Consider the following 72,089-nt stretch of genomic DNA (forward strand, 5'->3'; position numbering starts at 1 on the left):
ATGACAAGGGCATGGAGCAATGTGATGAGAGGGTTCAGGGAGCATTGTGATGACAATGACATGGAGCATTGTGATGCCAAGGGTCTTGGAGCTTTGGGATGACAAGTCATGGAGCATTTTGATGAGAAGTGCAGGGACCATTTTGATGACCGGGTCATGCAGCAATTTGATAAAAAGTGTAATGGAACATTTTGATGGCAGGGGTTATAGAACATTGTGATGGCAGGGGTCTTGGAGCTTTGGGATGGAAAGGGTCATGGAGCATTTTGATGACAGGGCTTATGGAACATTGTGCTGGCAGGGGTCATGGAACATTGTGATGATAAGGGGATGTAGCATTGTGATGACAGTGTCATGGAACATTGTGATTACAAGGATGAGGGTGTATTGTGATGACTAGTGATGGAACATTGTGATATCTCTGGTGAGAGAGCATTTTGATGAGAAGTGCATGTACCATTGTGATTACAAGGTTTATGGAGCATTGCAATGACAAGGTTTGGAACGTTGTGATGAAATGCGCGTGGCACATTGTGATGACAATGTTCATGGAGCACTGTTCTGACAAAGACATGGAGCATTGTGATGACAAGTTTCTCAGAGAATTGTGATGAAAAGTTCATGGAGCATTGTGGTTACAAATGTCACAGAGCCTTGTGATGACGCGGGCATGGACCATTGTGATGACAAACGTTATGAAGCATTGTGATGACTGGAGTCACGGAGCATTGTGATGACAGGGGTCATGGAGCATTGTGATGACAAGGGCATGGAGAATTGTGATGACAGTGGCATGGAGCATTGGTCTGACAAGTTTCATAGTTTATTGTGATGAGAGTGGGCATGGTGCATTGTGATGACATGGGCATTGAGCATTGTGATGATAAGGTCATGGAGTATTGTGAAGACAGGTGTCAGGGAGCATTGTGATGACATACGTCATGGTCCATGGCGATGACAATGGCATGGAGCTTTGTGATACCAAATGTAATGGAGGATTGTGATGACAAATATAATGAATCATTGTGATGATTAGGGTTTGGAGCATTATGATTACAAAGGCCATTGAAAATTTTGATGACAATGTCGTGAAGCATTGTGATGACAAGGTCCTGGAGCATTGTGATGACAAAACCATGGAGCCTTGTGATGACAAGTCTCATGGAGCCTACTGATGAAAAGGGGAATGGAGGATTGTGATTACAGGTGTCTTGGAACATTGTGAAGACAAGGGCAGGGAGCATTGTGAAGAATAGACCAAGGAGCATTCTGATGGCATGCGTCATTGAGTTTGTGATGACAATGGCATGGACCATTGTCATTACATGGGACTTGGATCATTGTGATGAAAAAGGCATGGAACCTTGTTATGACAGGGTTCAAGGAGCATACAGACAACAAGTGTCAGGGAGCATGTTGATGACAAGTGTATTGAGCATTGTGATGACGAAGGTCAGGGAGCATTGTGAGGAGAAGACCATGGATAATTGTGATGACGAGCATCCTGGGGCATTGTGATGACAAGTGTTATGGAATATTGTGATCACAAGGGTTTGGAACATTGTTATGACAGAGGTCATGGAACATTCTGATTTCGTTGTTATGACAATAGCATGAAGCATTATGATGATGGGCATAGTGCATTGTGATGACAGGGTTCATGGATCTTTGAGATGAATAGGGGCATAGAGCATTGTGATTACAGTGTTCTTGGAGCATTGTGATGAGAAGGGTCATGGAGCCTTGTGATGACAAGGCCATGGAACATCGTGATGGCAGGGGTCATGGAGCATTGTTATGACAGGGGTAATGGAGCATTGTGATGGCAAGGGCTTGGAGCATTGTGATGAGAAGGCCATGGAGCATTCTGATGACATGTGTCCTGGAGCTATGTGAAGACAAGGGCATGGAGCAATGTGATGAGAGCGTTCATGGAGCACTGTGATGACAATGACATGGAGCATTGTGATGCCAAGGGTCATGGATCTTTGTGATGACAAAGGTCATGGAGCATTTTGATGGCAAGGGCGTTGTGCATTGTGATGAGAAGGGCAGGGAGCATTCTGATGACAGGGTCATGGAGCAATTTGATGAAAAGTGTCATGGAACATTTTGATGACAGGTGTTATGGAACATTGTGATGTCAGGGGTCATCGAACATTGTGATGATAAGTGCATGTAGCATTGTGATGACAGGAGTCATGGAACATTGTGATGACAGGAGTGAGGGAGTATTGTGACAAATAGTGATGTAGCATTGTGATATCAGTGGTGAGAGAGCATTTTGATGAGAAGTGCATGGAGCATTGTGATGACAAATTTTATGGAGCATTGTGATGACAATGTTGTGGAGCACTGTGATGACAAGCGCATGGTGCATTGTGATGACATGTGTCATGGAGCATTGTGCTGACAAGCGCATGGAGCATTGTGATGACAAGGGTCATGGAGCATTGTGCTGAGAAAGGCATAGAGCATTGTGATGACAAGGGTCAAAGAGCATTGTGATGAAATGTTCATGGAGCATTGTGGTTAAAAAGGTCACAGAGAATGTTGATGACGAGGGCATGGACCATTGTGATGACAAAGCTCATGAGGCATTGTGATGCCCTGAGTCACGGAGCATTGTGATGACATGGGTCATGGAGCATTGTGATAACAAGGGTATGGAGCATTGTGATGACAAGGACATGGAACATTGGTCTAACAACTTTCATGGAGTATTGCGATGAGAATTGGAATGGCACACTGTGATGACAAGGGCATGGAGCATTGTGATGACCAGGTCATGCCGTATTGTGAAGAAAGGTGTCAGGGAGCATTGTGATCACATATGTAATGGCCCATTGTGATGAGGATGGCATGGAGCATTGTGAGGCCAAGTGTCAGGGAGGATTCTGATGACAAAGGTAATGGAGCATTGTGATGACAATGGCTTGGAGCATTGTGATGACAAGGGTCAGGGAGCATTGTGCTGACAAGTGCATGGAGAATTGTGATGACAAGGGTGATGGAGCATTCTGATGACAAGCTTGTGGAGTATTTTGATGACAATGGCATGGAGCATTGTGATGAAAATGGCATAGGGCATTGTGATGAAAAAGGCATGGAGCCATTTCCTTACAGGGTTCAAGGATCATTCTGATGACAAGTGTCAGGGAGCATTGTGATGACAAGTGTATTGAGAATTGTGGTGACAAAGGTCATCGAGCATTGTGATGAAAGGGCATGGAGTATTGTGATGACAGGCATCATGGAGCATTGTGATGACATGTGTCATGGAGCACTGTGATGACAAGCGTCAAGGAGCATTGTGAATAAAGAGGTCATGGAGCATTGGGATGACAAGGGCATGGATCATTGTGATGACAAGGGTCATGGAGCACTGGGCTGACAATGTTCATGGAGAGTTGTGCTGACAGGTGTCATGTAGCATTGTGACGACAAGGGAATGGAGCATTGTGATGACAAGAGTCCTGGATCTTTGTGTTGTCAGGTGTCATGAAGTGTTGTGATGACAGTGGTCATGGAGCATTGTGATGATATTGGCAATGGAGCATTGTGATGAGAAGGTCGTGGAGCATTGGGTTGAAAATGTTCATGGATTATTTTGATGACAGGGGTCATGGAGCATTGTGATGACAAGGGAATGGATCATGATGATGTCAAGGTCCTGGAACATTGTGATGAGAAGACCATGGAGACTTGTGATGGCAAGTCTCATGGAGCATTCTGATGAAAAGGGGCATGGAGCATTGTGATTACAGGGGTCTTGGAGCATTGTTATGACTAGGGCATAGAGCATAGTGATGAGAAGGCCATGGAGAATTCTGATGACATGCGTCATGGAGTTTTGTGATGACAAGGGCATGGAGCATTGTGATTACAGGGAACTTGGAGCATTGTGATGAAATGGTCATGGATCATTGTGATGAAAAATGCATGGAAACTTGTCATGACAGTGTTCAAGGAGCAGACTGACGACAAGGGTCAGGGAGCATTGTGATGACAAGTGTATTGAGCATTGTTATGACAAAGATCATGGAGCATTGTGATGAGAAGACTATGGATAATTGTGATGATGAGCATCATGGGGTGCTGTGATGATACGTGTTATGCAACATTGTGATCACAAGGGTTTGGAGCATTATGATGACAGAGGTCATGCAGAATATTGATTTCATTGTGATGACAATAGCCTGAAGCATTATGATGATGGGCATGGTGCATTGTGATGACAGGGTTCATGGAGCATTGAGATGAACAGCGGCATGGAGCATTGTGATTACAAGGATCTTGGAGCATTGTGATGACAGATTTCATGGAGCATTGAGATGAAATGGGGCATGGAGCATTGTGATGACAAGGGTCAAAGAGCATTGTGATGAAAAGTTCATGGAGCATTGTGGTTAAAATGGTCACCGAGACTGTTGATGACGAGGGCATGGACCACTGTGATGACAAAGGTCATGAAGCACTGTGATGACTGGAGTCACGGAGCACTGTGATGACAGGGGTCATGGAGCATTGTGATAACAAGGGCATGGAGCATTGTGATGACAAGGACATGGAACATTGGTCTAATAACTTTCATGGAGTATTGCGATGAGAGTTGGTATGGCACACTGTGATGACAAGGGCATGGAACATTGTGATGACCAGGTCATGCCTATTGTGAAGACAGGTGTCAGGGAGCATTGTGATCACATATGTAATGGCCCATTGTGATGAGGATGGCATGGAGCATTGTGAGGCCAAGTGTCAGGGAGGATTCTGATGACAAAGGTAATGGAGCATTGTGATGACAATGGCTTGGAGCATTGTGATGACAAGGGTCAGGGAGCATTGTGCTGACAAGTGCATGGAGAATTTTGATGACAAGGGTGATGGAGCATTCTGATGACAAGCTTGTGGAGTATTTTGATGACAATGGCATGGAGCATTGTGATGAAAATGGCATAGGGCATTGTGATGAAAAAGGCATGGAGCCATTTCCTTACAGGGTTCAAGGATCATTCTGATGACAAGTGTCAGGGAGCATTGTGATGACAAGTGTATTGAGAATTGTGGTGACAAAGTTCATCGAGCATTGTGATGAAAGGGCATGGAGTATTGTGATGACAGGCATCATGGAGCATTGTGATGACATGTGTCATGGAGCACTGTGATGACAAGCGTCAAGGAGCATTGTGAATAAAGGGGTCATGGAGCATTGGGATGACAAGGGCATGGATCATTGTGATGACAAGGGTCATGGAGCACTGGGCTGACAATGTTCATGGAGAGTTGTGCTGACAGGTGTCATGTAGCATTGTGACGACAAGGGAATGGAGCATTGTGATGACAAGAGTCCTGGATCATTGTGTTGTCAGGTGTCATGAAGTGTTGTGATGACAGTGGTCATGGAGCATTGTGATGATATTGGCAATGGAGCATTGTGATGAGAAGGTCGTGGAGCATTGGGCTGAAAATGTTCATGGATTATTTTGATGACAGGGGTCATGGAGCATTGTGATGACAAGGGAATGGATCATGATGATGTCAAGGTCCTGGAACATTGTGATGAGAAGACCATGGAGACTTGTGATGGCAAGTCTCATGGAGCATTCTGATGAAAAGGGGCATGGAGCATTGTGATTACAGGGGTCTTGGAGCATTGTTATGACTAGGGCATAGAGCATAGTGATGAGAAGGCCATGGAGAATTCTGATGACATGCGTCATGGAGTTTTGTGATGACAAGGGCATGGAGCATTGTGATTACAGGGAACTTGGAGCATTGTGATGAAATGGTCATGGATCATTGTGATGAAAAATGCATGGAAACTTGTCATGACAGTGTTCAAGGAGCAGACTGACGACAAGGGTCAGGGAGCATTGTGATGACAAGTGTATTGAGCATTGTTATGACAAAGATCATGGAGCATTGTGATGAGAAGACTATGGATAATTGTGATGATGAGCATCATGGGGTGCTGTGATGATACGTGTTATGCAACATTGTGATCACAAGGGTTTGGAGCATTATGATGACAGAGGTCATGCAGAATATTGATTTCATTGTGATGACAATAGCCTGAAGCATTATGATGATGGGCATGGTGCATTGTGATGACAGGGTTCATGGAGCATTGAGATGAACAGCGGCATGGAGCATTGTGATTACAAGGATCTTGGAGCATTGTGATGACAGATTTCATGGAGCATTGAGATGAAATGGGGCATGGAGCATTGTGATGACAAGGGTCAAAGAGCATTGTGATGAAAAGTTCATGGAGCATTGTGGTTAAAATGGTCACCGAGACTGTTGATGACGAGGGCATGGACCACTGTGATGACAAAGGTCATGAAGCACTGTGATGACTGGAGTCACGGAGCACTGTGATGACAGGGGTCATGGAGCATTGTGATAACAAGGGCATGGAGCATTGTGATGACAAGGACATGGAACATTGGTCTAATAACTTTCATGGAGTATTGCGATGAGAGTTGGTATGGCACACTGTGATGACAAGGGCATGGAACATTGTGATGACCAGGTCATGCCTATTGTGAAGACAGGTGTCAGGGAGCATTGTGATCACATATGTAATGGCCCATTGTGATGAGGATGGCATGGAGCATTGTGAGGCCAAGTGTCAGGGAGGATTCTGATGACAAAGGTAATGGAGCATTGTGATGACAATGGCTTGGAGCATTGTGATGACAAGGGTCAGGGAGCATTGTGCTGACAAGTGCATGGAGAATTTTGATGACAAGGGTGATGGAGCATTCTGATGACAAGCTTGTGGAGTATTTTGATGACAATGGCATGGAGCATTGTGATGAAAATGGCATAGGGCATTGTGATGAAAAAGGCATGGAGCCATTTCCTTACAGGGTTCAAGGATCATTCTGATGACAAGTGTCAGGGAGCATTGTGATGACAAGTGTATTGAGAATTGTGGTGACAAAGTTCATCGAGCATTGTGATGAAAGGGCATGGAGTATTGTGATGACAGGCATCATGGAGCATTGTGATGACATGTGTCATGGAGCACTGTGATGACAAGCGTCAAGGAGCATTGTGAATAAAGGGGTCATGGAGCATTGGGATGACAAGGGCATGGATCATTGTGATGACAAGGGTCATGGAGCACTGGGCTGACAATGTTCATGGAGAGTTGTGCTGACAGGTGTCATGTAGCATTGTGATGACAAGGGAATGGAGCATTGTGATGACAAGAGTCCTGGATCATTGTGTTGTCAGGTGTCATGAAGTGTTGTGATGACAGTGGTCATGGAGCATTGTGATGATATTGGCAATGGAGCATTGTGATGAGAAGGTCGTGGAGCATTGGGCTGAAAATGTTCATGGATTATTTTGATGACAGGGGTCATGGAGCATTGTGATGACAAGGGAATGGATCATGATGATGTCAAGGTCCTGGAACATTGTGATGAGAAAACCATGGAGACTTGTGATGGCAAGTCTCATGGAGCATTCTGATGAAAAGGGGCATGGAGCATTGTGATTACAGGGGTCTTGGAGCATTGTTATGACTAGGGCATAGAGCATTGTGATGAGAAGGCCATGGAGAATTCTGATGACATGCGTCATGGAGTTTTGTGATGACAAGGGCATGGAGCATTGTGATTACAGGGAACTTGGAGCATTGTGATGAAATGGTCATGGATCATTGTGATGAAAAATGCATGGAAACTTGTCATGACAGTGTTCAAGGAGCATACTGACGACAAGGGTCAGGGAGCATTGTGATGACATGTGTATTGAGCATTGTTATGACAAAGATCATGGAGCATTGTGATGAGAAGACTATGGATAATTGTGATGATGAGCATCATGGGGTGTTGTGATGATACGTGTTATGCAACATTGTCATCACAAGGGTTTGGAGCATTATGATGACAGAGGTCATGCAGAATATTGATTTCATTGTGATGACAATAGCCTGAAGCATTATGATGATGGGCATGGTGCATTGTGATGACAGGGTTCATGGAGCATTGAGATGAAAAGCGGCATGGAGCATTGTGATTACAAGGGTCTTGGAGCATTGTGATGACAGATTTCATGGAGCATTGAGATGAAATGGGGCATGGAGCATTGTGATGACAAGGGTCAAAGAGCATTGTGATGAAAAGTTCATGGAGCATTGTGGTTAAAATGGTCACCGAGACTGTTGATGACGAGGGCATGGACCACTGTGATGACAAAGGTCATGAAGCACTGTGATGACTGGAGTCACGGAGCACTGTGATGACAGGGGTCATGGAGCATTGTGATAACAAGGGCATGGAGCATTGTGATGACAAGGACATGGAACATTGGTCTAATAACTTTCATGGAGTATTGCGATGAGAGTTGGTATGGCACACTATGATGACAAGGGCATGGAGCATTGTGATGACCAGGTCATGCCGTATTGTGAAGACAGGTGTCAGGAAGCATTGTGATCATATATGTAATGGCCCATTGTGATGAGGATGGCATGGAGCATTGTGATGCCAAGTGTCAGGGAGGATCCTGATAACAAAGGTAATGGAGCATTGTTATGACAATGGCTTGGAGCATTGTGATGACAAGGGTCAGGGAGAATTGTGCTGACAAGTGCATGGAGAATTGTGATGACAATGGTCATGGAGCATTCTGATGGCAAGCTTGTGGAGTATTTTGATGACAATGGCATGGAGCCTTCTGATGAAAATGGCATGGGGCTTTGTGATGAAAAAGGCATAGAGCCTTTTCATGACAGGGTTCAAGGATCATTCTGATGACAAGTGTCAGGGAGCATTGTGATGACAAGTGTATTGAGAATTGTGGTGACAAAGTTCATGGAACATTGTGATGAAAGGCGGATGGAGTATTGTGATGACAGGCATCATGGAGCGTTGTGATGACAAGTGTTATGGAACATTGTGTTCACAAGGGTTTGGAGCATTGTGATGACAGAGGTCATGGATCATTTTGATTTCAAGGAGCTTGGAGCATTGTGATGACAAGGGCATGAAGCAATGTGATCCCAAAGTTCATGGAGGATTGTGATGACAATGGAAATGGAGTATTGTGATGACAAGCGCATAGAGCATTGTAATGACAAGGTCATGTAGCATTTTGCTGACAAAGGCATGGAGCATTGTGATGACATGTGTCATGGAGCACTGTGATGACAAGCGTCAAGGAGCATTGTGAATACAGGGGTCATGGAGCATTGGGATGACAAAGGCATGGATCATTGTCATGACAAGTGTCATGGAGCACTGGGCTGAAAATGTTCATGGAGAGTTGTGATGATAGGTGTCATGTAGCATTGTGACGACAAGGGAATGGAGCATTGTGATGACAAGAGTCCTGGATCATTGTGCTGTCAGGTGTCATGGAGTGTTGTGATGACAGTGGTCATGGAGCATTGTGATGATATTGGCAATGGAGCATTGTGATGAGAAGTCGTGGAGCATTGGGCTGAAAATGTTCATGGATTATTGTGATGACAGGGGTCATGGAGCATTGTGATGATAAGGGAATGGATCATGGTGATGTCAAGGTCCTGGAACATTGTGATGAGAAGGCCATGGAGACTTGTGATGGCAAGTCTCATGGAGCATTCTGATGAAAAGGGGCATGGAGCATTGTGATTACAGGGGTCTTGGAGCATTGTTATGACTAGGGCATATAGCATTGTGATGAGAAGGCCATGGAGCATTCTGATGACTGAGTCATGGAGTTTTGTGATGACAATGGCATGGAGCATTGTGATTACAGGGACCTTGGTGCATTGTGATGAAATGGTCATGGATCATTGTGATGAAAAATGCATGGAAACTTGTCATGACAGGGTTCAAGGAGCATACTGACGACAAGGGTCTGGTAGCATTGTGATGACAAGTGTATTGAGCATTGTGATGACAAAGATCATGGAGCATTGTGATGAGAAGACCATGGATAATTGTGATGATGAGCGTCATAGGGTGTTGTGATGATACGTGTTATGCAACATTGTGATCACAAGGGTTTTGAGCATTATGATGACAGAGGTCATGCAGAATATTGATTTCATTGTGATGACAATAGCCTGAAGCATTATGATGATGGGCATGGTGCATTGTGATGACAGGGTTCATGGAGCATTGAGATGAAAAGCGGCATGGAGCATTGTGATGACAAGGGTCTTGGAGCATTGTGATGACAAGGGCAAGGAGCATTGTGATGAGAAGGCCATGGAACATTCTGATGACGTGCGTCATGGAGCTTTGTGATGACCAGGGCATGGAGCATTGTGATATCAGGGGTCTTGAGCATTGTGATGAGAATTATCATGGAACCTTGTGATGACTAGGCCGTGGATCATTGTGATGGCAGCTGTCATGGTGCATTGTTATGGCAGGGGTAATGGAGCATTGTGATGAGAAGGGTATGGAACTTTGGTCTGAAATGTTTCATGGATTATTGTGATGAGAGTGGGCATGGAGCATTGTGATGACAAGGGCACGGAACACTGTGATACATGGGTCATGCAGGACTGTAATGACAAGGGCATGGTGCATTGTGATGAGAAGAGCATCGAGCATTGTGATGACAATTGTCATGGAGCTGTGTGATGACAAGGGCATGGAGCAATGTGATGAGATGGTTCATGGAGCATTGTGATGACAGTGACATGCAGCATTGTGATGCCAAGGGTCTTGGAGCTTTGTGATGACAAGTCATGGAGCATTTTGATGAGAAGGGCAGGGAGCATTTTGATGACCACGTCATGCAGCAATTTGATAAAAAGTATAATGGAACATTTTGATGGCAGGGGTTATAGAACATTGTGATGGCAGGGGTCTTGGAGCTTTGGGATGGAAAGGGTCATGGAGCATTTTGATGACAGAGCTTATGGAACATTGTGATGGCAGGGGTCATGGAACATTGTGCAGATAAGGGTATGTAGCATTGTGATAACTGTGTAATGGAACATTGTGATTACAAGGATGAGGGTGTATTGTGATGACTAGTGATGGAACATTGTGATATCTCTGGTGAGAGAGCATTTTGATGAGAAGTGCATGGACCATTGTGATTACAAGTTTTATGGAGCATTGCAATGACAAGGTTTGGAACGTTGTGATGAAATGTGCGTGGCACATTGTGATGACAATGTTCATGGAGCATTGTTCTGACAAAGACATGGAGCATTGTGATGACAATTTTCTCACAGAATTGTGATGAAAAGTTCATGGAGCATTGTGGTTACAAAGGTCACAGAGCCTTGTAATGACGCGGGCATGGACCACTGTGATGAAAAACGTTATGAAGCACTGTGATGACTGGAGTCACGGAGCATTGTGATGACAGGGGTCATGGAGCATTGTGATGACAAAGGCATGGAGCATTGTGATGACAGTGGCATGGAGCATTGGTCTGACAAGTTTCATAGATTATTGTGATGAGTGTGGGCATGGTGCACTGTGATGACAATGGCATGGACCATTGTGATTACATGGGACTTGGAGCATTGTGTTGAAAAGGGCATGGATAATTGTGATGAAAAATGCATGAAGCCTAGTCATGACAGGGTTCAAGGAGCATACAGACAACAAGTGTCAGGGATCATGTTGATGACAAGTGTATTGAGCATTGTTATGACGAAGGTCATGGAGCATTGTGATGAGAAGACCATGGATAACTGTGATGACGAGCATCCTGGGGCATTGTGATGACAAGTGTTATGGAATATTGTGATCACAAGGGTTTGGAACATTGTTATGACAGAGGTCATGAAACATTTTGATTTCGTTGTTATGACAAGAGCATGAAGCATTATGATGATGGGCAGGGTGCATTGTGATGACAGGGTTCATGGATCATTGAGATGAAAAGGGGCATAGAGCATTGTGATTACAGTGTTCTTGGAGCATTGTGATGAGAAGGGTCATGAAGCCATGTTATGACAAGGCCATGGAACATCGTGATGGCAGGGGTCATGGAGCATTGTTATGACAGGGGTAATGGAGCATTGTGATGGCAAGGGCATGGAGCATTTTAATGAGAAGGTCGTGGAGCATTGGGCTGAAAATGTTCATGGATTATTGTGATGAAAGTGGTCATGGAGCATTGTGATGACAAGGGAATGGATCATGGTGATGTCAAGGTCCTGAAACATTGTGATGAGAAGACCATGGAGACTTGTGATTGCAAGTCTCATTGAGCATTCTGATGAAAAGAGACATGGAGCATTGTGATTACCGGGGTCTTGGAGCATTGTTATGACTAGGGCATAGAGCACTGTGATGAGAAGGCCATGGAGCATTCTTATGACATGCGTCATGGAGTTTTGTGATGACAAGGGCATGGAGCATTGTGATTACAGGGACCTTGGAGCATTGTGATGAAACGGTCATGGATCATTGTGATGAAAAATGCATGGAAACTTGTCATGACAGGGTTCAAGGAGCATACTGATGACAAGGGTCAGGGAGCATTGTGATGACAAGAGTCATGGAGCACTGTGATGAGAAGCGTCAAGGAGCATTGTGAATACAGGTGTCATGGAGCATTGGGTTGACAAGGGTCATGGAGCACTTGGCTGAAAATGTTCATGGAGTGTTGTGATAACAGGGGTCATCGAGCATTGTGATGACTAGGGTATGGAGCATTGTGATGACAAGAGTACCGGATCATTGTGTTGTCAGGTGTCATGGAGTGTTGTGATGACAGTGGTCATGGAGCATTGTGATGATACTGGCTATTGAGCATTGTGATGAGAAGGTCGTGGAGCATTGGGCTGAAAATGTTCATGGATTATTGTGATGACAGGGGTCATGGAGCATTGTGATGACAATGGCTTGGAGCATTGTGATGACAAGGGTCAGGGAACATTGTGCTGACAAATGCATGGAGAATTGTGATGACAAGGGTCAGGGAGCATTCTGATGAAAAGCTTGTGGAGTATTTAATGAAAATGGCCTGGAGCAATGTGATGAAAACGGCATGGGGCATCGTGATGAAAAAGGCATGGAGCCTTTTCGTGACAGGTTTCAAGGAGCATTCTGATGACATGTGTCAGTGAGCATTGTGATGACAAGTGTAAAGAGAATTGTGATGACAAAGGTCATGGAGCATTGTGATGAAAAGGGCATGGAGTATTGTGATGACAGGCATCATGGAGTGTTGTGATGACAAGTGTTATGGAACATTGTGATCACAAGGGTTTGGAGCATTGTGATGACAGAGGTCATGGATCATTTTGATTTCAAGGAGCATGGAGCATTGTGATGACAAGGGCATGAATCAATGTGATCCCAAGGTTCATGGAGGATTGTGATGACAATGGAAATGGAGTATTGTGATGACAAGCGCATAGAGAATTATAATGACAAGGTCATGTAGCATTTTGCTGACAAAGGCATGGAGCATTGTGATGACATGTGTCATGGATCTCTGTGATGACAAGCGTCAAGGAGCATTGTGAATACAGGGTTAATGGAGCATTGGGATGACAAGGGCATGGATCCTTGTGATGACAAGCTTCATGAAGCACTGGGCTGAAAATGTTCATGGAGTGTTGTGATGACAGGTGTCATAGAGCATTGTGACGACTAGGGAATGGAGCATTGTGATGACAAGAGTCCCGGATCATTGTGTTGTCAGCTGTCATGGAGTGTTGTGATGACTGTGGTCATGGAGCATTGTGATGATATTGGCCATGGAGCATTGTGATGAGAAGGTCGTGGAGCATTGGGCTGAAAATGTTCATGGATTATTGAGATGACAGGGGTCATGTAGCATTGTGATGATAAGGGAATGGATCATGGTGATGACAAGGTCCTGGAGCATTGTGATGAGAAGACCATTGAGACTTGTGATGAAAGATCTCATGGAGCATTCTGATGAAAAATGGCATGGAGCATTGTGATTACAGGGGTCTTGGAGCATTGTGATGAAAAGGGCATGGAACATTGTGATGAGAAGGCCAGGAAACATTCTGATGACATGCCTCATGGAGCTTTTTGATGACAAGGCCATGGAGCATTGTGATTACACGGATCTTGGAGCATTGTGATGGAAAGGACATGGATTATTGTGATGAAAAAGGCATGGATCCTTGTCATGACAGTTTTCAAGGAACATACTGACGACAAGTGTCAGGGAGCATTGTGATGACAAGTGTATTGAGCATCGTGATGACAAAGATCATGGAGCATTGTGATGATAAGACCATGGATAATTGTGATGATGAGCGTCATGGGGTGTTGTGATGATAAGTTTTATGGAACATTGTGATCACAAGGGTTTGTAGCATTATGATGTCAGAGGTCATGGAGAATATTAATTTCATTGTGATGACAATAGACTGAAGTATTATGAAGATGGGCATCATGCACTGTGATGACAGGGTTCATGGAGCATTGAGATGAAAAGGGGCATGGAGCATTGTGGTTACAAGGGTCTTGGAGCATTGTGATGACAAGGGCATGGAGCATTGTGATGAGAAGGCCATGGAACATTCTGATGACATGCGTCATGGAGCTTAGTGATGAGAAGGGCATGGAGCATTGTGATAACAGTGGTTTTCTGCATTGTGATGACAATTGTCATGGAACCTTGTGAAGACTAGGCCGTGGAACATTGTGATGGCAGGGGTCAGGGTGCATTGTTATGACAGAGGTAATGGAGCATTGTGATGAGAAGGGCATGGAACATTGGTCTGAAATATTTTATGTATTTTTTTGATGAGAGTGGGCATGAAGCATTGTGATGACAAGGGTACGGAACACTATGATACATTCGTCATGCAGGATTGTAATGACAAGGGCATGAAGCATTGTGATGAGAAGGGCATCGAGCATTGTTATGACAAGTGTCATGGAGCTTTGTGATGACAAGGGCATTGAGCAATGTTATGAGAGGGTTCATGGAGCATTGTGATGACAATGACATTTAGCATTGTGATGCCAGGGGTCATGGAGATTTCTGCTGACCAGTCATGGAGCATTTTGATGACAAGGACATGGTGCATTGTGAGGAGAAGTGCAGGGAGAATTTTGATGACCGGTTCATGCAGCAATTTGATGAAAAGTGTAATGGAATATTTTGATGGCAGGGGTTATAGAACATTGTGATGTCAGGGGTCTTGGAGCTTTGGGATGAAAAGGGTCATGGAGCATTTTGATGACATGGGTTATGGAACATTGTGATGTCAGGGGTCTTGGAACATTGTGCTGATAAGGGGATGTAGCAGTGTGATGACAGGGTCATGGAATATTGTGATTACAGGGGTGAGGGAGTATTGTGATGACTAGGGATTGAATACTGTGATATCTCTGGTAACAGCGCATTTTGATGAGAAGTGCATGGAGCATTGTGATTAAAAGGTTTATGGAGCATTGCAATGACAAGGTTGTGGACCGTTGTGATGAAATGTGCGTGGCACATTGTGATGACAATGGTCATGGAGCATTGTTCTGACAAAGACATGTAGCATTGTGATGACGAGGGTCACAGAGAATTGTAATGAAAAGTTCATGGAGCATTGTGGTAACAAATATCACAGAGCCTTGTGATGACGCGGGTTTGGAACATTTTAAGGAAAAACGTTATGGAGCATTGAGATGACTGGAGTCACTGAGCATTGTGATGACAGGGGTCATGGGGAACTGTGATGACATGTGTCATGGAACATTGTGCTGACAAGTGCATGGAGCATTGTGATGACAAGGGTCATGGAGCATTGTGCTGAGAAAGGCATAGAGCATTGTGATGACAAGGGTCAAAGAGAATTGTGATGAAAAGTTCATGGAGCATTGGGTTTAAAATGGTCACAGAGACTGTTGAAGACGAGGGAATGGACCATTGTGATGACAAAGTTCATGAAGCATTGTGATGACTGGAGTAAAGGAGCATTGTGATGACAGGGGTCATGGAGCATTGTGATAACAAGGGCATGGAGCATTGTGATGACAAGTGCAGGGAACATTGGTGTAATAAGTTTCATGGTTTGTTGCGATGACAGTTGGAATGGCCTATTGTGATGACAAGTGCATGGAGCATTGTGATGACCAGGTCATGCAGTATTGTGAAGATAAGTGTCAGGGAGCATTGTGATGACATATGTAATGGCCCATTGTGATGACAATGGCATGGAGCATTGTGATGCCAAGTGTCATGGGGGATTCTGATGAGAAAGGTAATGGAGCATTGTGATGACAAGGGAATGGAGCATGTTGATTACAAGGTCTTGGAGCATTGTGATGAGAAGACCATGGAGACTTGTGATGACAAGTCTAATGGAGCATTCTTATGAAAAGGGGCATGGAGCATTGTGATTACGGGGGTCTTGAAGCATTGTGATGACAAGGGCGTGGAGCATTGTGAGGCGAAGGCCATGGAACTTTGTGATGACATGCGTCATGGAGCTTTGTGATGACAAGGGCATGGAGCATTGTGATTACATGGGTCTTGGAGCATTGTGCTGACAAGGGTGCTGGAGCCTTGTGATGACAAGGCCGTGGAACATTGTGATGGCAGGGGTCATGGAGCTTGTTATGACAGAGGTAATGGAGCATTGTGATGAGAAGTGCATTGAGCATTGGTCGGAAATATTTCATGGATTATTGTGATGAGAGTGGGCATGGCGCATTGTGATGACAAGGGCACGGTACACTGTGATACATGGGTCATGGAGGATTGTAATGACAAGGGCATGGAGCATTGTGATGAGAAGGGCATCGAGCATTGTGATGACAAGTGCCATGGAGCTTTGTGATGACAAGGGCATGGAGCAATGTGATGAGAGGGTTCATGGAGCATTGTGATGACAATGACATGGAGCATTGTGATGCCAAGGGTCATGGAGCTTTGTGATGACAAAGGTCATGGAGCATTTTGATGACAAGGGTGTGGTGCATTGTGATGAGAACGGCAGGGAGCATTGTGATGACCAGGTAATGCAGTATTGTAAAGAGAGGTGTCAGGGAGCATTGTGATGACATATGTAATGGCCCATTGTGATGACAATGGCATGGAGCATTGTGATGCAAACTTCCATTGAGGATTCTGATCACAAAGGTAATGGAGCATTGTGATGACAATGGCTTGGAGCATTGTGATGACAAGTGTCAGGGAGCATTGTGCTGACAAGTGCATGGAGAATTGTGATGACAAGGGTCATGGAGCATTCTGATGAAAAGCTTGTGGAGTATTTTGATGACAATGGCATGGAGCATTGGGATGAAAAGGGCATGGGGCTTTGTGATGAAAAAGGCATGGAGCCTTTTCGTGACAGGGTTGAAGGAGCATTCTGACGACAAGTGTCAGGGAGCATTGTGATGACAAGTGTATTGAGAATTGTGATGACAAAGGTCATGGAGCATTGTGATGAAAAGGGCATGGATTATTGTGATGACAGGCATCATGGAGCGTTGTGAGGACAAGTGTTATGGAACATTGTGATCACAAGGGTTTTGAGCATTGTGATGACAGAGGTCATGGATCATTTTGATTTCAAGGAGCATGGAGCATTGTGATATCAAGGGCATGAAGCAATGTGATCCCAAAGTTCATGGAGGATTGTGATGACAATGGAAATGGAGTATTGTGATGACAAGTGCATAGAGCATTGTAATGACAAGGTCATGTAGCATTTTGCTGACAAAGGCATGGATCATTGTGATGACAGGTGTCATGTAGCACTGTGATGACAAGCGTCATGGAGCATTGTGAATACATGGGTCATGGAACATTGGGATAACATGGGCATGGATCATTGTGATGACAAGGGTCATGGAGCATTGGGCTGAAAATGTTCATGGAGTATTGTGATGACAGGGGTCATGGAGCATTGTGATTACAGGGGTCTTGGAGCATTGTGATGACAAGAGTCCCGGATCATTGTGTTGTCAGGTGTCATGGAGTGTTGTGATGACAGTGGTCATGGAGCATTGTGATGATATTGGTCATGGAGCATTGTGATGAGAAGGTCATAGAGAATTGGGCTGAAAATGTTCATGGAGTATTGTGATGACAGGGGTCATGGAGCATTGTGATGACAAGGGAATGGAGCATGGTGATGACAAGGTCTTGGAGCATTGTGAGGAGATGACCATGGAGACTTGTGATGACAAATCTAATGGAGCATTCTGATGAAAAAGGGAATGGAACATTGTGATTACTGGAGTCTTTGAGCATTGTGATGACAAGGGCATGGAGCATTGTGAGGAGAAGACCATGGAACATTCTGATGACATGCGTCATGGAGCTTTGTGATGACAAGGGCATGGAGCATTGTGATTACATGGATCTTGGAGCATTGTGATGACAAGGGTCATGGAGCCTTGTGATGACAAGGCCGTGGAATATTATGATGGCAGGTGTCATGGAGCATTGTTACGACAGAGGTAACGGAGCATTGTGATGAGAAGGGCATTGAGCATTGATCTGAAATGTTTCATGGATTACTGTGATGAGAGTGGGCATGGCGGTTTGTCATGACAAGGGCACGGTACACTGTGATACATGGGTCATGGAGGATTGTAATGACAATGTCATGGAGCATTGTGATGAGAATGGCATCGAGCATTGTGATGACAAGTGTCATGGAGCTTTGTGATGACAAGGACATGGAGCAATGTGATGAGAGGGTTCATGGAGCATTGTGATGACAATGACATGGAGCATTGTGATGCCAAGGGTCATGGAGCTTTGTGATGACAAAGGTCATGGAGCATTTTGATGACAAGTGTGTGGTGCATTGTGATGAGAAGGGCAGGGAGCATTTTGATGACAGGGTCATGCAGCAATTTGATGAAAAGTGTAATGGAACATTTTGATGCCAGGGGTTATAGAACATTGTGATGCCAGGGGTCATGGAGCTTTGGGATGAAAAGGGTCATGGAGCATTTTGATGACAGGGGTTATGGAACATTGTGATGTCAGGGGTCATGGAACATTGTGCTGATAAGGGGATGTAGCATTGTGATGACAGGTGTCATGGAACATTGTGATAACAGGGGTGAGGGAGGATTGTGATGACTAGTGATGGAACATTGTGATATCTCATGTGAGAGAGTATTTGGATGAGAAGTGCATTGAGCATTGTGATTACAAGGTTTATGGAGCATAGCGATGACAAGGTTGTGGATCATTGTGGTGAAAAGCGCATGGCACAATTTGATGACAAGGGTCATGGAGCATTGTTCTGACAAAGGCATGGAGCATTGTGATGACAAGGGTCACGGAGCATTGTGGTTACAAAGGTCACAGAGCCTTGTGATGACGCGGGCATGGATTGTTGTGATGACAAACGTTATGAAGCATTGTGATGACTGTAGTCACGGAGCATTGTGATGACAGGGGTCATGGAGCATTGTGATGACAATGGCATGGAGCACTGTGATGCCAAGTGTCATGGAGGATTCTGATGACAAAGGTAATGGAGCATTGTGGTGACAATGGTTTGGAGCATTGTGATGACAAGGATCAGGGAGAATTGTGCTGACAAGTGCATGGAGCATTGTGATGACAAGGGCATGGATCATTGTGATGACAAGGGTCATGGAGCATTGGGCTAAAAATGTGCATGGAGTATTGTGATGACAGGGGTCATGGAGCATTGTGATGACAAGGGAATGGAGCATGTTGATGACAAGGTCTTGGAGCATTGTGATGAGATGACCATGGAGACTTGTGATGACAAGTCTAATGGAGCATTCTTATGAAAAGGGGCATGGAGCATTGTGATTACGGGGGTCTTGAAGCATTGTGATGACAAGGGCATGGATCATTGTGAGGCGAAGGCCATGGAACATTGTGATGACATGCGTCATGGAGCTTTGTGATGACAAAGGCATGGAGCATTGTGATTACATGGGTCTTGGAGCATTGTGCTGACAAGGGTGCTGGAGCCTTGTGATGACAAGGCCGTGGAACATTGTGATGGCAGGGGTCATGGAGCTTGTTATGACAGAGGTAATGGAGCATTGTGATGAGAAGTGCATTGAGCATTGGTCTGAAATATTTCATGGATTATTGTGATGAGAGTGGGCATGGCGCATTGTGATGACAAGGGCACGGTACACTGTGATACATGGGTCATGGAGGATTGTAATGACAAGGGCATGGAGCATTGTGATGAGAAGGGCATCGAGCATTGTGATGACAAGTGCCATGGAGCTTTGTGATGACAAGGGCATGGAGCAATGTGATGAGAGGGTTCATGGAGCATTGTGATGACAATGACATGGAGCATTGTGATGCCAAGGGTCATGGAGCTTTGTGATGACAAAGGTCATGCAGTATTGTGAAGATAGGTGTCAGGGAGCATTGTGATGACATATGTAATGGCCCATTGTGATGGCAATGTCATGGAGCATTTTGATGCCAAGTGTCATGGAGGATTCTGATGACAAAGGTAATGGAGCATTGTGAATGACAATGGCTTGGAGCATTGTGATGACAAGGGTCAGGGAGCATTGTTCTGACAAGTGCATGGAGCGTTGTGATGACAAGGGTCATGGAGCTTTCTGATGACAAGCTTGAGGAATATTTTGATGACAATGTCATGGAGCATTGGGATGAAAACGGCATGGGGCTTTGTGATGAAAAAGGCGTGTAGCCTTTTGGTGACAGGTTTCAAGGAGCATGCTGACGACAAGTGTCAGGGAGCATTGTGATGACAAGGGAATGGAGCATGGTGATGACAAGGTCTTGGAGCATTGTGAGGAGATGACCATGGAGACTTGTGATGACAAATCTAATGGAGCATTCTGATGAAAAAGGGAATGGAACATTGTGATTACTGGAGTCTTCGAGCATTGTGATGACAAGGGCATGGAGCATTGTGAGGAGAAGACCATGGAACATTCTGATGACATGCGTCATGGAGCTTTGTGATGACAAGGGCATGGAGCATTGTGATTACATGGATCTTGGAGCATTGTGATGACAAGGGTCATGGAGCCTTGTGATGACAAGGCCGTGGAATATTATGATGGCAGGTGTCATGGAGCATTGTTACGACAGAGGTAACGGAGCATTGTGATGAGAAGGGCATTGAGCATTGATCTGAAATGTTTCATGGATTACTGTGATGAGAGTGGGCATGGCGGTTTGTCATGACAAGGGCACGGTACACTGTGATACATGGGTCATGGAGGATTGTAATGACAAGGTCATGGAGCATTGTGATGAGAATGGCATCGACCATTGTGATGATAAGTGTCATGGAGCTTTGTGATGACAAGGACATGGAGCAATGTGATGAGAGGGTTCATGGAGCATTGTGATGACAATGACATGGAGCATTGTGATGCCAAGGGTCATGGAGCTTTGTGATGACAAAGGTCATGGAGCATTTTGATGACAAGTGTGTGGTGCATTGTGATGAGAAGGGCAGGGAGCATTTTGATGACAGGGTCATGCAGCAATTTGATGAAAAGTGTAATGGAACATTTTGATGCCAGGGGTTATAGAACATTGTGATGCCAGGGGTCATGGAGCTTTGGGATGAAAAGGGTCATGGAGCATTTTGATGACAGGGGTTATGGAACATTGTGATGGCAGGGGTCATGGAACATTGTGCTGATAAGGGGATGTAGCATTGTGATGACAGGGGTCATGGAACATTGTGATAACAGGGGTGAGGGAGGATTGTGATGACTAGTGATGGAACATTGTGATATCTCATGTGAGAGAGTATTTGGATGAGAAGTGCATGGAGCATTGTGATTACAAGGTTTATGGAGCATAGCGATGACAAGGTTGTGGATCATTGTGGTGAAAAGCGCATGGCACAATTTGATGACAAGGGTCATGGAGCATTGTTCTGACAAAGGCATGGAGCATTGTGATGACAAGGTCACGGAGCATTGTGGTTACAAAGGTCACAGAGCCTTGTGATGACGCGGGCATGGATTGTTGTGATGACAAACGTTATGAAGCATTGTGATGACTGTAGTCACGGAGCATTGTGATGACAGGGGTCATGGAGCATTGTGATGACAATGGCATGGAGCATTGTGATGCCAAGTGTCATGGAGGATTCTGATGACAAAGGTAATGGAGCATTGTGGTGACAATGGTTTGGAGCATTGTGATGACAAGGATCAGGGAGCATTGTGCTGACAAGTGCATGGAGCATTGTGATGACAAGGGCATGGATCATTGTGATGACAAGGGTCATGGAGCATTGGGCTAAAAATGTGCATGGAGTATTGTGATGACAGGGGTCATGGAGCATTGTGATGACAAGGGAATGGAGCATGTTGATGACAAGGTCTTGGAGCATTGTGATGAGATGACCATGGAGACTTGTGATGACAAGTCTAATGGAGCATTCTTATGAAAAGGGGCATGGAGCATTGTGATCACGGGGGTCTTGAAGCATTGTGATGACAAGGGCATGGAGAATTGTGAGGCGAAGGCCATGGAACATTGTGATGACATGCGTCATGGAGCTTTGTGATGACAAGGGCATGGAGCATTGTGATTACATGGGTCTTGGAGCATTGTGCTGACAAGGGTCCTGGAGCCTTGTGATGACAAGGCCGTGGAACATTGTGATGGCAGGGGTCATGGAGCTTGTTATGACAGAGGTAATGGAGCATTGTGATGAGAAGTGCATTGAGCATTGGTCTGAAATATTTCATGGATTATTGTGATGAGAGTGGGCATGGCGCATTGTGATGACAAGGGCACGGTACACTGTGATACATGGGTCATGGAGGATTGTAATGACAAGGGCATGGAGCATTGTGATGAGAAGGGCATCGAGCATTGTGATGACAAGTGCCATGGAGCTTTGTGATGACAAGGGCATGGAGCAATGTGATGAGAGGGTTCATGGAGCATTGTGATGACAATGACATGGAGCATTGTGATGCCAAGGGTCATGGAGCTTTGTGATGACAAAGGTCATGCAGTATTGTGAAGATAGGTGTCAGGGAGCATTGTGATGACATATGTAATGGCCCATTGTGATGGCAATGTCATGGAGCATTGTGATGCCAAGTGTCATGGAGGATTCTGATGACAAAGGTAATGGAGTATTGTCAATGACAATGGCTTGGAGCATTGTGATGACAAGGGTCAGGGAGCATTGTTCTGACAAGTGCATGGAGCATTGTGATGACAAGGGTCATGGAGCTTTCTGATGACAAGCTTGTGGAATATTTTGATGACAATGGCATGGAGCATTTGGATGAAAACGGCATGGGGCTTTGTGATGAAAAAGGCGTGTAGCCTTTTGGTGACAGGTTTCAAGGAGCATGCTGACGACAAGTGTCAGGGAGCATTGTGATGACAAGTGTATTGAGAATTGTGATGACAATGGTCATGGAACATTGTGATGAAAAGGGCATGGAGTATTGTGATGACAGGCATCATGGAGCGTTGTGAGGACAAGTGTTATGGAACATTGTGATCACAAGGGTTTTGAGCATTGTGATGACAGAGGTCATGGATCATTTTGATTTCAAGGAGCATGGAGCATTTTGATGACAAGGGCATGCAGCAATGTGATCCCAAGGTTCATGGGAAATTGTGATGACAACAGTAATGGAGTATTGTGATGACAAGCGCCTAGCGCATTGTAATGACAAGGCCATTTAGCATTTTGCTGACAAAGGAATGGAGCATTGTGATGACAGGTGTCATGGAGCACTGTGGTGACAAGAGTCCCGGATCATTATGTTGTCAGGTGTCATGGAGTGTTGTGATGACAGTGGTCATGGAGCATTGTGATGATATTGGTCATGGAGCATTGTGATGAGAAGGTCATAGAGAATTGGGCTGAAAATGTTCATGGAGTATTGTGATGACAGGGGTCATGGAGCATTGTGATGACAAGGGAATGGAGCATGGTGATGACAAGGTCTTGGAGCATTGTGAGGAGATGACCATGGAGACTTGTGATGACAAATCTAATGGAGCATTCTGATGAAAAAGGGAATGGAACATTGTGATTACTGGAGTCTTCGAGCATTGTGATGACAAGGGCATGGAGCATTTTGAGAAGACCATGGAACATTCTGATGACATGCGTCATGGAGCTTTGTGATGACAAGGGCATGGAGCATTGTGATTACATGGAACTTGGAGCATTGTGATGACAAGGGTCATGGAGCCTTGTGATGACAAGGCCGTGGAATATTATGATGGCAGGTGTCATGGAGCATTGTTACGACAGAGGTAACGGAGCATTGTGATGAGAAGGGCATTGAGCATTGATCTGAAATGTTTCATGGATTACTGTGATGAGAGTGGGCATGGCGGTTTGTCATGACAAGGGCACGGTACACTGTGATACATGGGTCATGGAGGATTGTAATGACAATGTCATGGAGCATTGTGATGAGAATGGCATCGAGCATTGTGATGACAAGTGTCATGGAGCTTTGTGATGACAAGGACATGGAGCAGTGTGATGAGAGGGTTCATGGAGCATTGTGATGACAATGACATGGAGCATTGTGATGCCAAGGGTCATGGAGCTTTGTGATGACAAAGGTCATGGAGCATTTTGATGACAAGTGTGTGGTGCATTGTGATGAGAACGGCAGGGAGCATTGTGATGACCAGGTAATGCAGTATTGTAAAGAGAGGTGTCAGGGAGCATTGTGATGACATATGTAATGGTCCATTGTGATGACAATGGCATGGAGCATTGTGATGCAAACTTCCATTGAGGATTCTGATCACAAAGGTAATGGAGCATTGTGATGACAATGGCTTGGAGCATAGTGATGACAAGTGTCAGGGAGCATTGTGCTGACAAGTGCATGGAGAATTGTGATGACAAGGGTCATGGAGCATTCTGATGACAAGCTTGTGTAGTATATTGATGACAATGGCATGGAGCATTGGGATGAAAAGGGCATGGGGCTTTGTGATGAAAAAGGCATGGAGCCTTTTCGTGACAGGGTTCAAGGAGCATTCTGATGACAAGTGTCAGGGAGCATTGTGATGACAAGTGTATTGAGAATTGTGATGACAAATGTCATGGAGCATTGTGATGAAAAGGGCATGGATTATTGTGATGACAGTCATCACGGAGCGTTGTGAGGACAAGTGTTATGGAACATTGTGATCACAAGGGTTTGGAGCATTGTGATGACAGAGGTCATGGATCATTTAGATTTCAAGGAGCATGGAGCATTGTGATGACAAGGGCATGAAGCAATGTGATCCCAAAGTTCTTGGAGTATTGTGATGACAATGGAAATGGAGTATTGTGATGACAAGTGCATAGAGCATTGTAATGACAAGGTCATGTAGTATTTTGCTGACAAAGGCATGGAGCATTGTGATGACAGGTGTCATGGAGCACTGTGATGACAAGCGTCATGGAGCATTGTGAATACATGGGTCATGGAACATTGGGATAACATGGGCATGGATCATTGTGATGACAAGGGTCATGGAGCATTGGGCTGAAAATGTTCATGGAGTATTGTGATGACAGGGGTCATGGTGCATTGTGATTACAGGTGTCTTGGAGCATTGTGATGACAAGAGTCCCGGATCATTGTGTTGACAGGTGTCATGGAGTGTTGTGATGACAGTGGTCATGGAGCATTGTGATGATATTGGTCATGGAGCATTGTGATGAGAAGGTCATAGAGAATTGGGCTGAAAATGTTCATGGAGTATTGTGATGACAGGGTTCATGGAGCATTCTGATGACAAGGGAATGGAGCATGGTGATGACAAGGTCTTGGAGCATTGTGAGGAGATGACCATGGAGACTTGTGATGACAAATCTAATGGAGCATTCTGATGAAAAAGGGAATGGAACATTGTGATTACTGGAGTCTTCGAGCATTGTGATGACAAGGGCATGGAGCATTGTGAGGAGAAGACCATGGAACATTCTGATGACATGCGTCATGGAGCTTTGTGATGACAAGGGCATGGAGCATTGTGATTACATGGATCTTGGAGCATTGTGATGACAAGGGTCATGGAGCCTTGTGATGACAAGTCCGTGGAATATTATGATGGCAGGTGTCATGGAGCATTGTTACGACAGAGGTAACGGAGCATTGTGATTAGAAGGGCATTGAGCATTGATCTGAAATGTTTCATGGATTACTGTGATGAGAGTGGGCATGGCGGTTTGTCATGACAAGGGCACGGTACACTGATACATGGGTCATGGAGGATTGCAATGACAAGGTCATGGAGCATTGTGATGAGAATGGCATCGAGCATTGTGATGACAAGTGTCATGGAGCTTTGTGATGACAAGGACATGGAGCAATGTGATGAGAGGGTTCATGGAGCATTGTGATGACAATGACATGGAGCATTGTGATGCCAAGGGTCATGGAGCTTTGTGATGACAAAAGTCATGGAGCATTTTGATGACAAGTGTGTGGTGCATTGTGATGAGAAGGGCAGGGAGCATTTTGATGACAGGGTCATGCCGCAATTTGATGAAAAGTGTAATGGAACATTTTGATGCCAGGGGTTATAGAACATTGTGATGCCAGGGGTCATGGAGCTTTGGGATGAAAAGGGTCATGGAGCATTTTGATGACAGGGGTTATGGAACATTGTGATGTCAGGGGTCATGGAACATTGTGCTGATAAGGGGATGTAGCATTGTGATGACAGGGGTCATGGAACATTGTGATAACAGGGGTGAGGGAGGATTGTGATGACTAGTGATGGAACATTGTGATATCTCATGTGAGAGAGTATTTGGATGAGAAGTGCATGGAGCATTGTGATTACAAGGTTAATGGAGCATAGCGATGAAAAGGTTGTGGATCATTGTGGTGAAAAGCGCATGGCACAATTTGATGACAAGGGTCATGGAGCATTGTTCTGACAAAGGCATGGAGCATTGTGATGACAAGGGTCACGGAGCATTGTGGTTACAAAGGTCACAGAGCCTTATGATGACGCGGGCATGGATTGTTGCGATGACAAACGTTATGAAGCATTGTGATGACTGTAGTCACGGAGCATTGTGATGACAGGGGTCATGGAGCATTGTGATGACAATGGCATGGAGCATTGTGATGCCAAGTGTCATGGAGGATTCTGATGACAAAGGTAATGGAGCATTGTGGTGACAATGGTTTGGAGCATTGTGATGACAAGGATCAGGGAGCATTGTGCTGACAAGTGCATGGACCTTTGTGATGACAAGGACATGGATCATTGTGATGACAAGGGTCATGGAGCATTGGGCTAAAAATGTGCATGGAGTATTGTGATGACAGGGGTCATGGAGCATTGTGATGACAAGGGAATGGAGCATGTTGATGACAAGGTCTTGGAGCATTGTGATGAGATGACCATGGAGACTTGTGATGACAAGTCTAATGGAGCATTCTTATGAAAAGGGGCATGGAGCATTGTGATTACGGGGGTCTTGAAGCATTGTGATGACAAGGGCATGGAGCATTGTGATGACAGTCATCACGGAGCGTTGTGAGGACAAGTGTTATGGAACATTGTGATCACAAGGGTTTGGAGCATTGTGATGACAGAGGTCATGGATCATTTAGATTTCAAGGAGCATGGAGCATTTTGATGACAAGGGCATGAAGCAATGTGATCCCAAAGTTCATGGAGGATTGTGATGACAACAGTAATGGAGTATTGTGATGACAAGCGCCTAGCGCATTGTAATGACAAGGCCATTTAGCATTTTGCTGACAAAGGAATGGAGCATTGTGATGACAGGTGTCATGGAGCACTGTGGTGACAAGCGTCACAGAGCCTTGTGAAAACAAGTGTCATGGAACATTGGGATGACAAGGGCATGGATCATTGTGATGACAATGGTCATGGAGCATTGGGCTGAAAATGTTCATGGAGTATTGTGATGACAGGGGTCATGGAGCATTGTGATTACAGGGGTCTTGGAGCATTGTGATGACAAGAGTCCCGGATCATTATGTTGTCAGGTGTCATGGAGTGTTGTGATGACAGTGGTCATGGAGCATTGTGATGATATTGGTCATGGAGCATTGTGATGAGAAGGTCATAGAGAATTGGGCTGAAAATGTTCATGGAGTATTGTGATGACAGGGGTCATGGAGCATTGTGATGACAAGGGAATGGAGCATGGTGATGACAAGGTCTTGGAGCATTGTGAGGAGATGACCATGGAGACTTGTGATGACAAATCTAATGGAGCATTCTGATGAAAAAGGGAATGGAACATTGTGATTACTGAAGTCTTCGAGCATTGTGATGACAAGGGCATGGAGCATTGTGAGGAGAAGACCATGGAACATTCTGATGACATGCGTCATGGAGCTTTGTGATGACAAGGGCATGGAGCATTGTGATTACATGGAACTTGGAGCATTGTGATGACAAGGGTCATGGAGCCTTGTGATGACAAGGCCGTGGAATATTATGATGGCAGGTGTCATGGAGCATTGTTACGACAGAGGTAACGGAGCATTGTGATGAGAAGGGCATTGAGCATTGATCTGAAATGTTTCATGGATTACTGTGATGAGAGTGGGCATGGCGGTTTGTCATGACCAGGGCACGGTACACTGTGATACATGGGTCATGGAGGATTGTAATGACAATGTCATGGAGCATTGTGATGAGAATGGCATCGAGCATTGTGATGACAAGTGTCATGGAGCTTTGTGATGACAAGGACATGGAGCAGTGTGATGAGAGGGTTCATGGAGCATTGTGATGACAATGACATGGAGCATTGTGATGCCAAGGGTCATGGAGCTTTGTGATGACAAAGGTCATGGAGCATTTTGATGACAAGTGTGTGGTGCATTGTGATGAGAAGGGCAGGGAGCATTTTGATGACAGGGTCATGCAGCAATTTGATGAAAAGTGTAATGGAACATTTTGATGCCAGGGGTTATAGAACATTGTGATGCCAGGGGTCATGGAGCTTTGGGATGAAAAGGGTCATGGAGCATTTTGATGACAGGGGTTATGGAACATTGTGATGTCAGGGGTCATGGAACATTGTGCTGATAAGGGGATGTAGCATTGTGATGACAGGGGTCATGGAACATTGTGATAACAGGGGTGAGGGAGGATTGTGATGACTAGTGATGGAACATTGTGATATCTCATGTGAGAGAGTATTTGGATGAGAAGTGCATGGAGCATTGTGATTACAAGGTTTATGGAGCATAGCGATGACAAGGTTGTGGATCATTGTGGTGAAAAGCGCATGGCACAATTTGATGACAAGGGTCATGGAGCATTGTTCTGACAAAGGCATGGAGCATTGTGATGACAAGGGTCACGGAGCATTGTGGTTACAAAGGTCACAGAGCCTTGTGATGACGCGGGCATGGATTGTTGTGATGACAAACGTTATGAAGCATTGTGATGACTGTAGTCACGGAGCATTGTGATGACAGGGGTCATGGAGCATTGTGATGACAATGGCATGGAGCATTGTGATGCCAAGTGTCATGGAGGATTCTGATGACAAAGGTAATGGAGCATTGTGGTGACAATGGTTTGGAGCATTGTGATGACAAGGATCAGGGAGCATTGTGCTGACAAGTGCATGGAGCATTGTGATGACAAGGGCATGGATCATTGTGATGACAAGGGTCATGGAGCATTGGGCTGAAAATGTGCATGGAGTATTGTGATGACAGGGGTCATGGAGCATTGTGATGACAAGGGAATGGAGCATGTTGATGACAAGGTCTTGGAGCATTGTGATGAGATGACCATGGAGACTTGTGATGACAAGTCTAATGGAGCATTCTTATGAAAAGGGGCATGGAGCATTGTGATTACGGGGGTCTTGAAGCATTGTGATGACAAGGGCATGGAGCATTGTGAGGCGAAGGCCATGGAACATTGTGATGACATGCGTCATGGAGCTTTGTGATGACAAGGGCACGGAGCATTGTGATTACATGGGTCTTGGAGCATTGTGCTGACAAGGGTCCTGGAGCCTTGTGATGACAAGGCCGTGGAACATTGTGATGGCAGGGGTCATGGAGCTTGTTATGACAGAGGTAATGGAGCATTGTGATGAGAAGTGCATTGAGCATTGGTCTGAAATATTTCATGGATTATTGTGATGAGAGTGGGCATGGCGCATTGTGATGACAAGGGCACGGTACACTGTGATACATGGGTCATGGAGGATTGTAATGACAAGGGCATGGAGCATTGTGATGAGAAGGGCATCGAGCATTGTGATGACAAGTGCCATGGAGCTTTGTGATGACAAGGGCATGGAGCAATGTGATGCGAGGGTTCATGGAGCATTGTGATGACAATGACATGGAGCATTGTGATGCCAAGGGTCATGGAGCTTTGTGATGACAAAGGTCATGGAGCATTTTGATGACAAGGGTGTGGTGCATTGTGATGAGAACGGCAGGGAGCATTGTGATGACCAGGTAATGCAGTATTGTAAAGAGAGGTGTCAGGGAGCATTGTGATGACATATGTAATGGCCCATTGTGATGACAATGGCATGGAGCATTGTGATGCAAACTTCCATTGAGGATTCTGATCACAAAGGTAATGGAGCATTGTGATGACAATGGCTTGGATCATTGTGATGACAAGTGTCAGGGAGCATTGTGCTGACAAGTGCATGGAGAATTGTGATGACAAGGGTCATGGAGCATTCTGATGACAAGCTTGTGTAGTATATTGATGACAATGGCATGGAGCATTGGGATGAAAAGGGCATGGGGCTTTGTGATGAAAAAGGCATGGAGCCTTTTCGTGACAGGGTTCAAGGAGCATTCTGATGACAAGTGTCAGGGAGCATTGTGATGACAAGTGTATTGAGAATTGTGATGACAAAGGTCATGGAGCATTGTGATGAAAAGGGCATGGATTATTGTGATGACAGTCATCACGGAGCGTTGTGAGGACAAAGTGTTATGGAACATTGTGATCACAAGGGTTTGGAGCATTGTGATGACAGAGGTCATGGATCATTTAGATTTCAAGGAGCATGGAGCATTGTGATGACAAGGGCATGAAGCAATGTGATCCCAAAGTTCATGGAGGATTGTGATGACAACAGTAATGGAGTATTGTGATGACAAGCGCCTAGCGCATTGTAATGACAAGGCCATTTAGCATTTTGCTGACAAAGGAATGGAGCATTGTGATGACAGGTGTCATGGAGCACTGTGGTGACAAGCGTCACAGAGCCTTGTGAAAACAAGTGTCATGGAACATTGGGATGACAAGGGCATGGATCATTGTGATGACAATGGTCATGGAGCATTGGGCTGAAAATGTTCATGGAGTATTGTGATGACAGGGGTCATGGAGCATTGTGATTACAGGGGTCTTGGAGCATTGTGATGACAAGAGTCCCGGATCATTATGTTGTCAGGTGTCATGGAGTGTTGTGATGACAGTGGTCATGGAGCATTGTGATGATATTGGTCATGGAGCATTGTGATGAGAAGGTCATAGAGAATTGGGCTGAAAATGTTCATGGAGTATTGTGATGACAGGGGTCATGGAGCATTGTGATGACAAGGGAATGGAGCATGGTGATGACAAGGTCTTGGAGCATTGTGAGGAGATGACCATGGAGACTTGTGATGACAAATCTAATGGAGCATTCTGATGAAAAAGGGAATGGAACATTGTGATTACTGGAGTCTTCGAGCATTGTGATGACAAGGGCATGGAGCATTGTGAGGAGAAGACCATGGAACATTCTGATGACATGCGTCATGGAGCTTTGTGATGACAAGGGCATGGAGCATTGTGATTACATGGAACTTGGAGCATTGTGATGACAAGGGTCATGGAGCCTTGTGATGACAAGGCCGTGGAATATTATGATGGCAGGTGTCATGGAGCATTGTTACGACAGAGGTAACGGAGCATTGTGATGAGAAGGGCATTGAGCATTGATCTGAAATGTTTCATGGATTACTGTGATGAGAGTGGGCATGGCGGTTTGTCATGACAAGGGCACGGTACACTGTGATACATGGGTCATGGAGGATTGTAATGACAATGTCATGGAGCATTGTGATGAGAATGGCATCGAGCATTGTGATGACAAGTGTCATGGAGCTTTGTGATGACAAGGACATGGAGCAGTGTGATGAGAGGGTTCATGGAGCATTGTGATGACAATGACATGGAGCATTGTGATGCCAAGGGTCATGGAGCTTTGTGATGACAAAGGTCATGGAGCATTTTGATGACAAGTGTGTGGTGCATTGTGATGAGAAGGGCAGGGAGCATTTTGATGACAGGGTCATGCAGCAATTTGATGAAAAGTGTAATGGAACATTTTGATGCCAGGGGTTATAGAACATTGTGATGCCAGGGGTCATGGAGCTTTGGGATGAAAAGGGTCATGGAGCATTTTGATGACAGGGGTTATGGAACATTGTGATGTCAGGGGTCATGGAACATTGTGCTGATAAGGGGATGTAGCATTGTGATGACAGGGGTCATGGAACATTGTGATAACAGGGGTGAGGGAGGATTGTGATGACTAGTGATGGAACATTGTGATATCTCATGTGAGAGAGTATTTGGATGAGAAGTGCATGGAGCATTGTGATTACAAGGTTTATGGAGCATAGCGATGACAAGGTTGTGGATCATTGTGGTGAAAAGCGCTTGGCACAATTTGATGACAAGGGTCATGGAGCATTGTTCTGACAAAGGCATGGAGCATTGTGATGACAAGGGTCACGGAGCATTGTGGTTACAAAGGTCACAGAGCCTTGTGATGACGCGGGCATGGATTGTTGTGATGACAAACGTTATGAAGCATTGTGATGACTGTAGTCACGGAGCATTGTGATGACAGGGGTCATGGAGCATTGTGATGACAATGGCATGGAGCATTGTGATGCCAAGTGTCATGGAGGATTCTGATGACAAAGGTAATGGAGCATTGTGGTGACAATGGTTTGGAGCATTGTGATGACAAGGATCAGGGAGCATTGTGCTGACAAGTGCATGGAGCATTGTGATGACAAGGGCATGGATCATTGTGATGACAAGGGTCATGGAGCATTGGGCTGAAAATGTGCATGGAGTATTGTGATGACAGGGGTCATGGAGCATTGTGATGACAAGGGAATGGAGCATGTTGATGACAAGGTCTTGGAGCATTGTGATGAGATGACCATGGAGACTTGTGATGACAAGTCTAATGGAGCATTCTTATGAAAAGGGGCATGGAGCATTGTGATTACGGGGGTCTTGAAGCATTGTGATGACAAGGGCATGGAGCATTGTGAGGCGAAGGCCATGGAACATTGTGATGACATGCGTCATGGAGCTTTGTGATGACAAGGGCACGGAGCATTGTGATTACATGGGTCTTGGAGCATTGTGCTGACAAGGGTCCTGGAGCCTTGTGATGACAAGGCCGTGGAACATTGTGATGGCAGGGGTCATGGAGCTTGTTATGACAGAGGTAATGGAGCATTGTGATGAGAAGTGCATTGAGCATTGGTCTGAAATATTTCATGGATTATTGTGATGAGAGTGGGCATGGCGCATTGTGATGACAAGGGCACGGTACACTGTGATACATGGGTCATGGAGGATTGTAATGACAAGGGCATGGAGCATTGTGATGAGAAGGGCATCGAGCATTGTGATGACAAGTGCCATGGAGCTTTGTGATGACAAGGGCATGGAGCAATGTGATGCGAGGGTTCATGGAGCATTGTGATGACAATGACATGGAGCATTGTGATGCCAAGGGTCATGGAGCTTTGTGATGACAAAGGTCATGGAGCATTTTGATGACAAGGGTGTGGTGCATTGTGATGAGAACGGCATGGAGCATTGTGATGACCAGGTAATGCAGTATTGTAAAGAGAGGTGTCAGGGAGCATTGTGATGACATATGTAATGGCCCATTGTGATGACAATGGCATGGAGCATTGTGATGCAAACTTCCATTGAGGATTCTGATCACAAAGGTAATGGAGCATTGTGATGACAATGGCTTGGATCATTGTGATGACAAGTGTCAGGGAGCATTGTGCTGACAAGTGCATGGAGAATTGTGATGACAAGGGTCATGGAGCATTCTGATGACAAGCTTGTGTAGTATATTGATGACAATGGCATGGAGCATTGGGATGAAAAGGGCATGGGGCTTTGTGATGAAAAAGGCATGGAGCCTTTTCGTGACAGGGTTCAAGGAGCATTCTGATGACAAGTGTCAGGGAGCATTGTGATGACAAGTGTATTGAGAATTGTGATGACAAAGGTCATGGAGCATTGTGATGAAAAGGGCATGGATTATTGTGATGACAGTCATCACGGAGCGTTGTGAGGACAAAGTGTTATGGAACATTGTGATCACAAGGGTTTGGAGCATTGTGATGACAGAGGTCATGGATCATTTAGATTTCAAGGAGCATGGAGCATTGTGATGACAAGGGCATGAAGCAATGTGATCCCAAAGTTCATGGAGGATTGTGATGACAACAGTAATGGAGTATTGTGATGACAAGCGCCTAGCGCATTGTAATGACAAGGCCATTTAGCATTTTGCTGACAAAGGAATGGAGCATTGTGATGACAGGTGTCATGGAGCACTGTGGTGACAAGCGTCACAGAGCCTTGTGAAAACAAGTGTCATGGAACATTGGGATGACAAGGGCATGGATCATTGTGATGACAATGGTCATGGAGCATTGGGCTGAAAATGTTCATGGAGTATTGTGATGACAGGGGTCATGGAGCATTGTGATTACAGGGGTCTTGGAGCATTGTGATGACAAGAGTCCCGGATCATTATGTTGTCAGGTGTCATGGAGTGTTGTGATGACAGTGGTCATGGAGCATTGTGATGATATTGGTCATGGAGCATTGTGATGAGAAGGTCATAGAGAATTGGGCTGAAAATGTTCATGGAGTATTGTGATGACAGGGGTCATGGAGCATTGTGATGACAAGGGAATGGAGCATGGTGATGACAAGGTCTTGGAGCATTGTGAGGAGATGACCATGGAGACTTGTGATGACAAATCTAATGGAGCATTCTGATGAAAAAGGGAATGGAACATTGTGATTACTGGAGTCTTCGAGCATTGTGATGACAAGGGCATGGAGCATTGTGAGGAGAAGACCATGGAACATTCTGATGACATGCGTCATGGAGCTTTGTGATGACAAGGGCATGGAGCATTGTGATTACATGGAACTTGGAGCATTGTGATGACAAGGGTCATGGAGCCTTGTGATGACAAGGCCGTGGAATATTATGATGGCAGGTGTCATGGAGCATTGTTACGACAGAGGTAACGGAGCATTGTGATGAGAAGGGCATTGAGCATTGATCTGAAATGTTTCATGGATTACTGTGATGAGAGTGGGCATGGCGGTTTGTCATGACAAGGGCACGGTACACTGTGATACATGGGTCATGGAGGATTGTAATGACAATGTCATGGAGCATTGTGATGAGAATGGCATCGAGCATTGTGATGACAAGTGTCATGGAGCTTTGTGATGACAAGGACATGGAGCAGTGTGATGAGAGGGTTCATGGAGCATTGTGATGACAATGACATGGAGCATTGTGATGCCAAGGGTCATGGAGCTTTGTGATGACAAAGGTCATGGAGCATTTTGATGACAAGTGTGTGGTGCATTGTGATGAGAAGGGCAGGGAGCATTTTGATGACAGGGTCATTCAGCAATTTGATGAAAAGTGTAATGGAACATTTTGATGCCAGGGGTTATAGAACATTGTGATGCCAGGGGTCATGGAGCTTTGGGATGAAAAGGGTCATGGAGCATTTTGATGACAGGGGTTATGGAACATTGTGATGTCAGGGGTCATGGAACATTGTGCTGATAAGGGGATGTAGCATTGTGATGACAGGGGTCATGGAACATTGTGATAACAGGGGTGAGGGAGGATTGTGATGACTAGTGATGGAACATTGTGATATCTCATGTGAGAGAGTATTTGGATGAGAAGTGCATGGAGCATTGTGATTACAAGGTTTATGGAGCATAGCGATGACAAGGTTGTGGATCATTGTGGTGAAAAGCGCATGGCACAATTTGATGACAAGGGTCATGGAGCATTGTTCTGACAAAGGCATGGAGCATTGTGATGACAAGGGTCACGGAGCATTGTGGTTACAAAGGTCACAGAGCCTTGTGATGACGCGGGCATGGATTGTTGTGATGACAAACGTTATGAAGCATTGTGATGACTGTAGTCATGGAGCATTGTGATGACAGGGGTCATGGAGCATTGTGATGACAATGGCATGGAGCATTGTGATGCCAAGTGTCATGGAGGATTCTGATGACAAAGGTAATGGAGCATTGTGGTGACAATGGTTTGGAGCATTGTGATGACAAGGATCAGGGAGCATTGTGCTGACAAGTGCATGGAGCATTGTGATGACAAGGGCATGGATCATTGTGATGACAAGGGTCATGGAGCATTGGGCTGAAAATGTGCATGGAGTATTGTGATGACAGGGGTCATGGAGCATTGTGATGACAAGGGAATGGAGCATGTTGATGACAAGGTCTTGGAGCATTGTGATGAGATGACCATGGAGACTTGTGATGACAAGTCTAATGGAGCATTCTTATGAAAAGGGGCATGGAGCATTGTGATTACGGGGGTCTTGAAGCATTGTGATGACAAGGGCATGGAGCATTGTGAGGCGAAGGCCATGGAACATTGTGATGACATGCGTCACGGAGCTTTGTGATGACAAGGGCACGGAGCATTGTGATTACATGGGTCTTGGAGCATTGTGCTGACAAGGGTCCTGGAGACTTGTGATGACAAGGCCGTGGAACATTGTGATGGCAGGGGTCATGGAGCTTGTTATGACAGAGGTAATGGAGCATTGTGATGAGAAGTGCATTGAGCATTGGTCTGAAATATTTCATGGATTATTGTGATGAGAGTGGGCATGGCGCATTGTGATGACAAGGGCACGTTACACTGTGATACATGGGTCATGGAGGATTGTAATGACAAGGGCATGGAGCATTGTGATGAGAAGGGCATCGAGCATTGTGATGACAAGTGCCATGGAGCTTTGTGATGACAAGGGCATGGAGCAATGTGATGCGAGGGTTCATGGAGCATTGTGATGACAATGACATGGAGCATTGTGATGCCAAGGGTCATGGAGCTTTGTGATGACAAAGGTCATGGAGCATTTTGATGACAAGGGTGTGGTGCATTGTGATGAGAACGGCAGGGAGCATTGTGATGACCAGGTAATGCAGTATTGTAAAGAGAGGTGTCAGGGAGCATTGTGATGACATATGTAATGGTCCATTGTGATGACAATGGCATGGAGCATTGTGATGCAAACTTCCATTGAGGATTCTGATCACAAAGGTAATGGAGCATTGTGATGACAATGGCTTGGAGCATAGTGATGACAAGTGTCAGGGAGCATTGTGCTGACAAGTGCATGGAGAATTGTGATGACAAGGGTCATGGAGCATTCTGATGACAAGCTTGTGTAGTATATTGATGACAATGGCATGGAGCATTGGGATGAAAAGGGCATGGGGCTTTGTGATGAAAAAGGCATGGAGCCTTTTCGTGACAGGGTTCAAGGAGCATTCTGATGACAAGTGTCAGGGAGCATTGTGATGACAAGTGTATTGAGAATTGTGATGACAAAGGTCATGGAGCATTGTGATGAAAAGGGCATGGATTATTGTGATGACAGTCATCACGGAGCGTTGTGAGGACAAGTGTTATGGAACATTGTGATCACAAGGGTTTGGAGCATTGTGATGACAGAGGTCATGGATCATTTAGATTTCAAGGAGCATGGAGCATTGTGATGACAAGGGCATGAAGCAATGTGATCCCAAAGTTCATGGAGGATTGTGATGACAACAGTAATGGAGTATTGTGATGACAAGCGCCTAGCGCATTGTAATGACAAGGCCATTTAGCATTTTGCTGACAAAGGAATGGAGCATTGTGATGACAGGTGTCATGGAGCACTGTGGTGACAAGCGTCACAGAGCCTTGTGAAAACAAGTGTCATGGAACATTGGGATGACAAGGGCATGGATCATTGTGATGACAATGGTCATGGAGCATTGGGCTGAAAATGTTCATGGAGTATTGTGATGACAGGGGTCATGGAGCATTGTGATTACAGGGGTCTTGGAGCATTGTGATGACAAGAGTCCCGGATCATTATGTTGTCAGGTGTCATGGAGTGTTGTGATGACAGTGGTCATGGAGCATTGTGATGATATTGGTCATGGAGCATTGTGATGAGACGGTCATAGAGAATTGGGCTGAAAATGTTCATGGAGTATTGTGATGACAGGGGTCATGGAGCATTGTGATGACAAGGGAATGGAGCATGGTGATGACAAGGTCTTGGAGCATTGTGAGGAGATGACCATGGAGACTTGTGATGACAAATCTAATGGAGCATTCTGATGAAAAAGGGAATGGAACATTGTGATTACTGGAGTCTTCGAGCATTGTGATGACAAGGGCATGGAGCATTGTGAGGAGAAGACCATGGAACATTCTGATGACATGCGTCATGGAGCTTTGTGATGACAAGGGCATGGAGCATTGTGATTACATGGAACTTGGAGCATTGTGATGACAACGGTCATGGAGCCTTGTGATGACAAGGCCGTGGAATATTATGATGGCAGGTGTCATGGAGCATTGTTACGACAGAGGTAACGGAGCATTGTGATGAGAAGGGCATTGAGCATTGATCTGAAATGTTTCATGGATTACTGTGATGAGAGTGGGCATGGCGGTTTGTCATGACAAAGGCACGGTACACTGTGATACATGGGTCATGGAGGATTGTAATGACAATGTCATGGAGCATTGTGATGAGAATGGCATCGAGCATTGTGATGACAAGTGTCATGGAGCTTTGTGATGACAAGGACATGGAGCAGTGTGATGAGAGGGTTCATGGAGCATTGTGATGACAATGACATGGAGCATTGTGATGCCAAGGGTCATGGAGCTTTGTGATGACAAAGGTCATGGAGCATTTTGATGACAAGTGTGTGGTGCATTGTGATGAGAAGGGCAGGGAGCATTTTGATGACAGGGTCATGCAGCAATTTGATGAAAAGTGTAATGGAACATTTTGATGCCAGGGGTTATAGAACATTGTGATGCCAGGGGTCATGGAGCTTTGGGATGAAAAGGGTCATGGAGCATTTTGATGACAGGGGTTATGGAACATTGTGATGTCAGGGGTCATGGAACATTGTGCTGATAAGGGGATGTAGCATTGTGATGACAGTGGTCATGGAACATTGTGATAACAGGGGTGAGGGAGGATTGTGATGACTAGTGATGGAACATTGTGATATCTCATGTGAGAGAGTATTTGGATGAGAAGTGCATGGAGCATTGTGATTACAAGGTTTATGGAGCATAGCGATGACAAGGTTGTGGATCATTGTGGTGAAAAGCGCATGGCACAATTTGATGACAAGGGTCATGGAGCATTGTTCTGACAAAGGCATGGAGCATTGTGATGACAAGGGTCACGGAGCATTGTGGTTACAAAGGTCACAGAGCCTTGTGATGACGCGGGCATGGATTGTTGTGATGACAAACGTTATGAAGCATTGTGATGACTGTAGTCACGGAGCATTGTGATGACAGGGGTCATGGAGCATTGTGATGACAATGGCATGGAGCATTGTGATGCCAAGTGTCATGGAGGATTCTGATGACAAAGGTAATGGAGCATTTTGGTGACAATGGTTTGGAGCATTGTGATGACAAGGATCAGGGAGCATTGTGCTGACAAGTGCATGGAGCATTGTGATGACAAGGGCATGGATCATTGTGATGACAAGGGTCATGGAGCATTGGGCTAAAAATGTGCATGGAGTATTGTGATGACAGGGGTCATGGAGCATTGTGATGACAAGGGAATGGAGCATGTTGATGACAAGGTCTTGGAGCATTGTGATGAGATGACCATGGAGACTTGTGATGACAAGTCTAATGGAGCATTCTTATGAAAAGGGGCATGGAGCATTGTGATTACGGGGGTCTTGAGGCATTGTGATGACAAGGGCATGGAGCATTGTGAGGCGAAGGCCATGGAACATTGTGATGACATGCGTCATGGAGCTTTGTGATGACAAGGGCATGGAGCATTGTGATTACATGGGTCTTGGAGCATTGTGCTGACAAGGGTCCTGGAGCCTTGTGATGACAAGGCCGTGGAACATTGTGATGGCAGGGGTCATGGAGCTTGTTATGACAGAGGTAATGGAGCATTGTGATGAGAAGTGCATTGAGCATTGGTCTGAAATATTTCATGGATTATTGTGATGAGAGTGGGCATGGCACATTGTGATGACAAGGGCACGGTACACTGTGATACATGGGTCATGGAGGATTGTAATGACAAGGGCATGGAGCATTGTGATGAGAAGGGCATCGAGCATTGTGATGACAAGTGCCATGGAGCTTTGTGATGACAAGGGCATGGAGCAATGTGATGAGAGGTTTCATGGAGCATTGTGATGACAATGACATGGAGCATTGTGATGCCAAGTGTCATGGAGCTTTGTGATGACAAAGGTCATGCAGTATTGTGAAGATAGGTGTCAGGGAGCATTGTGATGACATATGTAATGGCCCATTGTGATGGCAATGTCATGGAGCATTGTGATGCCAAGTGTCATTGAGGATTCTGATGACAAAGGTAATGGAGCATTGTGAATGACAATGGCTTGGAGCATTGTGATGACAAGGGTCAGGGAGCATTGTTCTGACAAGTGCATGGAGCATTGTGATGACAAGTGTCATGGAGCTTTCTGATGACAAGCTTGTGGAATATTTTGATGACAATGGCATGGAGCATTGGGATGAAATCGGCATGGGGCTTTGTGATGAAAAAGGCGTGTAGCCTTTTGGTGACAGGTTTCAAGGAGCATGCTGACGACAAGTGTCAGGGAGCATTGTGATGACAAGTGTATTGAGAATTGTGATGACAATGGTCATGGAACATTGTGATGAAAAGGGCATGGAGTATTGTGATGACAGGCATCATGGAGCGTTGTGAGGACAAGTGTTATGGAACATTGTGATCACAAGGGTTTTGAGCATTGTGATGACAGAGGTCATGGATCATTTTGATTTCAAGGAGCATGGAGCATTTTGATGACAAGGGCATGCAGCAATGTGATCCCAAGGTTCATGGGAAATTGTGATGACAACAGTAATGGAGTATTGTGATGACAAGCGCCTAGCGCATTGTAATGACAAGGCCATTTAGCATTTTGCTGACAAAGGAATGGAGCATTGTGATGACAGGTGTCATGGAGCACTGTGGTGACAAGAGTCCCGGATCATTATGTTGTCAGGTGTCATGGAGTGTTGTGATGACAGTGGTCATGGAGCATTGTGATGATATTGGTCATGGAGCATTGTGATGAGAAGGTCATAGAGAATTGGGCTGAAAATGTTCATGGAGTATTGTGATGACAGGGGTCATGGAGCATTGTGATGACAAGGGAATGGAGCATGGTGATGACAAGGTCTTGGAGCATTGTGAGGAGATGACCATGGAGACTTGTGATGACAAATCTAATGGAGCATTCTGATGAAAAAGGGAATGGAACATTGTGATTACTGGAGTCTTCGAGCATTGTGATGACAAGGGCATGGAGCATTTTGAGAAGACCATGGAACATTCTGATGACATGCGTCATGGAGCTTTGTGATGACAAGGGCATGGAGCATTGTGATTACATGGAACTTGGAGCATTGTGATGACAAGGGTCATGGAGCCTTGTGATGACAAGGCCGTGGAATATTATGATGGCAGGTGTCATGGAGCATTGTTACGACAGAGGTAACGGAGCATTGTGATGAGAAGGGCATTGAGCATTGATCTGAAATGTTTCATGGATTACTGTGATGAGAGTGGGCATGGCGGTTTGTCATGACAAGGGAACGGTACACTGTGATATATGGGTCATGGAGGATTGTAATGACAAGAGCATGGAGCATTGTGATGAGAATGGCATCGAGCATTGTGATGACAAGTGTCATGGAGCTTTGTGATGACAAGGACATGGAGCAATGTGATGAGAGGGTTCATGGAGCATTGTGATGACAATGACATGGAGCATTGTGATGCCAAGGGTCATGGAGCTTTGTGATGACAAAGGTCATGGAGCATTTTGATGACAAGTGTGTGGTGCATTGTGATGAGAAGGGCAGGGAGCATTTTGATGACAGGGTCATGCAGCAATTTGATGAAAATTGTAATGGAACATTTTGATGCCAGGGATTATAGAACATTGTGATGCCAGGGGTCATGGAGCTTTGGGATGAAAAGGGTCATGGAGCATTTTGATGACAGGGGTTATGGAACATTGTGATGTCAGGGGTCATGGAACATTGTGCTGATAAGGGGATGTAGCATTGTGATGACAGGGGTCATGGAACATTGTGATAACAGGGGTGAGGGAGGATTGTGATGACTAGGGATGGAACATTGTGATATCTCATGTGAGAGAGTATTTGGATGAGAAGTGCATGGAGCATTGTGATTACAAGGTTTATGGAGCATAGCGATGACAAGGTTGTGGATCATTGTGGTGAAAAGCGCATGGCACAATTTGATGACAAGGGTCATGGAGCATTGTTCTGACAAAGGCATGGAGCATTGTGATGACAAGGGTCACGGAGCATTGTGGTTACAAAGGTCACAGAGCCTTGTGATGACGCGGGCATGGATTGTTGTGATGACAAACGTTATGAAGCATTGTGATGACTGTAGTCACGGAGCATTGTGATGACAGGGGTCATGGAGCATTGTGATGACAATGGCATGGAGCATTGTGATGCCAAGTGTCATGGAGGATTCTGATGACAAAGGTAATGGAGCATTGTGGTGACAATGGTTTGGAGCATTGTGATGACAAGGATCAGGGAGAATTGTGCTGACAAGTGCATGGAGCATTGTGATGACAAGGGCATGGATCATTGTGATGACAAGGGTCATGGAGCATTGGGCTAAAAATGTGCATGGAGTATTGTGATGACAGGGGTCATGGAGCATTGTGATGACAAGGGAATGGAGCATGTTGATGACAAGGTCTTGGGGCATTGTGATGAGATGACCATGGAGACTTGTGATGACAAGTCTAAAGGAGCATTCTTATGAAAAGGGGCATGGAGCATTGTGATTACGGGGGCCTTGAAGCATTGTGATGACAAGGGCATGGAGCACTGTGAGGCGAAGGCCATGGAACATTGTGATGACATGCGTCATGGAGCTTTGTGATGACAAGGGCATGGAGCATTGTGATTACATGGGTCTTGGAGCATTGTGCTGACAAGGGTCCTGGAGCCTTGTGAGGACAAGGCCGTGGAACATTGTGATGGCAGGGGTCATGGAGCTTGTTATGACAGAGGTAATGGAGCATTGTGATGAGAAGTGCATTGAGCATTGGTCGGAAATATTTCATGGATTATTGTGATGAGAGTGGGCATGGCGGTTTGTCATGACAAGGGCACGGTACACTGTGATACATGGGTCATGGAGGATTGTAATGACAAGGGCATGGAGCATTGTGATGAGAAGGGCATCGAGCATTGTGATGACAAGTGCCATGGAGCTTTGTGATGACAAGGGCATGGAGCAATGTGATGAGAGGGTTCATGGAGCATTGTGATGACAATGACATGGAGCATTGTGATGCCAAGGGTCATGGAGCTTTGTGATGACAAAGGTCATGCAGTATTGTGAAGATAGGTGTCAGGGAGCATTGTGATGACATATGTAATGGCCCATTGTGATGGCAATGTCATGGAGCATTGTGATGCCAAGTGTCATGGAGGATTCTGATGACAAAGGTAATGGAGCATTGTGAATGACAATGGCTTGGAGCATTGTGATGACAAGGGTCAGGGAGCATTGTTCTGACAAGTGCATGGAGCATTGTGATGACAAGGGTCATGGAGCTTTCTGATGACAAGCTTGTGGAGTATTTTGATGACAATGGCATGGAGCATTGGGATGAAAACGGCATGGGGCTTTGTGATGAAAAAGGCGTGTAGCTTTTTGGTGACAGGTTTCAAGGAGCATGCTGAAGACAAGTGTCAGGGAGCATTGTGATGGCAAGTGTATTGAGAATTGTGATGACAATGGTCATGGAACATTGTGATGAAAAGTGCATGGAGTATTGTGATGACAGGCATCATGGAGCGTTGTGAGGACAAGTGTTATGGAACATTGTGATCACAAGGGTTTTGAGCATTGTGATGACAGAGGTCATGGATCATTTTGATTTCAAGGAGCATGGAGCATTTTGATGACAAGGGCATGCAGCAATGTGATCCCAAGGTTCATGGGAAATTGTGATGACAACAGTAATGGAGTATTGTGATGACAAGCGCCTAGCGCATTGTAATGACAAGGCCATTTAGCATTTTGCTGACAAAGGAATGGAGCATTGTGATGACAGGTGTCATGGAGCACTGTGGTGACAAGAGTCCCGGATCATTATGTTGTCAGGTGTCATGGAGTGTTGTGATGACAGTGGTCATGGAGCATTGTGATGATATTGGTCATGGAGCATTGTGATGAGAAGGTCATAGAGAATTGGGCTGAAAATGTTCATGGAGTATTGTGATGACAGGGGTCATGGAGCATTGTGATGACAAGGGAATGGAGCATGGTGATGACAAGGTCTTGGAGCATTGTGAGGAGATGACCATGGAGACTTGTGATGACAAATCTAATGGAGCATTCTGATGAAAAAGGGAATGGAACATTGTGATTACTGGAGTCTTCGAGCATTGTGATGACAAGGGCATGGAGCATTTTGAGAAGACCATGGAACATTCTGATGACATGCGTCATGGAGCTTTGTGATGACAAGGGCATGGAGCATTGTGATTACATGGAACTTTGAGCATTGTGATGACAAGGGTCATGGAGCCTTGTGATGACAAGGCCGTGGAATATTATGATGGCAGGTGTCATGAAGCATTGTTACGACAGAGGTAACGGAGCATTGTGATGAGAAGGGCATTGAGCATTGATCTGAAATGTTTCATGGATTACTGTGATGAGAGTGGGCATGGCGGTTTGTCATGAAAAGGGAACGGTACACTGTGATACATGGGTCATGTAGGATTGTAATGACAAGAGCATGGAGCATTGTGATGAGAATGGCATCGAGCATTGTGATGACAAGTGTCATGGAGCTTTGTGATGACAAGGACATGGAGCAATGTGATGAGAGGGTTCATGGAGCATTGTGATGACAATGACATGGAGCATTGTGATGCCAAGGGTCATGGAGCTTTGTGATGACAAAGGTCATGGAGCATTTTGATGACAAGTGTGTGGTGCATTGTGATGAGAAGGGCAGGGAGCATTTTGATGACAGGGTCATGCAGCAATTTGATGAAAAGTGTAATGGAACATTTTGATGCCAGGGGTTATAGAACATTGTGATGCCAGGGGTCATGGAGCTTTGGGATGAAAAGGGTCATGGAGCATTTTGATGACAGGGGTTATGGAACATTGTGATGTCAGGGGTCATGGAACATTGTGCTGATAAGGGGATGTAGCATTGTGATGACAGGGGTCATGGAACATTGTGATAACAGGGGTGAGGGAGGATTGTGATGACTAGTGATGGAACATTGTGATATCTCATGTGAGAGAGTATTTGGATGAGAAGTGCATGGAGCATTGTGATTACAAGGTTTATGGAGCATAGCGATGACAAGGTTGTGGATCATTGTGGTGAAAAGCGCATGGCACAATTTGATGACAAGGGTCATGGAGCATTGTTCTGACAAAGGCATGGAGCATTGTGATGACAAGGGTCACGGAGCATTGTGGTTACAAAGGTCACAGAGCCTTGTGATGACGCGGGCATGGATTGTTGTGATGACAAACGTTATGAAGCATTGTGATGACTGTAGTCACGGAGCATTGTGATGACAGGGGTCATGGAGCATTGTGATGACAATGGCATGGAGCATTGTGATGCCAAGTGTCATGGAGGATTCTGATGACAAAGGTAATGGAGCATTGTGGTGACAATGGTTTGGAGCATTGTGATGACAAGGATCAGGGAGCATTGTGCTGACAAGTGCATGGAGCATTGTGATGACAAGGGCATGGATCATTGTGATGACAAGGGTCATGGAGCATTGGGCTAAAAATGTGCATGGAGTATTGTGATGACAGGGGTCATGGAGCATTGTGATGACAAGGGAATGGAGCATGTTGATGACAAGGTCTTGGAGCATTGTGATGAGATGACCATGGAGACTTGTGATGACAAGTCTAATGGAGCATTCTTATGAAAAGGGGCATGGAGCATTGTGATTACGGGGGTCTTGAAGCATTGTGATGACAAGGGCATGGAGCATTGTGAGGCGAAGGCCATGGAACATTGTGATGACATGCGTCATGGAGCTTTGTGATGACAAGGGCATGGAGCATTGTGATTACATGGGTCTTGCAGCATTGTGCTGACAAGGGTCCTGGAGCCTTGTGATGACAAGGCCGTGGAACATTGTGATGGCAGGGGTCATGGAGCTTGTTATGACAGAGGTAATGGAGCATTGTGATGAGAAGTGCATTGAGCATTGGTCTGAAATATTTCATGGATTATTGTGATGAGAGTGGGCATGGTGCATTGTGATGACAAGGGCACGGTACACTGTGATACATGGGTCATGGAGGATTTTAATGACAAGGGCATGGAGCATTGTGATGAGAAGGGCATCGAGCATTGTGATGACAAGTGCCATGGAGCTTTGTGATGACAAGGGCATGGAGCAATGTGATGAGAGGTTTCATGGAGCATTGTGATGACAATGACATGGAGCATTGTGATGCCAAGGGTCATGGAGCTTTGTGATGACAAAGGTCATGGAGCATTTTGATGACAAGGGTGTGGTGCATTGTGATGAGAACGGCAGGGAGCATTGTGATGACCAGGTAATGCAGTATTGTAAAGAGAGGTGTCAGGGAGCATTGTGATGACATATGTAATGGCAAATTGTGATGACAATGGCATGGAGCATTGTGATGCAAACTTCCATTGAGGATTCTGATCACAAAGGTAATGGAGCATTGTGATGACAATGGCTTGGAGCATTGTGATGACAAGTGTCAGGGAGCATTGTGCTGACAAGTGCATGGAGAATTGTGATGACAAGGGTCATGGAGCATTGTGATGACAAGCTTGTGGAGTATATTGATGACAATGGCATGGAGCATTGGGATGAAAAGGGCATGGGGCTTTGTGATGAAAAAGACATGGAGCCTTTTCGTGACAGGGTTCAAGGAGCATTCTGATGACAAGTGTCAGGGAGCATTGTGATGACAAGTGTATTGAGAATTGTGATGACAAAGGTCATGGAGCATTGTGATGAAAAGGGCATGGATTATTGTGATGACAGGCATCACGGAGCGTTGTGAGGACAAGTGTTATGGAACATTGTGATCACAAGGGTTTGGAGCATTGTGATGACAGAGGTCATGGATTATTTGATTTCAAGGAGCATGGAGCATTGTGATGACAAGGGCATGAAGCAATGTGATCCCAAAGTTCATGGAGGATTGTGATGACAATGGAAATGGAGTATTGTGATGACAAGTGCATAGAGCATTGTAATGACAAGGTCATGTAGTATTTTGCTGACAAAGGCATGGAGCATTGTGATGACAGGTGTCATGGAGCACTGTGATGACAAGCGTCATGGAGCATTGTGAATACATGGGTCATGGAACATTGGGATAACATGGGCATGGATCATTGTGATGACAAGGGTCATGGAGCATTGGGCTGAAAATGTTCATGGAGTATTGTGATGACAGGGGTCATGGTGCATTGTGATTACAGGGGTCTTGGAGCATTGTGATGACAAGAGTCCCGGATCATTGTGTTGTCAGGTGTCATGGAGTGTTGTGATGACAGTGGTCATGGAGCATTGTGATGATATTGGTCATGGAGCATTGTGATGAGAAGGTCAAAGAGAATTGGGCTGAAAATGTTCATGGAGTATTGTGATGACAGGGGTCATGGAGCATTGTGATGACAAGGGAATGGAGCATGGTGATGACAAGGTCTTGGAGCATTGTGAGGAGATGACCATGGAGACTTGTGATGACAAATCTAATGGAGCATTCTGATGAAAAAGGGAATGGAACATTGTGATTACTGGAGTCTTCGAGCATTGTGATGACAAGGGCATGGAGCATTGTGAGGAGAAAACCATGGAACATTCTGATGACATGCGTCATGGAGCTTTGTGATGACAAGGGCATGGAGCATTGTGATTACATGGATCTTGGAGCATTGTGATGACAAGGGTCATGGAGCCTTGTGATGACAAGGCCGTGGAATATTATGATGGCAGGTGTCATGGAGCATTGTTACGACAGAGGTAACGGAGCATTGTGATGAGAAGGGCATTGAGCATTGATCTGAAATGTTTCATGGATTACTGTGATGAGAGTGGGCATGGCGGTTTGTCATGACAAGGGCACGGTACACTGTGATACATGGGTCATTGAGGATTGCAATGACAAGGTCATGGAGCATTGTGATGAGAATGGCATCGAGCATTGTGATGACAAGTGTCATGGAGCTTTGTGATGACAAGGACATGGAGCAATGTGATGAGAGGTTTCATGGAGCATTGTGATGACAATGACATGGAGCATTGTGATGCCAAGGGTCATGGAGCTTTGTGATGACAAAGGTCATGGAGCATTTTGATGACAAGTGTGTGGTGCATTGTGATGAGAAGGGCAGGGAGCATTTTGATGACAGGGTCATGCAGCAATTTGATGAAAAGTGTAATGGAACATTTTGATGCCAGGGGTTATAGAACATTGTGATGCCAGGGGTCATGGAGCTTTGGGATGAAAAGGGTCATGGAGCATTTTGATGACAGGGGTTATGGAACATTGTGATGTCAGGGGTCATGGAACATTGTGCTGATAAGGGGATGTAGCATTGTGATGACAGGGGTCATGGAACATTGTGATAACAGGGGTGAGGGAGGATTGTGATGACTAGTGATGGAACATTGTGATATCTCATGTGAGAGAGTATTTGGATGAGAAGTGCATGGAGCATTGTGATTACAAGGTTTATGGAGCATAGCGATGACAAGGTTGTGGATCATTGTGGTGAAAAGCGCATGGCACAATTTGATGACAAGGGTCATGGAGCATTGTTCTGACAAAGGCATGGAGCATTGTGATGACAAGGGTCACGGAGCATTGTGGTTACAAAGGTCACAGAGCTTTGTGATGACGCGGGCATGGATTGTTGTGATGACAAACGTTATGAAGCATTGTGATGACTGTAGTCATGGAGCATTGTGATGACAGGGGTCATGGAGCATTGTGATGACAATGGCATGAAGCATTGTGATGCCAAGTGTCATGGAGGATTCTGATGACAAAGGTAATGGAGCATTGTGGTGACAATGGTTTGGAGCATTGTGATGACAAGGATCAGGGAGCATTGTGCTGACAAGTGCATGGAGCATTGTGATGACAAGGGCATGGATCATTGTGATGACAAGGGTCATGGAGCATTGGGCTGAAAATGTGCATGGAGTATTGTGATGACAGGGGTCATGGAGCATTGTGATGACAAGGGAATGGAGCATGTTGATGACAAGGTCTTGGAGCATTGTGATGAGATGACCATGGAGACTTGTGATGACAAGTCTAATGGAGCATTCTTATGAAAAGGGGCATGGAGCATTGTGATTACGGGGGTCTTGAAGCATTGTGATGACAAGGGCATGGAGCATTGTGAGGCGAAGGCCATGGAACATTGTGATGACATGCGTCATGGAGCTTTGTGATGACAAGGGCATGGAGCATTGTGATTACATGGGTCTTGGAGCATTGTGCTGACAAGGGTCCTGGAGACTTGTGATGACAAGGCCGTGGAACATTGTGATGGCAGGGGTCATGGAGCTTGTTATGACAGAGGTAATGGAGCATTGTGATGAGAAGTGCATTGAGCATTGGTCTGAAATATTTCATGGATTATTGTGATGAGAGTGGGCATGGCGCATTGTGATGACAAGGGCACGGTACACTGTGATACATGGGTCATGGAGGATTGTAATGACAAGGGCATGGAACATTGTGATGAGAAGGGCATCGAGCATTGTGATGACAAGTGCCATGGAGCTTTGTGATGACAAGGGCATGGAGCAATGTGATGCGAGGGTTCATGGAGCATTGTGATGACAATGACATGGAGCATTGTGATGCCAAGGGTCATGGAGCTTTGTGATGACAAAGGTCATGGAGCATTTTGATGACAAGGGTGTGGTGCATTGTGATGAGAACGGCAGGGAGCATTGTGATGACCAGGTAATGCAGTATTGTAAAGAGAGGTGTCAGGGAGCATTGTGATGACATATGTAATGGTCCATTGTGATGACAATGGCATGGAGCATTGTGATGCAAACTTCCATTGAGGATTCTGATCACAAAGGTAATGGAGCATTGTGATGACAATGGCTTGGAGCATTGTGATGACAAGTGTCAGGGAGCATTGTGCTGACAAGTGCATGGAGAATTGTGATGACAAGGGTCATGGAGCATTCTGATGACAAGCTTGTGTAGTATATTGATGACAATGGCATGGAGCATTGGGATGAAAAGGGCATGGGGCTTTGTGATGAAAAAGGCATGGAGCCTTTTCGTGACAGGGTTCAAGGAGCATTCTGATGACAAGTGTCAGGGAGCATTGTGATGACAAGTGTATTGAGAATTGTGATGACAAAGGTCATGGAGCATTGTGATGAAAAGGGCATGGATTATTGTGATGACAGTCATCACGGAGCGTTGTGAGGACAAGTGTTATGGAACATTGTGATCACAAGGGTTTGGAGCATTGTGATGACAGAGGTCATGGATCATTTAGATTTCAAGGAGCATGGAGCATTGTGATGACAAGGGCATGAAGCAATGTGATCCCAAAGTTCATGGAGGATTGTGATGACAACAGTAATGGAGTATTGTGATGACAAGCGCCTAGCGCATTGTAATGACAAGGCCATTTAGCATTTTGCTGACAAAGGAATGGAGCATTGTGATGACAGGTGTCATGGAGCACTGTGGTGACAAGCGTCACAGAGCCTTGTGAAAACAAGTGTCATGGAACATTGGGATGACAAGGGCATGGATCATTGTGATGACAATGGTCATGGAGCATTGGGCTGAAAATGTTCATGGAGTATTGTGATGACAGGGGTCATGGAGCATTGTGATTACAGGGGTCTTGGAGCATTGTGATGACAAGAGTCCCGGATCATTATGTTGTCAGGTGTCATGGAGTGTTGTGATGACAGTGGTCATGGAGCATTGTGATGATATTGGTCATGGAGCATTGTGATGAGACGGTCATAGAGAATTGGGCTGAAAATGTTCATGGAGTATTGTGATGACAGGGGTCATGGAGCATTGTGATGACAAGGGAATGGAGCATGGTGATGACAAGGTCTTGGAGCATTGTGAGGAGATGACCATGGAGACTTGTGATGACAAATCTAATGGAGCATTCTGATGAAAAAGGGAATGGAACATTGTGATTACTGGAGTCTTCGAGCATTGTGATGACAAGGGCATGGAGCATTGTGAGGAGAAGACCATGGAACATTCTGATGACATGCGTCATGGAGCTTTGTGATGACAAGGGCATGGAGCATTGTGATTACATGGAACTTGGAGCATTGTGATGACAAGGGTCATGGAGCCTTGTGATGACAAGGCCGTGGAATATTATGATGGCAGGTGTCATGGAGCATTGTTACGACAGAGGTAACGGAGCATTGTGATGAGAAGGGCATTGAGCATTGATCTGAAATGTTTCATGGATTACTGTGATGAGAGTGGGCATGGCGGTTTGTCATGACAAAGGCACGGTACACTGTGATACATGGGTCATGGAGGATTGTAATGACAATGTCATGGAGCATTGTGATGAGAATGGCATCGAGCATTGTGATGACAAGTGTCATGGAGCTTTGTGATGACAAGGACATGGAGCAGTGTGATGAGAGGGTTCATGGAGCATTGTGATGACAATGACATGGAGCATTGTGATGCCAAGGGTCATGGAGCTTTGTGATGACAAAGGTCATGGAGCATTTTGATGACAAGTGTGTGGTGCATTGTGATGAGAAGGGCAGGGAGCATTTTGATGACAGGGTCATGCAGCAATTTGATGAAAAGTGTAATGGAACATTTTGATGCCAGGGGTTATAGAACATTGTGATGCCAGGGGTCATGGAGCTTTGGGATGATAAGGGTCATGGAGCATTTTGATGACAGGGGTTATGGAACATTGTGATGTCAGGGGTCATGGAACATTGTGCTGATAAGGGGATGTAGCATTGTGATGACAGTGGTCATGGAACATTGTGATAACAGGGGTGAGGGAGGATTGTGATGACTAGTGATGGAACATTGTGATATCTCATGTGAGAGAGTATTTGGATGAGAAGTGCATGGAGCATTGTGATTACAAGGTTTATGGAGCATAGCGATGACAAGGTTGTGGATCATTGTGGTGAAAAGCACATGGCACAATTTGATGACAAGGGTCATGGAGCATTGTTCTGACAAAGGCATGGAGCATTGTGATGACAAGGGTCACGGAGCATTGTGGTTACAAAGGTCACAGAGCCTTGTGATGACGCGGGCATGGATTGTTGTGATGACAAACGTTATGAAGCATTGTGATGACTGTAGTCACGGAGCATTGTGATGACAGGGGTCATGGAGCATTGTGATGACAATGGCATGGAGCATTGTGATGCCAAGTGTCATGGAGGATTCTGATGACAAAGGTAATGGAGCATTGTGGTGACAATGGTTTGGAGCATTGTGATGACAAGGATCAGGGAGCATTGTGCTGACAAGTGCATGGAGCATTGTGATGACAAGGGCATGGAGCATTGTGATGACAAGGGTCATGGAGCATTGGGCTAAAAATGTGCATGGAGTATTGTGATGACAGGGGTCATGGAGCATTGTGATGACAAGGGAATGGAGCATGTTGATGACAAGGTCTTGGAGCATTGTGATGAGATGACCATGGAGACTTGGGATGACAAGTCTAATGGAGCATTCTTATGAAAAGGGGCATGGAGCATTGTGATTACGGGGGTCTTGAAGCATTGTGATGACAAGGGCATGGAGCATTGTGAGGCGAAGGCCATGGAACATTGTGATGACATGCGTCATGGAGCTTTGTGATGACAAGGGCATGGAGCATTGTGATTACATGGGTCTTGGAGCATTGTGCTGACAAGGGTCCTGGAGCCTTGTGATGACAAGGCCGTGGAACATTGTGATGGCAGGGGTCATGGAGCTTGTTATGACAGAGGTAATGGAGCATTGTGATGAGAAGTGCATTGAGCATTGGTCTGAAATATTTCATGGATTATTGTGATGAGAGTGGGCATGGTGCATTGTGATGACAAGGGCACGGTACACTGTGATACATGGGTCATGGAGGATTGTAATGACAAGGGCATGGAGCATTGTGATGAGAAGGGCATCGAGCATTGTGATGACAAGTGCCATGGAGCTTTGTGATGACAAGGGCATGGAGCAATGTGATGAGAGGGTTCATGAAGCATTGTGATGACAATGACATGGAGCATTGTGATGCCAAGTGTCATGGAGCTTTGTGATGACAAAGGTCATGCAGTATTGTGAAGATAGGTGTCAGGGAGCATTGTGATGACATATGTAATGGCCCATTGTGATGGCAATGTCATGGAGCATTGTGATGCCAAGTGTCATGGAGGATTCTGATGACAAATGTAATGGAGCATTGTGAATGACAATGGCTTGGAGCATTGTGATGACAAGGGTCAGGGAGCATTGTTCTGACAAGTGCATGGAGCATTGTGATGACAAGTGTCATGGAGCTTTCTGATGACAAGCTTGTGGAATATTTTGATGACAATGGCATGGAGCATTGGGATGAAAACGGCATGGGGCTTTGTGATGAAAAAGGCGTGTAGCCTTTTGGTGACAGGTTTCAAGGAGCATGCTGACGACAAGTGTCAGGGAGCATTGTGATGACAAGTGTATTGAGAATTGTGATGACAATGGTCATGGAACATTGTGATGAAAAGGGCATGGAGTATTGTGATGACAGGCATCATGGAGCGTTGTGAGGACAAGTGTTATGGAACATTGTGATCACAAGGGTTTTGAGCATTGTGATGACAGAGGTCATGGATCATTTTGATTTCAAGGAGCATGGAGCATTTTGATGACAAGGGCATGCAGCAATGTGATCCCAAGGTTCATGGGAAATTGTGATGACAACAGTAATGGAGTATTGTGATGACAAGCGCCTAGCGCATTGTAATGACAAGGCCATTTAGCATTTTGCTGACAAAGGAATGGAGCATTGTGATGACAGGTGTCATGGAGCACTGTGGTGACAAGAGTCCCGGATCATTATGTTGTCAGGTGTCATGGAGTGTTGTGATGACAGTGGTCATGGAGCATTGTGATGATATTGGTCATGGAGCATTGTGATGAGAAGGTCATAGAGAATTGGGCTGAAAATGTTCATGGAGTATTGTGATGACAGGGGTCATGGAGCATTGTGATGACAAGGGAATGGAGCATGGTGATGACAAGGTCTTGGAGCATTGTGAGGAGATGACCATGGAGACTTGTGATGACAAATCTAATGGAGCATTCTGATGAAAAAGGGAATGGAACATTGTGATTACTGGAGTCTTCGAGCATTGTGATGACAAGGGCATGGAGCATTTTGAGAAGACCATGGAACATTCTGATGACATGCGTCATGGAGCTTTGTGATGACAAGGGCATGGAGCATTGTTATTACATGGAACTTGGAGCATTGTGATGACAAGGGTCATGGAGCCTTGTGATGACAAGGCCGTGGAATATTATGATGGCAGGTGTCATGGAGCATTGTTACGACAGAGGTAACGGAGCATTGTGATGAGAAGGGCATTGAGCATTGATCTGAAATGTTTCATGGATTACTGTGATGAGAGTGGGCATGGCGGTTTGTCATGACAAGGGAACGGTACACTGTGATACATGGGTCATAGAGGATTGTAATGACAAGAGCATGGAGCATTGTGATGAGAATGGCATCGAGCATTGTGATGACAAGTGTCATGGAGCTTTGTGATGACAAGGACATGGAGCAATGTGATGAGAGGGTTCATGGAGCATTGTGATGACAATGACATGGAGCATTGTGATGCCAAGGGTCATGGAGCTTTGTGATGACAAAGGTCATGGAGCATTTTGATGACAAGTGTGTGGTGCATTGTGATGAGAAGGGCAGGGAGCATTTTGATGACAGGGTCATGCAGCAATTTGATGAAAATTGTAATGGAACATTTTGATGCCAGGGATTATAGAACATTGTGATGCCAGGGGTCATGGAGCTTTGGGATGAAAAGGGTCATGGAGCATTTTGATGACAGGGGTTATGGAACATTGTGATGTCAGGGGTCATGGAACATTGTGCTGATAAGGGGATGTAGCATTGTGATGACAGGGGTCATGGAACATTGTGATAACAGGGGTGAGGGAGGATTGTGATGACTAGGGATGGAACATTGTGATATCTCATGTGAGAGAGTATTTGGATGAGAAGAGCATGGAGCATTGTGATTACAAGGTTTATGGAGCATAGCGATGACAAGGTTGTGGATCATTGTGGTGAAAAGCGCATGGCACAATTTGATGACAAGGGTCATGGAGCATTGTTCTGACAAAGGCATGGAGCATTGTGATGACAAGGGTCACGGAGCATTGTGGTTACAAAGGTCACAGAGCCTTGTGATGACGCGGGCATGGATTGTTGTGATGACAAACGTTATGAAGCATTGTGATGACTGTAGTCACGGAGCATTGTGATGACAGGGGTCATGGAGCATTGTGATGACAATGGCATGGAGCATTGTTATGCCAAGTGTCATGGAGGATTCTGATGACAAAGGTAATGGAGCATTGTGGTGACAATGGTTTGGAGGATTGTGATGACAAGGATCAGGGAGCATTGTGCTGACAAGTGCATGGAGCATTGTGATGACAAGGGCATGGATCATTGTGATGACAAGGGTCATGGAGCATTGGGCTAAAAATGTGCATGGAGTATTGTGATGACAGGGGTCATGGAGCATTGTGATGACAAGGGAATGGAGCATGTTGATGACAAGGTCTTGGAGCATTGTGATGAGATGACCATGGAGACTTGTGATGACAATTCTAAAGGAGCATTCTTATGAAAAGGGGCATGGAGCATTGTGATTACGGGGGCCTTGAAGCATTGTGATGACAAGGGCATGGAGCACTGTGAGGCGAAGGCCATGGAACATTGTGATGACATGCGTCATGGAGCTTTGTGATGACAAGGGCATGGAGCATTGTGATTACATGGGTCTTGGAGCATTGTGCTGACAAGGGTCCTGGAGCCTTGTGATGACAAGGCCGTGGAACATTGTGATGGCAGAGGTCATGGAGCTTGTTATGACAGAGGTAATGGAGCATTGTGATGAGAAGTGCATTGAGCATTGGTCTGAAATATTTCATGGATTATTGTGATGAGAGTGGGCATGGCGCATTGTGATGACAAGGGCATGGTACACTGTGATACATGGGTCATGTAGGATTGTAATGACAAGGGCATGGAGCATTGTGATGAGAAGGGCATCGAGCATTGTGATGACAAGTGCCATGGAGCTTTGTGATGACAAGGGCATGGAGCAATGTGATGAGAGGGTTCATGAAGCATTGTGATGACAATGACATGGAGCATTGTGATGCCAAGGGTCATGGAGCTTTGTGATGACAAAGGTCATGCAGTATTGTGAAGATAGGTGTCAGGGAGCATTGTGATGACATATGTAATGGCCCATTGTGATGGCAATGTCATGGAGCATTGTGATGCCAAGTGTCATGGAGGATTCTGATGACAAAGGTAATGGAGCATTGTGAATGACAATGGCTTGGAGCATTGTGATGACAAGGGTCAGGGAGCATTGTTCTGACAAGTGCATGGAGCATTGTGATGACAAGGGTCATGGAGCTTTCTGATGACAAGCTTGTGGAGTATTTTGATGACAATGGCATGGAGCATTGGGATGAAAACGGCATGGGGCTTTGTGATGAAAAAGGCGTGTAGCCTTTTGGTGACAGGTTTCAAGGAGCATGCTGAAGACAAGTGTCAGGGAGCATTGTGATGACAAGTGTATTGAGAATTGTGATGACAATGGTCATGGAACATTGTGATGAAAAGGGCATGGAGTATTGTGATGACAGGCATCATGGAGCGTTGTGAGGACAAGTGTTATGGAACATTGTGATCACAAGGGTTTTGAGCATTGTGATGACAGAGGTCATGGATCATTTTGATTTCAAGGAGCATGGAGCATTTTGATGACAAGGGCATGCAGCAATGTGATCCCAAGGTTCATGGGAAATTGTGATGACAACAGTAATGGAGTATTGTGATGACAAGCGCCTAGTGCATTGTAATGACAAGGCCATTTAGCATTTTGCTGACAAAGGAATGGAGCATTGTGATGACAGGTGTCATGGAGCACTGTGGTGAAAAGAGTCCCGGATCATTATGTTGTCAGGTGTCATGGAGTGTTGTGATGACAGTGGTCATGGAGCATTGTGATGATATTGGTCATGGAGCATTGTGATGAGAAGGTCATAGAGAATTGGGCTGAAAATGTTCATGGAGTATTGTGATGACAGGGGTCATGGAGCATTGTGATGACAAGGGAATGGAGCATGGTGATGACAAGGTCTTGGAGCATTGTGAGGAGATGACCATGGAGACTTGTGATGACAAATCTAATGGAGCATTCTGATGAAAAAGGGAATGGAACATTGTGATTACTGGAGTCTTCGAGCATTGTGATGACAAGGGCATGGAGCATTTTGAGAAGACCATGGAACATTCTGATGACATGCGTCATGGAGCTTTGTGATGACAAGGGCATGGAGCATTGTTATTACATGGAACTTGGAGCATTGTGATGACAAGGGTCATGGAGCCTTGTGATGACAAGGCCGTGGAATATTATGATGGCAGGTGTCATGGAGCATTGTTACGACAGAGGTAACGGAGCATTGTGATGAGAAGGGCATTGAGCATTGATCTGAAATGTTTCATGGATTACTGTGATGAGAGTGGGCATGGCGGTTTGTCATGACAAGGGAACGGTACACTGTGATACATGGGTCATAGAGGATTGTAATGACAAGAGCATGGAGCATTGTGATGAGAATGGCATCGAGCATTGTGATGACAAGTGTCATGGAGCTTTGTGATGACAAGGACATGGAGCAATGTGATGAGAGGGTTCATGGAGCATTGTGATGACAATGACATGGAGCATTGTGATGCCAAGGGTCATGGAGCTTTGTGATGACAAAGGTCATGGAGCATTTTGATGACAAGTGTGTGGTGCATTGTGATGAGAAGGGCAGGGAGCATTTTGATGACAGGGTCATGCAGCAATTTGATGAAAATTGTAATGGAACATTTTGATGCCAGGGATTATAGAACATTGTGATGCCAGGGGTCATGGAGCTTTGGGATGAAAAGGGTCATGGAGCATTTTGATGACAGGGGTTATGGAACATTGTGATGTCAGGGGTCATGGAACATTGTGCTGATAAGGGGATGTAGCATTGTGATGACAGGGGTCATGGAACATTGTGATAACAGGGGTGAGGGAGGATTGTGATGACTAGGGATGGAACATTGTGATATCTCATGTGAGAGAGTATTTGGATGAGAAGAGCATGGAGCATTGTGATTACAAGGTTTATGGAGCATAGCGATGACAAGGTTGTGGATCATTGTGGTGAAAAGCGCATGGCACAATTTGATGACAAGGGTCATGGAGCATTGTTCTGACAAAGGCATGGAGCATTGTGATGACAAGGGTCACGGAGCATTGTGGTTACAAAGGTCACAGAGCCTTGTGATGACGCGGGCATGGATTGTTGTGATGACAAACGTTATGAAGCATTGTGATGACTGTAGTCACGGAGCATTGTGATGACAGGGGTCATGGAGCATTGTGATGACAATGGCATGGAGCATTGTTATGCCAAGTGTCATGGAGGATTCTGATGACAAAGGTAATGGAGCATTGTGGTGACAATGGTTTGGAGGATTGTGATGACAAGGATCAGGGAGCATTGTGCTGACAAGTGCATGGAGCATTGTGATGACAAGGGCATGGATCATTGTGATGACAAGGGTCATGGAGCATTGGGCTAAAAATGTGCATGGAGTATTGTGATGACAGGGGTCATGGAGCATTGTGATGACAAGGGAATGGAGCATGTTGATGACAAGGTCTTGGAGCATTGTGATGAGATGACCATGGAGACTTGTGATGACAATTCTAAAGGAGCATTCTTATGAAAAGGGGCATGGAGCATTGTGATTACGGGGGCCTTGAAGCATTGTGATGACAAGGGCATGGAGCACTGTGAGGCGAAGGCCATGGAACATTGTGATGACATGCGTCATGGAGCTTTGTGATGACAAGGGCATGGAGCATTGTGATTACATGGGTCTTGGAGCATTGTGCTGACAAGGGTCCTGGAGCCTTGTGATGACAAGGCCGTGGAACATTGTGATGGCAGGGGTCATGGAGCTTGTTATGACAGAGGTAATGGAGCATTGTGATGAGAAGTGCATTGAGCATTGGTCTGAAATATTTCATGGATTATTGTGATGAGAGTGGGCATGGCGCATTGTGATGACAAGGGCACGGTACACTGTGATACATGGGTCATGGAGGATTGTAATGACAAGGGCATGGAGCATTGTGATGAGAAGGGCATCGAGCATTGTGATGACAAGTGCCATGGAGCTTTGTGATGACAAGGGCATGGAGCAATGTGATGAGAGGGTTCATGAAGCATTGTGATGACAATGACATGGAGCATTGTGATGCCAAGGGTCATGGAGCTTTGTGATGACAAAGGTCATGCAGTATTGTGAAGATAGGTGTCAGGGAGCATTGTGATGACATATGTAATGGCCCATTGTGATGGCAATGTCATGGAGCATTGTGATGCCAAGTGTCATGGAGGATTCTGATGACAAAGGTAATGGAGCATTGTGAATGACAATGGCTTGGAGCATTGTGATGACAAGGGTCAGGGAGCATTGTTCTGACAAGTGCATGGAGCATTGTGATGACAAGGGTCATGGAGCTTTCTGATGACAAGCTTGTGGAGTATTTTGATGACAATGGCATGGAGCATTGGGATGAAAACGGCATGGGGCTTTGTGATGAAAAAGGCGTGTAGCCTTTTGGTGACAGGTTTCAAGGAGCATGCTGAATACAAGTGTCAGGGAGCATTGTGATGACAAGTGTATTGAGAATTGTGATGACAATGGTCATGGAACATTGTGATGAAAAGGGCATGGAGTATTGTGATGACAGGCATCATGGAGCGTTGTGAGGACAAGTGTTATGGAACATTGTGATCACAAGGGTTTTGAGCATTGTGATGACAGAGGTCATGGATCATTTTGATTTCAAGGAGCATGGAGCATTTTGATGACAAGGGCATGCAGCAATGTGATCCCAAGGTTCATGGGAAATTGTGATGACAACAGTAATGGAGTATTGTGATGACAAGCGCCTAGCGCATTGTAATGACAAGGCCATTTAGCATTTTGCTGACAAAGGAATGGAGCATTGTGATGACAGGTGTCATGGAGCACTGTGGTGACAAGAGTCCCGGATCATTATGTTGTCAGGTGTCATGGAGTGTTGTGATGACAGTGGTCATGGAGCATTGTGATGATATTGGTCATGGAGCATTGTGATGAGAAGGTCATAGAGAATTGGGCTGAAAATGTTCATGGAGTATTGTGATGACAGGGGTCATGGAGCATTGTGATGACAAGGGAATGGAGCATGGTGATGACAAGGTCTTGGAGCATTGTGAGGAGATGACCATGGAGACTTGTGATGACAAATCTAATGGAGCATTCTGATGAAAAAGGGAATGGAACATTGTGATTACTGGAGTCTTCGAGCATTGTGATGACAAGGGCATGGAGCATTTTGAGAAGACCATGGAACATTCTGATGACATGCGTCATGGAGCTTTGTGATGACAAGGGCATGGAGCATTGTTATTACATGGAACTTGGAGCATTGTGATGACAAGGGTCATGGAGCCTTGTGATGACAAGGCCGTGGAATATTATGATGGCAGGTGTCATGGAGCATTGTTACGACAGAGGTAACGGAGCATTGTGATGAGAAGGGCATTGAGCATTGATCTGAAATGTTTCATGGATTACTGTGATGAGAGTGGGCATGGCGGTTTGTCATGACAAGGGAACGGTACACTGTGATACATGGGTCATAGAGGATTGTAATGACAAGAGCATGGAGCATTGTGATGAGAATGGCATCGAGCATTGTGATGACAAGTGTCATGGAGCTTTGTGATGACAAGGACATGGAGCAATGTGATGAGAGGGTTCATGGAGCATTGTGATGACAATGACATGGAGCATTGTGATGCCAAGGGTCATGGAGCTTTGTGATGACAAAGGTCATGGAGCATTTTGATGACAAGTGTGTGGTGCATTGTGATGAGAAGGGCAGGGAGCATTTTGATGACAGGGTCATGCAGCAATTTGATGAAAATTGTAATGGAACATTTTGATGCCAGGGATTATAGAACATTGTGATGCCAGGGGTCATGGAGCTTTGGGATGAAAAGGGTCATGGAGCATTTTGATGACAGGGGTTATGGAACATTGTGATGTCAGGGGTCATGGAACATTGTGCTGATAAGGGGATGTAGCATTGTGATGACAGGGGTCATGGAACATTGTGATAACAGGGGTGAGGGAGGATTGTGATGACTAGGGATGGAACATTGTGATATCTCATGTGAGAGAGTATTTGGATGAGAAGAGCATGGAGCATTGTGATTACAAGGTTTATGGAGCATAGCGATGACAAGGTTGTGGATCATTGTGGTGAAAAGCGCATGGCACAATTTGATGACAAGGGTCATGGAGCATTGTTCTGACAAAGGCATGGAGCATTGTGATGACAAGGGTCACGGAGCATTGTGGTTACAAAGGTCACAGAGCCTTGTGATGACGCGGGCATGGATTGTTGTGATGACAAACGTTATGAAGCATTGTGATGACTGTAGTCACGGAGCATTGTGATGACAGGGGTCATGGAGCATTGTGATGACAATGGCATGGAGCATTGTTATGCCAAGTGTCATGGAGGATTCTGATGACAAAGGTAATGGAGCATTGTGGTGACAATGGTTTGGAGGATTGTGATGACAAGGATCAGGGAGCATTGTGCTGACAAGTGCATGGAGCATTGTGATGACAAGGGCATGGATCATTGTGATGACAAGGGTCATGGAGCATTGGGCTAAAAATGTGCATGGAGTATTGTGATGACAGGGGTCATGGAGCATTGTGATGACAAGGGAATGGAGCATGTTGATGACAAGGTCTTGGAGCATTGTGATGAGATGACCATGGAGACTTGTGATGACAATTCTAAAGGAGCATTCTTATGAAAAGGGGCATGGAGCATTGTGATTACGGGGGCCTTGAAGCATTGTGATGACAAGGGCATGGAGCACTGTGAGGCGAACGCCATGGAACATTGTGATGACATGCGTCATGGAGCTTTGTGATGACAAGGGCATGGAGCATTGTGATTACATGGGTCTTGGAGCATTGTGCTGACAAGGGTCCTGGAGCCTTGTGATGACAAGGCCGTGGAACATTGTGATGGCAGGGGTCATGGAGCTTGTTATGACAGAGGTAATGGAGCATTGTGATGAGAAGTGCATTGAGCATTGGTCTGAAATATTTCATGGATTATTGTGATGAGAGTGGGCATGGCGCATTGTGATGACAAGGGCACGGTACACTGTGATACATGGGTCATGGAGGATTGTAATGACAAGGGCATGGAGCATTGTGATGAGAAGGGCATCGAGCATTGTGATGACAAGTGCCATGGAGCTTTGTGATGACAAGGGCATGGAGCAATGTGATGAGAGGGTTCATGAAGCATTGTGATGACAATGACATGGAGCATTGTGATGCCAAGGGTCATGGAGCTTTGTGATGACAAAGGTCATGCAGTATTGTGAAGATAGGTGTCAGGGAGCATTGTGATGACATATGTAATGGCCCATTGTGATGGCAATGTCATGGAGCATTGTGATGCCAAGTGTCATGGAGGATTCTGATGACAAAGGTAATGGAGCATTGTGAATGACAATGGCTTGGAGCATTGTGATGACAAGGGTCAGGGAGCATTGTTCTGACAAGTGCATGGAGCATTGTGATGACAAGGGTCATGGAGCTTTCTGATGACAAGCTTGTGGAGTATTTTGATGACAATGGCATGGAGCATTGGGATGAAAACGGCATGGGGCTTTGTGATGAAAAAGGCGTGTAGCCTTTTGGTGACAGGTTTCAAGGAGCATGCTGAAGACAAGTGTCAGGGAGCATTGTGATGACAAGTGTATTGAGAATTGTGATGACAATGGTCATGGAACATTGTGATGAAAAGGGCATGGAGTATTGTGATGACAGGCATCATGGAGCGTTGTGAGGACAAGTGTTATGGAACATTGTGATCACAAGGGTTTTGAGCATTGTGATGACAGAGGTCATGGATCATTTTGATTTCAAGGAGCATGGAGCATTTTGATGACAAGGGCATGCAGCAATGTGATCCCAAGGTTCATGGGAAATTGTGATGACAACAGTAATGGAGTATTGTGATGACAAGCGCCTAGCGCATTGTAATGACAAGGCCATTTAGCATTTTGCTGACAAAGGAATGGAGCATTGTGATGACAGGTGTCATGGAGCACTGTGGTGACAAGAGTCCCGGATCATTATGTTGTCAGGTGTCATGGAGTGTTGTGATGACAGTGGTCATGGAGCATTGTGATGATATTGGTCATGGAGCATTGTGATGAGAAGGTCATAGAGAATTGGGCTGAAAATGTTCATGGAGTATTGTGATGACAGGGGTCATGGAGCATTGTGATGACAAGGGAATGGAGCATGGTGATGACAAGGTCTTGGAGCATTGTGAGGAGATGACCATGGAGACTTGTGATGACAAATCTAATGGAGCATTCTGATGAAAAAGGGAATGGAACATTGTGATTACTGGAGTCTTCGAGCATTGTGATGACAAGGGCATGGAGCATTTTGAGAAGACCATGGAACATTCTGATGACATGCGTCATGGAGCTTTGTGATGACAAGGGCATGGAGCATTGTGATTACATGGAACTTGGAGCATTGTGATGACAAGGGTCATGGAGCCTTGTGATGACAAGGCCGTGGAATATTATGATGGCAGGTGTCATGAAGCATTGTTACGACAGAGGTAACGGAGCATTGTGATGAGAAGGGCATTGAGCATTGATCTGAAATGTTTCATGGATTACTGTGATGAGAGTGGGCATGGCGGTTTGTCATGACAAGGGAACGGTACACTGTGATACATGGGTCATGGAGGATTGTAATGACAAGAGCATGGAGCATTGTGATGAGAATGGCATCGAGCATTGTGATGACAAGTGTCATGGAGCTTTGTGATGACAAGGACATGGAGCAATGTGATGAGAGGGTTCATGGAGCATTGTGATGACAATGACATGGAGCATTGTGATGCCAAGGGTCATGGAGCTTTGTGATGACAAAGGTCATGGAGCATTTTGATGACAAGTGTGTGGTGCATTGTGATGAGAAGGGCAGGGAGCATTTTGATGACAGGGTCATGCAGCAATTTGATGAAAAGTGTAATGGAACATTTTGATGCCAGGGGTTATAGAACATTGTGATGCCAGGGGTCATGGAGCTTTGGGATGAAAAGGGTCATGGAGCATTTTGATGACAGGGGTTATGGAACATTGTGATGTCAGGGGTCATGGAACATTGTGCTGATAAGGGGATGTAGCATTGTGATGACAGGGGTCATGGAACATTGTGATAACAGGGGTGAGGGAGGATTGTGATGACTAGTGATGGAACATTGTGATATCTCATGTGAGAGAGTATTTGGATGAGAAGTGCATGGAGCATTGTGATTACAAGGTTTATGGAGCATAGCGATGACAAGGTTGTGGATCATTGTGGTGAAAAGCGCATGGCACAATTTGATGACAAGGGTCATGGAGCATTGTTCTGACAAAGGCATGGAGCATTGTGATGACAAGGGTCACGGAGCATTGTGGTTACAAAGGTCACAGAGCCTTGTGATGACGCGGGCATGGATTGTTGTGATGACAAACGTTATGAAGCATTGTGATGACTGTAGTCACGGAGCATTGTGATGACAGGGGTCATGGAGCATTGTGATGACAATGGCATGGAGCATTGTGATGCCAAGTGTCATGGAGGATTCTGATGACAAAGGTAATGGAGCATTGTGGTGACAATGGTTTGGAGCATTGTGATGACAAGGATCAGGGAGCATTGTGCTGACAAGTGCATGGAGCATTGTGATGACAAGGGCATGGATCATTGTGATGACAAGGGTCATGGAGCATTGGGCTAAAAATGTGCATGGAGTATTGTGATGACAGGGGTCATGGAGCATTGTGATGACAAGGGAATGGAGCATGTTGATGACAAGGTCTTGGAGCATTGTGATGAGATGACCATGGAGACTTGTGATGACAAGTCTAATGGAGCATTCTTATGAAAAGGGGCATGGAGCATTGTGATTACGGGGGTCTTGAAGCATTGTGATGACAAGGGCATGGAGCATTGTGAGGCGAAGGCCATGGAACATTGTGATGACATGCGTCATGGAGCTTTGTGATGACAAGGGCATGGAGCATTGTGATTACATGGGTCTTGGAGCATTGTGCTGACAAGGGTCCTGGAGCCTTGTGATGACAAGGCCGTGGAACATTGTGATGGCAGGGGTCATGGAGCTTGTTATGACAGAGGTAATGGAGCATTGTGATGAGAAGTGCATTGAGCATTGGTCTGAAATATTTCATGGATTATTGTGATGAGAGTGGGCATGGTGCATTGTGATGACAAGGGCACGGTACACTGTGATACATGGGTCATGGAGGATTGTAATGACAAGGGCATGGAGCATTGTGATGAGAAGGGCATCGAGCATTGTGATGACAAGTGCCATGGAGCTTTGTGATGACAAGGGCATGGAGCAATGTGATGAGAGGGTTCATGGAGCATTGTGATGACAATGACATGGAGCATTGTGATGCCAAGGGTCATGGAGCTTTGTGATGACAAAGGTCATGGAGCATTTTGATGACAAGGGTGTGGTGCATTGTGATGAGAACGGCAGGGAGCATTGTGATGACCAGGTAATGCAGTATTGTAAAGAGAGGTGTCAGGGAGCATTGTGATGACATATGTAATGGCAAATTGTGATGACAATGGCATGGAGCATTGTGATGCAAACTTCCATTGAGGATTCTGATCACAAAGGTAATGGAGCATTGTGATGACAATGGCTTGGAGCATTGTGATGACAAGTGTCAGGGAGCATTGTGCTGACAAGTGCATGGAGAATTGTGATGACAAGGGTCATGGAGCATTCTGATGACAAGCTTGTGGAGTATATTGATGACAATGGCATGGAGCATTGGGATGAAAAGGGCATGGGGCTTTGTGATGAAAAAGACATGGAGCCTTTTCGTGACAGGGTTCAAGGAGCATTCTGATGACAAGTGTCAGGGAGCATTGTGATGACAAGTGTATTGAGAATTGTGATGACAAAAGTCATGGAGCATTGTGATGAAAAGGGCATGGATTATTGTGATGACAGGCATCACGGAGCGTTGTGAGGACAAGTGTTATGGAACATTGTGATCACAAGGGTTTGGAGCATTGTGATGACAGAGGTCATGGATTATTTGATTTCAAGGAGCTTGGAGCATTGTGATGACAAGGGCATGAAGCAATGTGATCCCAAAGTTCATGGAGGATTGTGATGACAATGGAAATGGAGTATTGTGATGACAAGTGCATAGAGCATTGTAATGACAAGGTCATGTAGTATTTTGCTGACAAAGGCATGGAGCATTGTGATGACAGGTGTCATGGAGCACTGTGATGACAAGCGTCATGGAGCATTGTGAATACATGGGTCATGGAACATTGGGATAACATGGGCATGGATCATTGTGATGAGAAGGGTCATGGAGCATTGGGCTGAAAATGTTCATGGAGTATTGTGATGACAGGGGTCATGGTGCATTGTGATTACAGGGGTCTTGGAGCATTGTGATGACAAGAGTCCCGGATCATTGTGTTGTCAGGTGTCATGGAGTGTTGTGATGACAGTGGTCATGGAGCATTGTGATGATATTGGTCATGGAGCATTGTGATGAGAAGGTCAAAGAGAATTGTGCTGAAAATGTTCATGGAGTATTGTGATGACAGGGGTCATGGAGCATTGTGATGACAAGGGAATGGAGCATGGTGATGACAAGGTCTTGGAGCATTGTGAGGAGATGACCATGGAGACTTGTGATGACAAATCTAATGGAGCATTCTGATGAAAAAGGGAATGGAACATTGTGATTACTGGAGTCTTCGAGCATTGTGATGACAAGGGCATGGAGCATTGGGAGGAGAAAACCATGGAACATTCTGATGACATGCGTCATGGAGCTTTGTGATGACAAGGGCATGGAGCATTGTGATTACATGGATCTTGGAGCATTGTGATGACAAGGGTCATGGAGCCTTGTGATGACAAGTCCGTGGAATATTATGATGGCAGGTGTCATGGAGCATTGTTACGACAGAGGTAACGGAGCATTGTGATGAGAAGGGCATTGAGCATTGATCTGAAATGTTTCATGGATTACTGTGATGAGAGTGGGCATGGCGGTTTGTCATGACAAGGGCACGGTACACTGTGATACATGGGTCATTGAGGATTGCAATGACAAGGTCATGGAGCATTGTGATGAGAATGGCATCGAGCATTGTGATGACAAGTGTCATGGAGCTTTGTGATGACAAGGACATGGAGCAATGTGATGAGAGGTTTCATGGAGCATTGTGATGACAATGACATGGAGCATTGTGATGCCAAGGGTCATGGAGCTTTGTGATGACAAAGGTCATGGAGCATTTTGATGACAAGTGTGTGGTGCATTGTGATGAGAAGGGCAGGGAGCATTTTGATGACAGGGTCATGCAGCAATTTGATGAAAAGTGTAATGGAACATTTTGATGCCAGGGGTTATAGAACATTGTGATGCCAGGGGTCATGAAGCTTTGGGATGAAAAGGGTCATGGAGCATTTTGATGACAGGGGTTATGAAACATTGTGATGTCAGGGGTCATGGAACATTGTGCTGATAAGGGGATGTAGCATTGTGATGACAGGGGTCATGGAACATTGTGATAACAGGGGTGAGGGAGGATTGTGATGACTAGTGATGGAACATTGTGATATCTCATGTGAGAGAGTATTTGGATGAGAAGTGCATGGAGCATTGTGATTACAAGGTTTATGGAGCATAGCGATGACAAGGTTGTGGATCATTGTGGTGAAAAGCGCATGGCACAATTTGATGACAAGGGTCATGGAGCATTGTTCTGACAAAGGCATGGAGCATTGTGATGACAAGGGTCACGGAGCATTGTGGTTACAAAGGTCACAGAGCCTTGTGATGACGCGGGCATGGATTGTTGCGATGACAAACGTTATGAAGCATTGTGATGACTGTAGTCACGGAGCATTGTGATGACAGGGGTCATGGAGCATTGTGATGACAATGGCATGGAGCATTGTGATGCCAAGTGTCATGGAGGATTCTGATGACAAAGGTAATGGAGCATTGTGGTGACAATGGTTTGGAGCATTGTGATGACAAGGAATAGGGAGCATTGTGCTGACAAGTGCATGGAGCTTTGTGATGACAAGGGCATGGATCATTGTGATGACAAGGGTCATGGAGCATTGGGCTAAAAATGTGCATGGAGTATTGTGATGACAGGGGTCATGGAGCATTGTGATGACAAGGGAATGGAGCATGTTGATGACAAGGTCTTGGAGCATTGTGATGAGATGACCATGGAGACTTGTGATGACAAGTCTAATGGAGCATTCTTATGAAAAGGGGCATGGAGCATTGTGATTACGGGGGTCTTGAAGCATTGTGATGACAACGGCATGGAGCATTGTGAGGCGAAGGCCATGGAACATTGTGATGACATGCGTCATGGAGCTTTGTGATGACAAGGGCATGGAGCATTGTGATTACATGGGTCTTGGAGCATTGTGCTGACAAGGGTCCTGGAGCCTTGTGATGACAAGGCCGTGGAACATTGTGATGGCAGGGGTCATGGAGCTTGTTATGACAGAGGTAATGGAGCATTGTGATGAGAAGTGCATTGAGCATTGGTCTGAAATATTTCATGGGTTATTGTGATGAGAGTGGGCATGGCGCATTGTGATGACAAGGGCACGGTTCACTGTGATACATGGGTCATGGAGGATTGTAATGACAAGGGCATGGAGCATTGTGATGAGAAGGGCATCGAGCATTGTGATGACAAGTGCCATGGAGCTTTGTGATGACAAGGGCATGGAGCAATGTGATGAGAGTGTTCATGGAGCATTGTGATGACAATGACATGGAGCATTGTGATGCCAAGGGTCATGGAGCTTTGTGATGACAAAGGTCATGCAGTATTGTGAAGATAGGTGTCAGGGAGCATTGTGATGACATATGTAATGGCCCATTGTGATGGCAATGTCATGGAGCATTGTGATGCCAAGTGTCATGGAGGATTCTGATGACAAAGGTAATGGAGCATTGTGAATGACAATGGCTTGGAGCATTGTGATGACAAGGGTCAGGGAGCATTGTTCTGACAAGTGCATGGAGCATTGTGATGACAAGTGTCATGGAGCTTTCTGATGACAAGCTTGTGGAATATTTTGATGACAATGGCATGGAGCATTGGGATGAAAACGGCATGGGGCTTTGTGATGAAAAAGGCGTGTAGCCTTTTGGTGACAGGTTTCAAGGAGCATGCTGACGACAAGTGTCAGGGAGCATTGTGATGACAAGTGTATTGAGAATTGTGATGACAATGGTCATGGAACATTGTGATGAAAAGGGCATGGAGTATTGTGATGACAGGCATCATGGAGCGTTGTGAGGACAAGTGTTATGGAACATTGTGATCACAAGGGTTTTGAGCATTGTGATGACAGAGGTCATGGATCATTTTGATTTCAAGGAGCATGGAGCATTTTGATGACAAGGGCATGCAGCAATGTGATCCCAAGGTTCATGGGAAATTGTGATGACAACAGTAATGGAGTATTGTGATGACAAGCGCCTAGCGCATTGTAATGACAAGGCCATTTAGCATTTTGCTGACAAAGGAATGGAGCATTGTGATGACAGGTGTCATGGAGCACTGTGGTGACAAGAGTCCCGGATCATTATGTTGTCAGGTGTCATGGAGTGTTGTGATGACAGTGGTCATGGAGCATTGTGATGATATTGGTCATGGAGCATTGTGATGAGAAGGTCATAGAGAATTGGGCTGAAAATGTTCATGGAGTATTGTGATGACAGGGGTCATGGAGCATTGTGATGACAAGGGAATGGAGCATGGTGATGACAAGGTCTTGGAGCATTGTGAGGAGATGACCATGGAGACTTGTGATGACAAATCTAATGGAGCATTCTGATGAAAAAGGGAATGGAACATTGTGATTACTGGAGTCTTCGAGCATTGTGATGACAAGGGCATGGAGCATTTTGAGAAGACCATGGAACATTCTGATGACATGCGTCATGGAGCTTTGTGATGACAAGGGCATGGAGCATTGTGATTACATGGAACTTGGAGCATTGTGATGACAAGGGTCATGGAGCCTTGTGATGACAAGGCCGTGGAATATTATGATGGCAGGTGTCATGGAGCATTATTACGACAGAGGTAACGGAGCATTGTGATGAGAAGGGCATTGAGCATTGATCTGAAATGTTTCATGGATTACTGTGATGAGAGTGGGCATGGCGGTTTGTCATGACAAGGGAAAGGTACACTGTGATACATGGGTCATGGAGGATTGTAATGACAAGAGCATGGAGCATTGTGATGAGAATGGCATCGAGCATTGTGATGACAAGTGTCATGGAGCTTTGTGATGACAAGGACATGGAGCAATGTGATGAGAGGGTTCATGGAGCATTGTGATGACAATGACATGGAGCATTGTGATGCCAAGGGTCATGGAGCTTTGTGATGACAAAGGTCATGGAGCATTTTGATGACAAGTGTGTGGTGCATTGTGATGAGAAGGGCAGGGAGCATTTTGATGACAGGGTCATGCAGCAATTTGATGAAAATTGTAATGGAACATTTTGATGCCAGGGATTATAGAACATTGTGATGCCAGGGGTCATGGAGCTTTGGGATGAAAAGGGTCATGGAGCATTTTGATGACAGGGGTTATGGAACATTGTGATGTCAGGGGTCATGGAACATTGTGCTGATAAGGGGATGTAGCATTGTGATGACAGGGGTCATGGAACATTGTGATAACAGGGGTGAGGGAGGATTGTGATGACTAGGGATGGAACATTGTGATATCTCATGTGAGAGAGTATTTGGATGAGAAGTGCATGGAGCATTGTGATTACAAGGTTTATGGAGCATAGCGATGACAAGGTTGTGGATCATTGTGGTGAAAAGCGCATGGCACAATTTGATGACAAGGGTCATGGAGCATTGTTCTGACAAAGGCATGGAGCATTGTGATGACAAGGGTCACGGAGCATTGTGGTTACAAAGGTCACAGAGCCTTGTGATGACGCGGGCATGGATTGTTGTGATGACAACCGTTATGAAGCATTGTGATGACTGTAGTCACGGAGCATTGTGATGACAGGGGTCATGGAGCATTGTGATGACAATGGCATGGAGCATTGTGATGCCAAGTGTCATGGAGGATTCTGATGACAAAGGTAATGGAGCATTGTGGTGACAATGGTTTGGAGCATTGTGATGACAAG

This window comes from Mesoplodon densirostris, unplaced genomic scaffold (genome assembly GCF_025265405.1).
Source record: "Mesoplodon densirostris isolate mMesDen1 unplaced genomic scaffold, mMesDen1 primary haplotype scaffold_37, whole genome shotgun sequence".
In the NCBI taxonomy this organism is placed as follows: domain Eukaryota; kingdom Metazoa; phylum Chordata; class Mammalia; order Artiodactyla; family Ziphiidae; genus Mesoplodon; species Mesoplodon densirostris.